General features: G+C 38.2%; 1 protein-coding gene and 1 pseudogene across 5 annotated transcripts; both read left to right on the forward strand.

Annotated features, from left to right (window-relative positions):
- Nucleotides 1–4,976: 4,976 nt before the first annotated feature.
- Nucleotides 4,977–48,495, forward strand: LOC105746518 (guanylate-binding protein 6-like). Of its 5 annotated transcripts, XM_058303205.1 has the most exons (12): nt 4,977–5,266; nt 6,794–7,012; nt 7,755–7,950; nt 11,603–11,730; nt 13,838–13,947; nt 14,134–14,330; nt 25,804–26,049; nt 26,783–27,063; nt 27,664–27,876; nt 35,841–35,943; nt 36,284–36,477; nt 38,033–40,370. In XM_058303205.1, exons 3-12 carry the CDS (start codon nt 7,761–7,763, stop codon nt 38,252–38,254), a joined length of 1,884 nt encoding a protein of 627 aa, XP_058159188.1. In that variant the 5' UTR covers nt 4,977–5,266; nt 6,794–7,012; nt 7,755–7,760; the 3' UTR covers nt 38,255–40,370. The 5 variants fall into 5 exon arrangements, with proteins under 5 accessions (XP_058159188.1, XP_058159190.1, XP_058159187.1 ...); XM_058303207.2 differs by lacking the exons at nt 6,794–7,012; nt 38,033–40,370 and adding an exon at nt 48,385–48,495; XM_058303204.1 differs by lacking the exon at nt 6,794–7,012.
- Nucleotides 48,496–60,536: 12,041 nt separating this feature from the next.
- Nucleotides 60,537–61,397, forward strand: LOC131272995 (copine-8 pseudogene; annotated as a pseudogene).
- The last annotated feature ends 10,692 nt before the right edge of the window (nt 61,398–72,089 follow it).

Here is a 72,089-nt window from a genome sequence, read left to right on the forward strand (position 1 = left end):
ACAAGGAGTATCTATGACTGCAAACAAAACAGTTCCTTCCATCTGCCCCATAATATCTATATTCCTATCTATATTCCTTCTCTATCTAAAGAAGTTAGAGGGGATATCATCCCAAATTCCTCAAGACTGAAGAATGAACAAATGTAAGTAGGGAGAAGGTAACCATAGACCAATGTAGATTTACTGTTGCTATAGTTATTACCATGTGGTAATGGAAGAACTTGTAACATTGATATAAAGATAGGGCGACCAGATGTCCAGAGGGGAGGGTTAGGGATGAGTAGGTGGAAAACGGCATTTTTAGGGCATTGGAATTGTTTTGTATGATACTGCAATGACAGACACATGACAGTAAATGTTTGTCAAAGCCTATAAAACCATACAGCACAAAATGTAAACCATAAACTACAGACCTTGATTAGTAGCAATGCTTCAATTTGTTTCGCCAATTGTAACAAATATGCCTCACTAGCGTAAGATGCTAATAATAGGGAGAAATGTGTGTGTAGGTGGATGGGGCATTATATGGGAATACCTTATATTTTTTATGTAACTTTTCTATAATCTAAAACTTCTCTGAAAATAAATTTTATCATGAATTTGAAATAAAATAAACATTAACAAACCGAGTCCAACACATATCAAAATAACTATTCATCACGATCAAGTAGGATTCATCTCAGGTATGTAAGAGTGGTTCAATATAAGAAAATCAATAAATGTAACATGCCACATTAAAGAACAAAGAGAAAAAAAAACATGATTATCTCAACTGATGAAGAAGACATTGGACAAAATACAGCACCACTTCTTGATAGAAAAAAAAATTTAGAAAACTAGGAATAGAAGTAAATTCCTTAGCATGATAGATGTCATCTATGAAAAACCCATTGCTAACATCATATTCAATGTTGAAAGACTGACAGCTTTCCCTCTAAGATCAGGAACAAGACAAACATTGTACTGAGAGTTTTAGTCAGAGAAATTAGGATAGAGAAATAAATAAAAGGCATCCAAATTGGATAGGAAGATGGAAAACTTTCTCTATTAGCAGATGACACAATCCTATATACAGAAAATCCTGAAAAACCCGCACTGCAGCTACTGAAACCAATAAATGATTTCAGCAAACTGATGGGGTATAAGATCAATGCCAAATATTCAGTAGTGTTTCTATAAATTAGTAATGAATAATCTGATGTAAAAATCCATGAAATGATTCTATTTACAATTGCAACTAAGTAACCAAATATTTAGAAATGAATGACGTAAAGGAATTGTACACAGAAAATTATAAGACGTTGCTAACAGAAATCAAAGAAGACCTAAATAATTGGAAGGACATTCCATGTTCAAGGATTGTAAGGCTAAATATCATCTAGATGTCAATTTTACCCAAGGTAATTTACAGATGTAATGCAATCCCAATAATGTAGCCAAAATCTTTCTTTGCAGAAATGGAAAAACCAATCATCAAATTTATTTAGAAAGGCAAGGGACCCAGAATAGCCAAAGCAATCTTGAAAAAGAATGCACACTTCCTTATTTGATAACTTATTACAAAGCCATAGTAATAAAAACAGCATGGTACAGGCACAAGGACAGACATATAGACCAATGGAATAAAATTGAGAGTTCAGAAAACAACCCTCACATTTATGGCCAACTTATTTTTTGAGAAGGTTGCCAAGTTCACTCAATGGGGAAAGAAGAGTCTCTTCAAACAATTGTGCTAGGTAAACTGGACATCCATGTGCAAAAGTATGAAGGAATACCCCTAGCTCATACCATATACAAAAATCAACTCAAGATGACTCAAAGACCTAAATATAAGAAACAGAAGTATAAAACTCCTAGAAGAAAATGTTGGGAAGCGTCTTCAGAACTTTGTGTTAGGCACTGGTTTCTTAGTCTTTACACCCAAAGTACAAGTAACAAGAGAAAAAATAGGGAAATGGAATGACTTCAGAATTAAGAACTTTTGTACTTCAAAGGACATTAGCAGGAAAGGAAAAAGACAACCTACTCAATGGGAGAAAATATTTGTAAACATGATAACTGATAAGAGTTTAATATCCAGAATATGTGAAGAAATCCTTCAACTCAACCAGACAAACCACTTAAAAAACGGGCAAGGGAAGTGGATTTGGTCCAACAGATAGGGCATCTGCCTACCACATGGGAGGTCTAAGGTTCAAACTCCAGGCCTCCTGACTCGTGTGATGAGCTGGCCTACACGCAGTGCTGATGCGCACAAGGAGTGCCTTGCCATGCAGCGATGTTCCCCGTGTAGGGGAGCCCCACGTGCAAGAAGTGCACCCCATGAAGAGAGCTGCCCAGCATGAAAGAAAGTGCAGCCTGCCCATGAATGGCACCACCCACATGGAGAGCTGACACAACAAGATGACGGGACAAAAAAGAAACACAGATTCCCTTGCCACTGACAACAACAGAAGTGGACAAAGAAGAAGGCTCAGCAAATAGACAGAGAACAGACAACCAGGGTGTGGGGGGAGGGGATAAATAAATAAATAAATAAATCTTTTTAAAAAATGAGCAAAATACTTGAATAGGCATTTCTCCCAAGTATATATACATATAGGAAAAAATCACATCAAAAGATGGCCATTATCAGTTCTAAATATTGCATCATTCTATTTTATAGTATGAGCTCATAGCAACTCAACTAGAGATTATATTTTTCTAGCCGCTCTTGTAGCTAGTTGTGGTCATGTGATTAAGCTTGCATATGGAATATGGGCATAATTATATACCACTTTTGGGTCTAGGCAAGAGAATTTTGAGTATCTTTTCCCTTCTAACAATCTGGATCACAGATGTGGCAGCAGTCACGCTTTGACCTTGCCGATGAGTACACTGCCTTAGAGGGAACAGAACAGTGAGGAAGTAACCTGATTCCTTTCACCACCAAGGTTTCCACATAATCCTAGAGGGGTAGAACTGTAACATGTCATTGCAGCCATAGAAACCAAGAGCCTCCTATATGATCTCTATCTCCATTTTCCCCACTTTATCCTCTCTCCTCCTACCATCAGAGTGTTGGAACTCCAGCACAGCTCTGAGCATGCAACCTTCGGAGACCTTCGAGACTACCATCTGAGGCAACAGTCCATGGTCCAGATACTAAATGGTTTTCCAGCCTCATCCTCAATGAGCCGGTTACGCTTTTGATAGTGGACCATGTCTGACTCTGAGCATTTACCCCTATCCCTTTTATATTTGTTCATTCACTTCCTTTGCTCGAAAATACATTTCCTCCAATCACTTGTGTTGATATTGGAGTAACCCTTCAAGGTCAAACAGAAATGACATCTCTCCAGTGAGGCCATCTATATTAAGCCTTTTGAATATAACATATAATTAATTATTTCTTTTGTAGAGGCCACACACATTATTTGTAACATAATTTTAACACCCATTAATTCTTGCTTTATTTTATATTTGACTCTTCAAGATATATTTTTGCCCATGTGAGAACCTTGCTTTGTTCATCTTTAAATATCCAATAGCAATGGGTCTCAAAGTAAAATGTACCCCAAGGTGTGGCCATAAAAAATTGCACTGAGTAAGTTTAATAAAACCAAATAGAGACAATTTTAAAAATGATCATATAATTTTATCATATATTAAAATCAGAGTTATGTTTTAACTCTTAAAATTAAGAGGAGGATATAAACTCATATTAAAAGACAATTTTTTTGTTAGAAGAAATTGGGCAATTATAAGTAAATTTGGCTTTTAAAATCTAATTTTGAGGTTCTGTTTGAGGTTTTATCACTAGGAAAAAGGCAAGCACAACCATAATTGTGAGGAGGAAGTGAAACAGGCTGGGTATGAAATGCAAATGCTGCTATGACCTCTGTTGCAAAAAAAAAAAAAAAGACAAACTTTCCATTAAAACGGCATCATTACATCACATATCAAAGGAAATGTGGGGATTTCAATGTTCAATTAGACATTTGTTTTCTTATCTTGTAGTCTTACTCCTTTTTAAATGCAAGTTTCTCATCTTAGGAAACTATTTTTGGATAGTGCTATAACAAGTGACTCCAGTTGTTGGTACTTACATTTTACCACTGTGTGTGTCAAAGAGTCCTTTTCAAACAAGCATAAGGATGAAATTTGAATGAACGCTCTTAACGTCTTTCAACCAACTCCAAACATTCTGTGCAGAGAAAGGCAGCCAGTGAAAGCAAGCTTACCGGGGCTCTAGTAACACAGCTCCCCCCTAGAGGGCAACAGATGAAAGAAAGAGTAATTTGATTATACAATTGTAGTTCTCTAGCTCAATACAAGGAAATGCCTTTCAATTAATAGATATTCTCCCATAATTATTGCTTACACTAAAATTCAAATATGATAGCTAGGAAGCACTCTAAACAGAAGAAAAAAACAAAAGCTAAGAAAATGTTTGCATCGTTTGTCAGCTTTTAAAAATTTATTAATAATGCTTTCTTAACGCCTTTAAAATTCCTTTTTGAATTCGTATTTTCATATCATTTCACTAAAGTGAACTTCCCTAAATATAAAAACTTCGGTTCTGGGTAATTCGTAACTATCCCAGAAAAAAATGGGAAGAATATGTGATATAGACGTATGAAAATGTAAGTAAGGAATGGGTTAAGAATTGTGAACCAACAGGAAAGAATGTGCAGGTTCCTGGGGGAAATCTTCCTCCCCCCGACACCAAGGAAAGTTAACTGGGGTCTAGTAAGGGAGAGGACGTGCTTGAAGGCCAGGCCTGCAAGCACACAGGCTGCCTAAAACTTCCCCAGAATTGAAGTAAATACAATCTTATTTCCTGAGAAAAGTACCCTTGCCTGAGAGGTTGGTGAAACCTTCTCAACCTATTGTTATTTTGCTAACATTCACTCCGGATGCCCTGTATTTATTGCAGGTCAGGAAACCAGGCCAGCTGCGGAAAAGGGACGAGCCAGTGTTTCCGAAGCTGAGTGTGGAGCAACCGCGCGACCGTCCCACCCGCCTCACTCCACACGCTCGCCTCTCCCTCTCTCGCCTCCTTCAACAGCGAAAACCCTCAACAGTTAACATCTCAATAAGAGCTTGTACTTTCCCATCTGGCCCCTTAGTTGGATGACTGCAGATCCGGATAACGCATGCGGTTTCTAGAAAAACATTCCGGTCCCCAGTCTCCCAAGGAGGCAGACGCAGGAGCAGAGCGCTGAGTGAGCAAGGTCAGCGGAGAAACCGCCCGCCTGTCCCTAGGCTGCAGCGCCTGCGGCAGGTGAATTCACTGCTAAACTTTGTCTTCTGTGCAAATTTCCTTTAACTTAACTTTAACTAACTAACTAACTAACTAACTAACTAACTAACTAACTAACTAACTAACTAACGCTACCACCACGTTCTCAGGAGCAGACTCACTCAGGGGCGCAAGAGGATGGCCTCCGCTGCCTGGCCCGCAGGAGCTTGGTTCGGGCGCACAGCATCGCGGTTTGGAGAGGGTGGTTGGGTAGGTAGGATGTAGTTCGAATTCTCATATGGACACATCCTGGAGTGAAGATGTATTGGGTGGATTCATATTCAAAGTACGCAGGCAACATCAAAAGTGCTTCTGAACTGATTTTCAAAAGCAGAAGCTCAGTTCTCTTCAGGTACCTCACTTGTCAAATACCATCTTCTCAGAGGTGCTGGCTTCTGAACCCAGCCAGCAAACACAGGCTTCCTCTGTGAGTTCACAGACAGCTATTTTTCCTATTTATCTATTAGTCACACATGTGTATAGCGTGCTTTCTAAGTCTCTATGAAGGAATAGGTTTCATCCCTACATCGCTGAACTTTAATAGTTAAAATCTACTCTAGTCAAAATGGAATTTTGTTTATTGAAGTGTTTTCTGATGAACATCAGCACTACTGGTTGCCACTTGTTACATGTCTAAAGTCTTGGGCCTGAGGAGCTGGATTTTAATAGTTATTCCAGTTAATTCTCTGTACATCGAAATTTGAAAACCTCTTCTGAACAGGATTAAATGATGCTATATAGTTAATTTGAAATTTAAAAGTTTGTGGTCTATTCACAGCTGAGACACGATTTTACTTAAGAGCTTTGGATTTAAATTTAGGGTTTTAAGAAAACCAAGGGATCTGTGAGCTTGAACTGAAATTCAAAAGTCATTTTTGTAGGGATGTGCTGGTGCAGTGTGATATATTTATTAAATAATACACAGCATACTGTGGACTTAGTAAGGGGTCTGTGGTTTTTACCTGACTGGCAAAGGGGTCAGTGGAACAAAACAGGTAAAGAATCCTATTCAAACCATCTCATTTAAACCTTAAAACAACTCTCTAAGTTTGAATAATTATTTTACCCATAGTACACATTTACTTAAAATGTGACTTAGCCATCTTTGACTCCTTTACAGCCACAAAGTCAATTGTACAGCTAGAATTTTTAAAAATAATCGATCTTAAGTATTTAACATAAAATATAAAAATTAATATTTGAGATATTTTAACATAACATTATATTTACATATTCTTATAAAAATATAGCACTATCTTAGAGAAACATTTTAATATAAGATAATCAAATATTTTCCAAGAAATCTATGAAATAATTGTTCTTTTAATACTTGACTATTTCAAATTAAACTTTAATTTAGAAAATAAAATTCAGGATTAGAGAAAATATAGGATTACAATTAAGACCTATATACCCATTCCCTTAGTGATATTTTTCCCCATTTGTGTTCTCTCTTTCTAGAAATATGTAGGTCTCCTTATTTATATTTTTATTCTTTTTTTTTTTTAGGGGATAAGTAGCAGAAACTATGACCATCACCACTAAACACTTCCCCACTTATCTCTTAAGACCCAAGATATTGTTTTACCTTTCCTTTTTGGAACGGAGCCTGCGTTCTTTGGATCTACCACCTTCTCCATTTCTGGCTCCCATCCCATCACTCTACTAAATCTATGCTCAATAAAGTCATCCTTAGCTCCCTGCTGACAAATGTGGTGAATTCTCCAGGTATTTAACATGCCTGACCTCCTCCTCTGTCTTAGTTTGTAACAGGGATGCCAATGCAAAGTACCAGAAGTAGGTTGGCTCTCATGGTGAGCATTTTATTTAGGGTAAAAGCTTGCCATTTTGAGGCCTTGAAATGTCTAAATCAAGGCACCATCAGAGATGCTTTCTCACCACAGTCAGCCACTGGTGATCCTGGCATCCTGCCACATGGCAGTCAGACATATGGCAGGGCTTGATTCCTCAGCCTTGAGCTGCTCCGTAGATTCAGCTTCTTTCTGTAACTAAGCTGATTCCAGACTTTGGGACCTTTCTCAACCTTTTGGGGCTTCTCTGCCCCAACTGTAGTAACCTACAGTTAGAGAATCCCTCACCCTTTCTGAACGTCACCTGCTAAATGGGTATAATAGACTCAGGATTGTTGCAAGTATCAATGAGGTCAGTTATGCAAGGTATATATCTCAGAGCTCAGCAAGCAGTAAACTTGCAATGACTAATAAGCATTGCTTGAACTTTATGTTTATTAAGGAAGTAAAAGTTTAGAGAGTGGTAATGCCTCCGTTTCATCACTACCATCATTAGAGATTATGATAGAGTAAGTGCTACTTGTGGACTGCCAATGCTACCCTACATTTTGAGCCATAGAAAGACACAGAAGTCCCACCAGCTTTCAGCTGTTGTGCCTTTATTTTGGTTAACCCTGAAGCAGAGAATGACTTTGTGATGAGCTCTTCTGGGTTTGCAGGTTACCATGGCATCTGGACCCACCATGTTGGTCCCCCTGTGTCTAGTGAAAAATAAGAAGGGGCAGCTGTCTGTGAACCAGAAAGCCTTAAGGATTCTTGACAAGATTTCTCAGCCCGTAGTGGTTGTGGCTATCGTAGGGCTGAATCATACAGGAAAATCCTACTTGATGAACCGTCTGGCAAGAGAGAACAATGGTGAGTATTGTCCTGGGGCATGGGTTATTTCTCAGATTCTCCTTATTGTATCTCATTACTGTATCTCAGATTCTCATTACTGCAAGGTTACCTGAAGGAAGTTCACTAAGCCCATATTAAACAAACCTTCTAATTCTAATTCTCACCAGCAAACTTTCAAACTTACCATTTTTCTGCCCCTGTATGCTTTGATATATTCCTATTATTTTTGCTTCCCATGAAAGAAAAATCTGCCATACTAGTGCTCACAATCCAGGGTTTTCTAACCTGTGCAAGCACTGAGCTCTTGCAATTATGCCTGTTCTCTCTTGCATTATTTTGCTTTCTTTAGTGGGTCATTTCTATCAGTGAACAAACATGTTCAAATATCTATCATCTTAAAAACAATCCCTGTACTCCCATCTTGTTGTAACTATCCCTCTTGCACTTGTTTTGATTCTTTTCAAGGCAAAAATATATTGTCACAATTTCCTATTTACACTTTTCTTTCCAAATCTCTCTTCATTTTACTTCTCTCTAGTTTTATACCCTCTTTTAAAGTGATATCATCCAAACCCAGGTCTTTAAATATCATCTTGATTCTGATACTTCTCTAATTTATATTTCCTGCCTTACTCTCTCTTCTGAGATTCAAACTCGTAAATCCAAAATTCCCTGACTTTTATTTTGGGAAGTTCTTACCTTAAAGTTATCATGTTTGTAAAAGAACGTGTGATCAAACTCCATTCACCAAACCAAACCGAACCAAACCAAACCAAACCCCAGCACAAAACAAAACAAAATAAAAATATGCCTTAAGGATTCTCACTTATCTTCTTCTTGACAATGTATACCACCGAACTCCCAGTCTCAAGCTACACATCTAGGAAATATCCTTACATAGTTGCTTTACCTCCCACATCCAATCCATGAATCAGTGTTCTTGTTTCCCTTACTAAATGTGGAAGATTGAATTATGTGCCAAAATTTTGACGTGTCCTTAATCTTAATCTGCATTCCTGTGGATGTGAACCCATACATAGAACCTCGTTAAGGTGTTATTTTAGTTAAGGTGTGGCCCAGTTGAGTGAGGATGGACCTTAGTCCGGGTTACTGGAGTCCTTTATAAGAAGAAGTTTAAACGCAGAGAAAGCCGTGGGGAGAAACTGGAAGCTGGATGTCAGCAGGAACCTGGAAGAGAAAGGAGAGGATTTTGCCATAGGATGGAAAGTCAAAGAGCTCCAACCATTGCCAGAAGCCAGCACCTACAGTCTACAGATCTTCGGGAGGAGCCAAGTTTTGCTGATGCCTCAATTTCGGTCTTCTCGTAGCCACAAAACTGTGAGCCAATAAATTCTCATTGTTTAAGCCAAGTTATCATGTGGTATTTGTCATAGAAGCCTGGAAAACCAAGATATTAAATATAGCTCAGATCTATCTCTTTCTTTCCATTTCTGTTTTACCACCCAGACCATGCCAACATTACCTTTTATCTATAATACTTTAGTATCATCCTAAGTGATTTATTTCCACTTTGACCCTCTCTAATCAATTCTCTTCAAAGCAACCAGAGTGATATTTGCTATCATTGCTTTTACTACCATCCTTGAGTTTCCATTAAACTTATATCAAATTCATGCTTCTTGGGACTCAATCTGATAGTCTTGTCTATATCTCCAAAATCATCTCTTTTATTTTCTCTACTACTGGTTAATCCACAGCCACACCGGCCTCCTTTTTGTTCTTGTTAAATGCTAGCCCTTTTTTATCTCCACACCTTTGCACTTACTTTTCTTTCAGTCTGCTGTAGTGCTTACTGATTCTTCACACAGCCAGTGCCTTTTCTTCCTTCAAGGTTCTTCACAAACGTCAGTTCTTAGAGACGACCTGCCCTGACCATCCAGCCTCATGTTACCCCTCCAATTAAACTATACACAATATGGAAATATTTTGTTTATTTCTGTTTCTACTTCTTGTATTAAAGTATAAACCTGTAAAGTTAGAAAACTTATCTAGGACTTTTTGCTGCTAGATTCCCTGCAATAAGTTCAGTGTGTTGAAATAAGTAGGCACTAAATAAATGCTTCTTCACTTCATTAAAAGAAAAACTAACCAGAATGCTGATATTTTAACTCACTGCTATATTTTTGAAGGTTTAGCTAGTCTTCATGAAAATTCTAACTAGGGCATAGTGTCTTGGTGTTGCAGAATGTCTGGTAGATTAAGATACCCAAATCCTATCAACCTCATGCATATGATTCAATGCAAAGAGCCCTTGACACCAGGCATTTTAAAATGAAATATTAAGAAAAATAGAGGATTTCATTGTAGTAGGCTGAATTATGTACCTCCATTTAGACGTTTTCTTAATCTCAATTTACATCCCTGTGAGTGTGAACCCATCTAGCTCTTGAAGGTGGTATTTGTGATTAAGGTGTGCCCAGCTGAATGAGGGTAGACCGTAAGCTGGTTTGTTGGAGGCCTCATAAGGAGAAAGCCACAGGGAGAAGGAGAAAGTCAGGAACCCATTGAAGAAAGTAGAGGACATCATCATGTGATGAGAAAGCCAAGGGAACCCAAGATTGTCAGCATGCCAGCACTAGAACACCTCAGTCTTTAGGGAGAAAGCGAGACTTTCTGAGTGTTAGATTTTGGACTTTTGCTAGTCTCAAAACTGTGAGCCAATAAATTCCATTATGTAAGCTAACCCATTGTGTTGTATTTGTCATTGCACCTGGCAAACTAAGACAAATGTGCTTATTACTAAGGGCATACAGTGAGAATGTAGAAGTGGCATCAGTCATCCATCAGCACATCTCTTATCCTGGTCCTAAGCTCTCCCATAATGGCTTACAGAAGTTCTCCTTTTCCTTGACAGAATAAACTGACCATGAATTTGATGTTAATGCTTCTTTTATAATAAGTTTTAAATGGTGCTGATCTCTTGAATTAGTTATAAGTCAAAGCATCTTCACAACAAGTAAAGAGTGAGATGCAGCAGCCACAGCCTTTAATATGGGGGCTTATAAATGTATACTTTTCTATCCATACCTCCTTCCTCATACTCTTGTCCGTCGAGATCAGACTATACCTGGCTAGCCCATAAACTTCCAAATTAGCAGGCTGTTAACACTTATTTTCTGTAAGACCCCAAAGGCAGGTTTTTCTGTCTGTCTTAGTTACCGCTCTATCTCTTCAGCATTGAACCTATCCACGATATGTGAAACACAATAGGTACTTAATAAATAAATGTTGAATGAATTGTCTTATTTATTCCTGACTATTAAAGGCCTTGATCTAATTGCAGTGGAGTCAACCAGCTTCACTTGCTTAGAGAATCAGGATTGCTGAAAAGCTAAAAACCAAACTTCCTTTTGTGCAGCCTGCCTTTTCTCTTACCTGGTGCGTTAATAGGCCACATAGACATGAAAACAGACGTTTTACGCTGGAAAATGGAATTAGCAGTTACGAATAAAGAAAACTTTGCAATGTGGAGGAGTTTGACTGTTAAAGGTAGGTGAACAGATGACATAAAAAGTAGGGCATCCTTGATGAAGTGGAGTGAACATCATCTTGTATCCTTGGGCAGTTAAATTCCTGCAGGTCAGACTTTGATGCCGCTATGCTGCCAGACCTCCTCCCGTCACTGTTTATTGCTCTTTTTCTCTTGCAGGCTTCCCACTGGGCTCCACGGTGCAGTCTGGAACCAAGGGCATCTGGATGTGGTGTGTGCCCCACCCCTCCAAGCCCGACCACACCCTGGTCCTTCTGGACACTGAGGGCCTGGGCGATGTGGAAAAGGTGAGGCAGAGAGTCATAGAGAAATCCTTTTTACTCTGGATTTTCTCCTTGCCTCTTCATCAGCCTTTATTACGTGCTGCGATCTAATCATGAAATTTCAAAATCCAACTATAGAGAGTGAGGTGCGCTCTGGTCTCTTTGAACTTCACTAATAGGTAATATTAGATAATGTGGTATATTAGGCAAAATCTTTTATTTCTGAGCACTGAAGCACATAATTTACTCCAAATTAATATTTAATTGAGCAGCTACATTCCAGGCCTTTGGGCTTAGTATTGTAGATATTATTATTATTATTATTTTAAAGATTTACTTATTTATTTATTTCTCTCCCTTTCCCCCCACCACGGTTGTCTGTTCTCTGTGTCTATTTGCTGCGTCTTCTTCTTTGTCCGCTTCTGTTGTTGTCAGCGACATGGGAATCTGTGTTTCTGTTGCATCATCTTGTTGTGTCAGCTCTCCATGTGGGCGGCACCATTCTTAGGCAGGCTGCAATTTCTTTCAAGCTTGGTGGCTCTCCTTATGGGGCGCACTCCTTGTGCATGGGGCTCCCCTATGCGGTGGACACCCCTGCGTGGCAGGGCACTCCTTGCGCGCATCAGCACTGCGCATGGGCCAGCTCCACACGGGTCAAGGAGGCCCAGGGTTTGAACTGCCGACCTCCCATGTGGTAGACAGACGCCCTAACCACTGGGCCAAGTCCACTTCCCTGTGGATATTATTGAAGAAGATAAAGCCCCTGTTCTCAAAGAGCTTTCAGTCCAGTTGAGGAGATCACACGTATGCAGAATGATGTACTGACAGGTGATCGGTGCTTTGATATGGGAACGTAAAGTGGCTTCCCTGGTTGGCAGACTAGAGATGCAGACTGACTGGCAAAAACTTTATTACGATGGATATTCGGTTGTTTCTCTTTATGTTATGGCTAAAAGGAATAATCTCTCACTCTCTCACCTCAAGTGAAGATTAAATTGGAAATATATCTACATTTCTGCTACTTTTAAATAATTAGAATTTAGGAAATGGATTATATCAATAACATCATATTTCCCAGCTTCCCATTTAAAGTCTCCTAGGCTTAGGTTTTTAGGGTTTGCATTTTCTAGACAGCCTCCAAGGAAATGAGAGATTTTACTACAACTGATTGCTGGCTACTGCAAAAATTTAGTAATATACAAACAAGTTAGCCTGCCTTCAGGGCTCTTCATCATCCTGTACCAAAGCTTGCTTTTAAGCCTTATTTTCTGCACCTACTCTTTGCTGTGCTTCAGATAAACCAAATTATTCTGTGCTTATTGTACTCTAATCCTAGAATACTAGAGTTTAAACTATGCAGGTCTTTGTACTTGCATGCTCTGTTCATTTCTTCAAGTTTGCATTGTAGAAATCTTTTAACACCCAGCTTAAATTTTCCAGGAAGGCTTCATATCACACACACACATTCTTTCTCTAACATCAACTGCTTTTGTTCCACTTTGACAGAGCTAGCATTTTTGTTCAATATATTGGCTCTTGGTTTTACTGCTTAGATCCATTACTAACATGTAAACTTTTTGCAGAGTATCATCTTTGCTACATTTGTTTTTAAATACTTACCAATATCATGAGATAGCCATCTTGAGAGTAACAAATGTCATATTTATAATTGCTTCTCTGCAACTAAGGAAGATAGGTAAACTTTAGTGAAAGCCCATAAATATTTAATTAAATTGGTATTGAGTGCTTAATTGTGACTAGTGTGATACAAATCATGAGAACCACTTATTGTGACATGAATATGTGCTATCACTTACTACTGAACAACTAATTGCACATCAGTTCTATTTTTTTCTACACATATTAACTTATTTCATCCAACTCAAGGTGAAAAATTCCTTTGGAAACTATCGTTAGAATCCTTTTATAGATGAGGAAACTAAATTCACAAGAAATGTAAATGTAATTTCCAAAACTGAAATTTGCCTTTAATTCTGTTTTCAAAGATGTTTTTCTTTTCTGTCCCAATATTATGCTCTCTGAAATAATAAATGAAAAATGACTGAACAAATAACTGAATGAGCTTGTGAAGAGTGGCCTCCTAAGTGCTCTGCTCTAATATGTTCTCAAGGGTGACCCCGAGAACGACTCGTGGATCTTCGCGCTGGCCGTGCTTCTGAGCAGCGCCTTTATCTACAACAGCATGAGCACCATCTACAACGACGCCTTGGAGCAGCTGCAGTATCCTTCCATGTCTTACTGAGGACTTTATGGGAATGGAGACCAAATCAGATTCTTATTCCTTGTGGCTGAGTTTCCATTGTTAGAGCAGAGGGGACACAGGGCAAGGAAGGTGTTTATAATAAATTTTTATAAGGAGGGAAATTGTGGGTAGAAAAAATTTTTTTTTCCTTAGCCAAGTCCTAGCTATGTGACAAAACTCACAGAACTAATTAGGGCAAAGTCCTCCCCAAACTCTTGTGGAGAAGAAGATGCCACAGGTTTTGCAAATTTCTTTCCAGACTTTATTTGGACTGTACGGGATTTCACACTGGAGCTGAAGGTACAGGGTCGCCCCATCAAAGAAGATGAGTACTTGGAGTATGCCTTGAAGTCGATTCCTGGTATGAGAGCCTGATTGGGCTGGTAGATAGTGGTAGGGGTTGGTGTCTACTAAACACTGTCCATCATCTCTAAGGCTCCCTATTTATTCCAGCCTGGATTCCGACCATAGAAATGGTGAGAACCATAGAAATTCCTTTGTAAATTCTACTGGACTGCAGTTAAACTCACACAGTAAGAGTAGGACCTAATGTAGAGTAAAACTCATCAAACCCAATTTGCAACTAAGATAATTTGTACGTTAGTATGCACATTTCAGTGGCTGCTAAAACTTTCCAAAGACCAGACACTTGTGTTGCTTATCATGCTACTTCCTTTAAACATTCAGGAAAACAACTAACTAAGTAATTGTTAGACATGAATTCACAATGAAAAACATGGTCCACTCAATTAGATATTATTCTTCTCAAGGAGGAATATAGGAGTCTCATGTTTGGATTGTTGTATGTTCTGCAAAAGGTGACTTTACTTCCTAAATAGACCTGAAGATCTATATCTAGTATGTCAAAGAAAAAAAAAAACTGCACTGTACAATGTTAAACAGGCAAGGATAACTTTATTCAGGGGAAGGCTCAATCAAAGGAAGAGAGAGTAGAACTCAGCTCCATCAAAACAATGGATAGCAAGCTTTTTATTTTTAAAATGTACATTAAAACATTTACAGAAAAATTATGCATAAAATGCAGAGTTCCTAGATGTCTCCAGTCACATTCATTTGTCCCTATTTTTTAAGAGTTTGCAATAGTGTGATAACTTTGTCAAAATTGATGACTTAATAGTATTATAACTACACTATTAATTATAGTCCTTAGTTTAAATTAGGGTTCACTATTTGTTTTGCACAGGCCTATTTTAATTTTTATTCTTGTAACATGTATGCATCCTAAAATTTCCCCTTTTAACCACATTCAAAAATAAAATGCAGAGATAATTATATTAACATCGTGCTACCACCACCAGCATCCATTACCAAAACTTTTCCTCAAACAGAAACTCAGTACAAATGAAGATTAACTTCCCATATCCTACTCCAATCACAGCCCCTGGTAACAAGTATTCTAGTTTTTGTCTCTGTGAATGTGCATTTACTAATTTTTTCATATCTGTGAAATCATGCAATATTTGAACTTCTGTGCTGACTTACTTCACTCAACACAATGTATTCAGTGTTCCTCTATGTTGTCTTTTATATCAGAACTTCATCTTTTTTTATGATTGAATAATATTCCATTGCATGCATAGCACATTTGTTCATTTACTCATCTGTCGATGGACATTTGAGTTCCTTCCATCTTTTGGAAATTGTAAATAATGCTGCTATGAACATCGGTGTGTTAATATCTGTTTGTGTCCCTACTTTCAATTCCTTAGGATGTTACCTAGAAGTGGGATTGCAGGGTCATATGGTAATTCTATATTTAACATTCTGAGAAACTGCCTGTTTTCCACAGAGGCTGCACCATTTTATATTCCCACTAACATTGTTAAAGTGTTCCTATTTCTCCATATCCTCTCCAATAATTGTTGGTTTTTTAAAACACTAGCCATTCCAGTGGGTGTGAAATGGTATCTTGTTTTGGCTTTGATTTTCATTTTTCTAATGGTTGATGATGTTGAGTATCTTTTCACATACTTTTGGGTCATATGTATATATTTCTTGGAGGATTGTCTATTATAGTCTTTTGCCCATTTTTATATATATGTATTTTTTTGTCTTTTGTGTTGCTGAGTTGTATGATTTCTTTTATATTCTGGATATTGAACCATTTTTAGGTATGTGGTTTCCAGATATTTTCTCCAAATTTGTAAGTTGTTTTTTTTCCAGTCATGATAAAGTCCTTTGAGGCACAAAAGCTTTTAATTTTCACGAGATCCCATTTTTCTATTTTTTTTTCTTTTGTTGCTTTTGCTTTTGGTATGAAGTCTAAGAAACTATAAACAAATATCAGGTCCTGAAGATGTTTCTGTAAGTTATAGTAGTTTTATAATATTGGTTCTTATATTTAGGTCTTTGATCCAATTTGAGTTAATTTTTGATTATAGTGTGAGATAGAAGCCCACTTTCATTCTCTTACATATGGATTTCAGTTTTCCAGCACCATTTGTGAAGAGACTATTCTGTTCCCACTGAGTGGACTTGAAGCCCTTGTTCAAAATCAGCTGACGTGTACATTAACCATCAGTAGTCCTTCACAGCCCTCCTGTTAGCTCCTAATAACCTATACTCTAGGTTTTAACTCTATGCGTTTATTCTTTGTGTTTAGTTCATATTAGCGAGACCATACAATATTTGTCCTTTTGTGTCTGGCTTATTTCACTTAGCATAATGTCTTCAAGATTCATCCATGTTATCACTTGTGTCCCAATCTCATTTCTTCTTACAGCTGAATAGTATTCCATCGCATGTATATACCACATTTTGTTTATCCATTCATGGGTTGATGGACACTTGGGTTGTTTCCATCTTTTGGTAATTATGAATAACACCACTATGAACATCGGAGTGCAGATGTCTGTTCGTGTCACAGTTTTCAGTACTTCTGGCTATATTCCTAGTAGAGGAATTGCTGGATCATATGGCAGTTCTACATTTAGCTTCCTGAGGAACCGTCAAACTGTCTTCCAAAGAGACTTCACCATTTTACAGTCCCACCAACAGTGAAAGAGTGTTCCTATTTCCCCACATCCTCTCAAGCACTTATTGTTCTGTTTTTTAAATAATGTCCATTGAATGTGAAGGTTGATTTCTGAACTCTCAGTTTAATTCCACTGGTCTACATATGTATCCTTGTGCCACTATCATCAGTTTTGATTACTGTAGGTTTGTAAAAAATTTTTAAATTGGGAAGTGTGGGTCCTCCAGCTTCATTCTTCTTTTTGGCTATTTGTAGCTTCTTACCTTTCTATGTAAACTTGATAATTAGCTTCTCCTGTTTATGCAAAGAAGGCTGTTAAAATTTTGATTGGATTGCATTGACTCTGTAGATCACTCTGAGTAGACTTGACATTTTAACAATATTTAGGCTTTCAATTTATGAGCATGGAATGCCCTTCCATTTATTTGGGTCTTCTTTGATTTCTTTTGGCAATGTTTTGTAGTTTTCCTTGTATAAGCCCTTTACATCTTTGGATGAAATTATTCTTGATATTTCATTCAATTAATTGCTTTGTCAATGTAATTTTTCTTTTGAGTTCCTCTACATATTGTTCAATTATACTTTATAGAAACACTACTGATTTGTGCATCTTGATTTTGTACCTTTGGCTGAATTCATTTATAAGCTCTAGTAACTTTGTTGTGGATTTTGAAGGATTTTCTATATATAAGATCATCTGCAAATAGGGAAATTTCACTTCTTCCTTCCAATTTGGATGCCCATTATTTCTTTGTCTTGCCTAAATTCTCTAACTGCAAGGACAATGCTGAACAATACTTGGGACAGTGGGAATCCTTGTCTTGTTCTTGATCTTAGAGGGAAAGCTTTCAGTCTTTCACTATTAACTGTGACGTTAGCTAAGGCTTTTTCATATATACCCTACATTGTGATGAGAAAATTTCCTTCTGTTCCTAGTTTTTGAAGTTTTTTTCTTTGTTTATATCAAAAATAGTGTTGGATTTTGTCAAATGCCTTTTCTGCATAATCGAAAAGATCATTTGGGTTTTTTTTTTGCCTTATTTCTCTTAATGTGGTGTATTACATATTTGATTTTCCTGTGTTGAACCACCCTTATATACCTGGAATAGATTCCACTTGTTCATGGTGTATAATCCTTTTAATGTGCTATCAGATTTGGTTTGCTAGTATTTTGTTTGGGGTTTTGCATCTATATTTTAAGGGCTAAAGGTCTATAATTTTCTTTTCTTGAGGTATCTTTATCTGTCTTTGGTATTAGGGTGATGATGACCTCTGTGGTAGTTTGAAGCTATATTTACCACAGGAAAACATGTTCTTAGATTTAAACCATTCCTGTGGGTGTAAACCCATTTTAAATAGGACCTCTTGATGAGACTACTTCATTTAAGGTGTGACTCACCTCATTCAGAATGGGACTTTTAATCTTATTACTGGAGTCCTTTATAAATAGAATGAATACAGGAAAAGAAAAAGCCACAGAATCAATAAACTAAAGCACTGAAACCCTGAAGAGAAGGGAGAGACCATCAGATGCCATCATGTGCCTTGCTATGTGGCAGAGAGTCAAGGATGGCCGCCAGTCTTTGGGAAGAAAGCATCACCTTGATGATGCCTTGATTTGGATATTTTTCCAGCCTCAAACTGTAAGCTAATAAGTTCACATTGTTCAAGCCAATGAATTTCATGGTATCTGCTTTAAGTAGCCTTATAAACTAAAACAGCCCAAGCAGATTGAGTTAGGGTGTGTTACCACCTCTTCAACCATTTAGGAAGAATTTGAGTAGTATTGATGTTAATTCTTCTTGGAATGTTAGGTAAAATTGGAATGTTAGGTAGTCATCTGTTCTGGGCTTTACTTTTTTGGGTTTTTTTTTCTTTTGTGTTATTGTCCATTGAGATCTATTTCTTCTTGAGTCAGTGTAGTTGGTTTGCATGTTTCTAGGACTATGTCAGTTAATCCATGTTATATAATTTGTTGGTGTACAATTGTTCACAATATCCACTTATAGTCCTTTTTATTTTGGTGGGGTTGTTAGTAATGCCCCTATTTTCATCTTTCATTTTTGAGTTTAATTATGTATGTCTTCTCTCTCTCACTGGTCCTCCCTCCCTCCCTCCGTCCCTCCCTCCCTCCCTTCGTTTCATCAGGCTAAGTTGTGTCAGTTTTACTGACCATTTCAAGGAAGCAATTGCTCCTTAATCAGTTTTCTCTATCATTTATTTATTCACAATTTCACTTATCTCTGCTCTAATCTTTATTGCCTTCCTCCTGCTTACTTTGGGTTTAATTTTGCTCTTCTTTTTCAAGGTAACTAGTCATAAGGTTTGGTCTCTGATTTGAGAACTTTCTCTTTTTCAACATTTAAAACTATAAATATTCCTCTGATCACTGCCTTTATTGTCTCCCATGAATTCTGACACATTGTGTTTTCATTTTCCTTTGCCTAAAGCTCTTTGCCAATTTCTCCAATGCTGAGAGTGGTGTACTGAAGTCTCCACTATTACTGTAGAGATGCCTGTTTCTCCCTTCAGTTTTGCCATTGAGTGCCTCATGTATCTTGGGGCACCCAGGTTAGGTGCATAAATATTTATTATGACTATTTCTTCTTGGTGAAGTGCCCTTTTTATTAATATATAATGAACTTCTTCATCTTTTATAACAGTTTTACATTTAAAATTTATTTTGTCTGATATTCGTATCACTACTCCAGATCTTCTTTGATTACTATTTGTGTGGAATATCTTTTTCCAGCCTCTAACTTTCAACCTGATTGTGTCCTTATGTATGAGGTATGTCTCTTGTAGACAATATATAGATGGCTCATATTATTCATTCTTTCAGTCTCTGTCCTTTATTGAGATATTCAATCTATTAATGTTCAACATTCTTTCTGTGAAGGCATTACTTCATTCATTTTATCTTTTGGCTTTCCATTGTCATATCTTACTATTGTCTGTCTTTTTACCCTTTAAGTTACTAGTAATCTTTATTTCTACACTCTTCTCCAAGTCTCTCACCCTTGTTTTTTCCTTTCAAACTTAAGTAGACCCTTTAGTATCTCTAGTAAATCTGGCCTTTTGGTAACATACCCACTTAGTTTTTATTTGTCTGTGAAGACTTAACTCACTCTTATTTTTGAAGGTAAGTTTGGTTGGATAAAGAATTCTGGTGCAGTTTTTCTTGTCAGTACTTTAATTCATAGTACCACTTTCTTGTTGCCTCCATGGTTTCTGATGAGAGATTGGCACTTAGTCTTTTTAAGGTTCTCTTGCATGTGATGTGTTGCTTTTCTCTTGCTGCTTTCAGAATCCTTACTTTATCTCTATTATTTGTTATTCGGAATAGTAGGTATCTCTGAGTAAGTCTATTTGGATTTATTATGTTTGGGGTGTGCTGCACTTCTTGGATATTGAATATGTGTCTTTGCTAAGGGTTGGGAAGTTTTTGGTTATTATTTCCTCAATATTCTTTCTGCTCTTTTTCTGTTCTTTTTTCCTTCTGGGACACCTTAATGCTTATGTTTGTACATTTTGCAATGCCATTGATTCCCTGAAACCCTGTTCCATTATTTTCATTTTTTTCTTTCTGTTCTCCTTTCTTTGTAAGTTTAGTTGCTCATACCTCCAATTCACTAATTCTGTCCTCTATCAATCCAAATCTGCAGTTATATGCCTCTAATGTATTTTTAATTCCATCCGTTGTGTCTTTCATTACCAGAAGCTGTGTTACTTTCTTTGAAGGCTTTCTGATTGTTCTTTATGCTTACCCAGTGTCATCTTCATATTCTTTATTTCTTTAGCCATATTTTCCTTCAACTTCTTGAATTGATTTAAGAGATTTGTGTGATTATCATTGATTAGTTGACTTAAATTCTGTGTCTCATCAGGAGTTTTGGATTGTTCCTTTGTTTGGGCCATCTCTTCTGGATGGCTTGTTTTTTTTTGTTGTTGTTGTTGTTTTTTGTTGTTGTTGTCTTTTTTGCTCATTCATGTCTAGGCATCTGAATGTGGTGGTGAATTTACTGTGACAGTCAATTTCTCTCTTGCCTAGTGGTTTTGTTTCATGGCTCCTCTTTGGTTTTCGTTCAGCTCATTCTAAGTCTTTAAAACTGTCCAGATGAATGTATCAAAATTGGGCTGGTGACTCACTAATGGGGCACAGATGTTCTCCCAGGGATTCAGTAGGAGAGAAACTTAAAAGCATTTTCTCCTTGCTGTTCCTCTGGTGGCTGGCAGATAATGACTGTCAGTGAATTGTTCCATGGAGGTGTCACTTTCAACCTCTGCTTGCTGGTGATTCTGCTCTGGCCAGAGCCAAGATTCAAAGCAGGCTCTGATAGCCAAATTCACTGAAGAGAAACCACTTCTGCCTTCTGCCGCACCCTCCCTCTTCCAAGGAAGACATCTCTTCCCCTCTCATTTGCTTGTAGTGAGCCAAAAGTTTTAACTAGGCTGTTCCCCTTGAGGGTGGGGTTAGCAATTCACAATTTTTGTTTTAGCTTCTTCATCTTTCTGTCCTTCATCCTCCTCAAGGATGCACAGCACTCTTCTGTTGTGAATATCCCCAAAGCAGCTCCCTCAGACAGCTTTTTGCCCTTCCTTCCTTGTTTTTGTGAGAGAGTTGAGCCCTGCCTACCTAGTCTAATGCCAACTTCCTGCTCCTAATTTCCCTTGTGATTTCTTCTTTGACACATTGGTTGTTTAAAGTGCCTTGTTTAATTTCTACACATTTGTGAAATTTCTAGTTCTTCCTCTGTTATTGATTTCTAATTTCATTCCTTTGTGATCAGAGAAGATACATTATATGATTTCAATATTTTTTAACTTATGAAGTCTTAGTTTGTGACCTAACATATGTTCTATCCTGGAGAATGATCCATATGCACTCAAGAAAAATATGAAGTCTGTTGCTTTTGGTTCTAATGTTCTATATATGTCTGTTAGGTCTAGTTGGTATTGTATCATTCAAATTTCTATTTCTTTATTGATTGTCTGTCTAGATGATCTATCCATTATTGAATGTGGTATATTGAAGTCTCCTACTATTACTCTAGAACCATCTATTTCTCCCTTCAAGAATATCAATGGTTGCTTCATACAATTTGTGGCTCTCCTGTTATGTGCATATATATTTGCAGTTGTTATATCTTCTTGTTAAATTGACTTTTTTATCACTATATAGTGACATTCTTTATTCCTTAAACATTTTTGTTTTAAAGTCTATTTTATCTAATATGTGTATAGCTACCCCTGCTCTCTTTTGGTTACTATTTGCATGGTACATTTTATCCATTCTTTTACTTTCAACCTACTTGTTTTCTGGAATTTAGGGTGAATCTCTTGCTAAAAGCATATGGTTGGGTCATGCTTTTTTACCCGTCCTGCTAATCTCTTCCTTTTCACTGGAGATTTTAATTCATTTACCTTTAAAGTCACTACTGATAGTGCAGGACTTTGTTCTGTTATTTTATTTGGTCATTCTCAGTCTTATATCATTTTTATCCCTCAATTCTGCCTACTTTGATATTTATTTGATTTTTGTATTGTACCATTTGAATCCCTTCTCATTTCTTTCTGTATGTGCTTTCATGTGTTTTCTCTGTGGTTACCACAGAACTGAAATTTACCATCCTAAATCTATAACATTCACATTTGATTTGATACCATCTTAACTTTAACAGCATATTCCTACCCTGTTCCTGTAGTCCTCTGCCCCACACCTTTTTGTTGTACTTATTAGAAAATATAACTTCATATATTGCATGTCCCAAACCTTATATTTGCATTACTTTTAAGTATTTGCATTTTAGTATCTGTAAGAAGTACCAAACATGTTATGGTGTTTCTAAGTATACATATGGTTACCTGTATTGGACATCCATATTTCTTTACGCCATTTTGATCCACTGTCTAGTGTCCTTTGCTTTCAGTCAGAACTCCCTTTAACATTGTTTGTGGGGCAGGCTTAGTGGTAACAACTTTCTCTGTATTTGTTTATCTAAGAATGTCTTAATCTCACCCTCATTTTTAGGAAACAGTTTCACCTAATATAAAATATTTGGTTGGCAATTGTTTTCTTTGAGCACTTTAAATATTTCCTCACTCTGCCTTCTTGCTTCCATGGTTTCTCGTGAGAAATCAGCACTTAACCTTGATGGGACTCTTTTGTATGTAACACATTGCTTTTCTCTTGCAGCTTTCAGAATGTCTCCTTGTCCTTGCCTTTTGATATTTGGACTCCTTTGTGCGTGGACATGGTTCTCTTTAAGTTTTTCCTTTTTGGATTTGCTGGGCTTCTTGCATATGTATATTCTCGTCTCATTAAATCTGGAAAGTTTTCTGCCAATATTTCTTTGCATATTCCTTCTGCCCCTTTCTCTCTTTCTTCTTCTTCTGGGACTACCATACTTCATATGTTGGTACTCTTGTGGTATCCTATAGGTCTCTTTGGCTCTGTTCAGTGTTTCCATTCTTTTTTCTTTTGGCTATTCAGCCTGAATCATTTCAGTTTTGTCTTCTGGTTCACTAATTCTTTCTTTTTTCAGTTCCAATTTGCTGTTGAAACCCTCTAGGGAATTTTACATTTCTGTTATTGTCATCTTCAACACCAATGTTCCTTCTTGGTTCCTTTTTTAAAGTTATATTTCTTTATCGAGTCTCTCATATTGTTTTCCTGATCTTTTGTCCTTTTTCTGTGTTTTTCTTTATCTCCCTGAGCATGAGTATCATTTTTCAAAATGCTTTGTTCCAGATATCCAACGTCTGATCTCCTTCAATGGTAGTTTCTGCATTTTTACCTTGTTCTTTTGGATGGCTATCTTTTCCTGTTTCTTTGTCTTGTAATTTGTTGCACATTGTATCATTGTATCATTGTCTTATGTTTGTTGCACATTATACCATTTAATATGCTAAAGCATTAACTTTGGGATTTAGTCCCTGGGCTGTCTGTTCCTTACATTTGTATTCAGCTATTAATATGACAGAGATTTGTTTGAGTACCAGGAGTTAATAAAAACAAACTAATACGAAAACCACCTTGCAGTCTTCGGAAATTGCTCTGCATTGGCTGGTGCTCTTCTCCAGAGTTGCCTTCTTATCAAAAAGATCAGCCTGGATTGAATGTGAAGTGCAGGGTCCTCCCGTTCTTTTTGGAGACTGTGTCTTGTCCTGGGCTTGTGCTCACTCATGGCTTTAAGACTTCATCTGCTTAAAGGAATTCAAATGCTCCCTTTACTCCCTTTATAATAGACTTTCCCTCTCCCAGGTGCTTCATTGTATGGTTTAAAGCAAACAAACATTTGTCCCAGTCCACTTTGACTTAATTGTTTCTTATACTGTGTTAGTTCTCTGTAAGCTGCCTCTGCAGGCAAGCCAGAGATGAGTCTCCTGGTTCAGGCTTTCAGGATGCCACAGGATAGATGGGCACTGCAATACAGGCAGCCTAGTGTGCACATAAGGGTTGCTCTATGCCCTCTGGAAGAGGCCCAAGGACCTACATCAGGAGCACAGTCTGGCACCACAACCACCCTATGCCAGGAAAAGTAGGTGGAGGAGCCAGCAAGGGCACCACAAACTCCTTCTACCAATTTTAAAGTGTTTTTTTTTCCTTCTTTATTGTTCAGAATTTGCCCATTTACCACAACCCTTTAAATATTTTCTATAGCTTAGAGAAAGGTGGCTCTCCTAGTTTTTGCCAATTGTTCAGAATTTGTGGGGAGAACAGTACCCTGGAGCATTTTGCACCACCATCTGGTCTACTAGAAGCCTTATTATAGTCTTTTAAGAACTGTGAGTGTGTATGAGGAGAAGAACTAGAAGATAGAGATAGTTCACTGGGAGCGGTGAGTGATTTACTGAGGTTGTATTTAGGTTAGTTTGGTTCCACAGAGGGATTTACTAAGGTGATTAGGACTGCTTGGTTCAGTAAGTTTTCTTTTGTGGTAATTAGGCCATCAGGAGTCTGTAAGGGCTGGAATAGTGCAGGAGGAAAGTAAAACTACCCATTTAAGAGATTACCATGCTCCTGTGTAGCTTGGGTGAGAGAGAGAGGCTAGGGAAATATTAAGGTCGAGTTTGATATTTAGAATAGTGAGAGTTTGAAGTTATCTTTTTCTTTATTTTCCCCTGCAGTATGTTATTTTCTTCTGCATTCCCATAGCTGTAAGATTAGTTTCAAGGTTCAGGATGAGGAGGGAGTAGAGAGGGGTGAGCAGAGAGTGAGGCTGTCAGCTTGGTTAAGAGAAAAGAATCGGTCTTTGTCACTATTGACCAGATCTTTTGTTTTACTTTCTTACTTCCTTAAGTGGGTGGCTAACAAAACCAATGTGTTTATAAAGTAATGATGAGTTGTTCAGCAATTTGGGTAGTGTTTCATCTTCAGAAGTTTCTATTGAAAAATATCTAATAATCGTATTTATAGCATATGAAGTCTCACTTGCATCAGCCAAAATCCTTGGTTAGACAAGCTGTTATCTGTCTTATGCTAATCATTGTTCCATTATCCTTGTTTTTATCTCCTTTTCATTTTGGTTCCACAGTTTACTTCCAGCATGGGTGAGGACAGACCAGAAATTTATATTTGACCATTAATTCATACAATCATTCATTTGATAAACATCCAACTATGGATTTCTTTACCTGGGGCAGATGCTTCCCAGAATTTCTTTCCAGAGAGATGTCACTGATATGTTCGATTTATAATAAGCTACTGAATGATTAAGTTAAAGGAGTAATTTAAGCTTAGCAGACTCTAACTACTGAAAATCCTTAGTTATAAAAATCTTTCGCTGTCTTGGTCCAAGAATGTGCTTATTGTAACCTCTGTTTTCCTTTTCTTCAGGCGAACATCCCAAAGTTAAGAATGCCAACAAATCCAGGGAGTGCATTAGGCATTTCTTTCCAGAAAGGAAGTGTTTTGTCTTTGACCGGCCAAGAAATGAAAAAAAGCTCCTTGCTTGTATTGAAAATGTGTTAGAAAATCAACTGAATCCTAAATTCCGGGATCAGTCAAATAACTTCTGTTCATATATCTACACCCATGCAAGGACCAAGACCCTCAGGCACGGAGTGAAGGTCACTGGGAATCGTGAGTTTCCTTTTACAAAATCATCTTTCATGTGACCTAATATGTATCAAGTGTCCAACATTTAATTATATTGCCTGATTTTTGATATTTTGTTTAATTTTGTATATAAAAGTAAACAGATATTAATAGTCTTAAGAGAAATATGTATATTTTAGTAACTATTTCCCTGCGTGGGGCTTACAAATTCCTCTCCAAAACACCAAGCATTGCCACTGATATCTTGGGCTCCACATATCTGAGGGACCCCATGGTTGATGGCAAAATCACTATCAATTATTACCACAGATACACTGTCTTCTCAGAGAAGTCTTTTGTGAGAAGTTTTTTTCTCAGTAATAATAGTTAGGAATTAATTGGTCCAAAATAGATATTAGCTATGAGTCCCTTGAAAGCATAAGAACTAGGGATATATATTATGCAAATTATCCTGCCTTATCTGTTTAGCTGTGTAATCTGTTTTCATCTTAATTTGTATTAATATGAAACACCCTTTCCATTACACCCTGCATATGTTAGATGAGGACAGTTATTTAATTTTTTTCTTAATTTTTTTAAGAAAAGCAAAATGAAAGTGGTAATAGAAATTGAAGGTGATAGCACAAGTATGTAGGTGTGTGTGTGCGTCTTTGTGTGTATTTGTGTGTGTGTGTGGCTTTAGAATCTTAATCTCAGAATGTTGGGTCCTTTTGAGTGAGCACTTGATATTTATCCCTGAGTTTCCTGCCTCATTCAGGGCTGGGGACTCTGGTGGTGACCTACGTGGATACCATCAACAGTGGAGAGGTGCCTTGTTTGGAGAACGCGGTGACAACGCTGGCCCAGCGTGAGAACTCGGTGGCTGTGCAGAAGGCAGCCGACCACTACAGCGAGCAGATGGCCCAGCGAGTAAAGCTCCCCACAGACACACTCCAGGAGCTGCTGGATGTGCACATGGGCTGTGAGACCGAAGCCATTGCCATCTTCATGGATTACTCCTTCAAGGATGACAAGCAGGAATTCTACAAGGAGCTCCTGGTACTTTTTCTTAGCATTTATTCTTTCTGATACCTACCCTTCTGAAACAATACCTAGCATCTCCATAATTGACCCCATGGCTCGTCTTATCTTCAGAGTAAAGTACTATGGATATTCATAAGAGAGAGAATTCCAGAGGACAATATTTCCTTCTTTTTTTCACCACAGGGTTTGGGAACTTTATTTTCAGAATCTGTCCAATCCTCAAGCACTACTTAAGTGAATACTGGCATGGTTCCAAACCCTGCATAGAACTTCCCTGAGTTAGTAGTAAGCTGGTTGTTCTTCTTGTGCACTCATTTCCATTTATAACAACCCAAATTGTCCAGGAAAATCTCTTAAGTGGTCATTCTTTATAGAAATTACATAACGTAATCCTAACATTTCAATGACAAGGAAGTTGCCACCCATGGAGATCAAAAGAGTTTCAGAGTTGGAAGTAAATTAAGTCTCCTGGTTGTGACTTATTGCATACCCTAATTCACTAGAGTTCTTTCCTTAAAAGGAGCACAGTTAGTTCAACCCATCTACTAGATTCTTTGAAAGTTGATATCCCCAATTCCTTTCTTCTGATGACTTGCCTCTACATTTTCATTGTAGGAAATCATAAAGAAAAAGAAGGAGGATTTCATGCTGCAGAATGAGGAGGCATCTGCTAACTACTGTCAGACTAAACTGATTGACCTATCAAAGGTTTTGATGGAAAATATTGCAGCTGGAACTTTCTGCATGCCTGGAGGCCACAAGCTTTATATAGAAGCAAAGGAAATGATTGAGTGGGAATATTGGCAAATTCCTAGGAAAGGAGTAAAGGTGAGGAATGAATAAGGGGAGCATGAAAAAGCTGACAGAATAGAGTCAAAAGAGTCTTCTGAAAATCTGAGAACAGCAACAGTTGTGGGGAATGAGACCATTGGTCTATCATGACACCTGTAGCTTTTAACATCCACTATTTGCTATTTATTCTGGAGGGGAGTAGACATGTTTGTTCCCAAAGAAAGAAAATGGGCATCAGAAACTTAGGAGAGGAAAACTAGAAATTAGTCATTCCTTCTTCAAATTCCTAGGCAGGCATTGTGCCATGTACTGAGGATTTTCAAGAGATTTTGCATGCAAAGCTTATCTAAAGTGAGAGGGAGTCAAATAAATAGACAAGTATATATAGAATTATAGAGCATATGAATCTGTGATCCTGTACTACACTGATGGTAGTAATGAATACAGTAATAATAATAAAACTAACATATTGAACACTTTTTAACCTATGTGTCAGGTATAGTGTTATGTGCTTTCCCTAAATGCTTTGACTTAATTCTCTAAATAATGTTTTGAAGCATGCCCCCTTACTGTCCACAATTTCCAGATGTGAACTGGGAGGCACAAACAGACTAAGTAACTTGCCTAAGGTACATATCCAGGCAGCAAAAGGGGAAAGCAGCAGCTCAGAGTAGAGGCAGCATTTCACACTGGGTAGGTGGTCTAGGACCTTTCCAGGAAGAGGAGTATGAGGTAAATTTTATAGTATTTATGCATGTTATCTAGTTTGAGATATTACCTGAAGGAAAAAGACTTGGGTAGATGTGCAAAAATTTTAAAAATCAGAGTTTGTGTGTTTATAGAACTGCACGTAATTCTATTTCGAACCTGAAGTTACTGGTGGGAAGAAGCACTATGTGATAGATAGATGGAAGTTAAGATGGAAGAGATATGGAGGGTCTCTGGTCACAATAAGGAGCTTGGACGCTTTGGAGGGAACCACTGGAGTGTTGCTTTTTTTTTTTTTTCATTTTGTTTTGTTTTGTTTGAGAAGGTGTGTGTTAACAGAAAAAATCATGCGAAAAGTACAGGGCTAACATATACTGCTGCCTCACTTGCAGTTGTCCCTATTAACATCGCACACTAGTGCTATCTTTGTTACAACTGATGAAACTTTGTTATAATTAGACTAACTATATTCCATAGGTTACATTAGGGATCACTGTTTGTTTTGCACAGGCCTATGTTTTTTAAAAAGTTTTTATTCTAGTAACATGTACATACCCTAAAATGTCCCCCTTTAACCACATTCAAATATATAACTCACTGGTGTTAATTACAGTCACATTTTTGTGCTACCATCATCACCATCTGTTACCAAAACTTTTCCATCACCCCCAATAGAAACTGTCTGCAAATTGAGGATTAATTCCCCATTTCTTAAGCCCAACATGACCCCTGGTAAACTCTATTCTAGTTTCTGATTATATGAATTTGCTTCTAATTATTTCATATCAGTGAAATCAAATCATGCAGTAATTTGTACTTTCATATGTGGCTTATTTCAATCAGGATGATGTCTTCAAGGTTCCTCCATATTGTCACATGTGTCAGAACTTCATTCATTTATACGTCTAAATAATATTCTGTTGTATGTATATAGCACATTTGTTTATTCATTCAACTGTGGCTGGACACTTGAGCTGCTTTCGTCTTTTGGCACTTGTGAATAATGTCGCTATGAACATAGGTGTGCAAATATATGTTCAAGTCCCTGCATTGAATTCTTTCGGTGACTCCCTAGAAGCAGGATTACCAGATAATATGGTAATTCTATACCTAACTTTCTGATGAATCACTGAACAGTTTTCCACAGCAGCTGCACCATTCCCACCAACTATGAATGAGGGTTCCTATTCATTCACATCCCTCTGTTTCTAGCTTTCTAAATTTTTTTTTTTAAGTCAAGAAAAGGTTTTGGATTTTGTCAACTGCCTTTCTGCATCTACTGAGGTGATCATGTGCTTTTTTCCCCTTTGTTCTATTAATGTGGAGTATTACAATAATTAATTTTCTTATCTTGAAACACCCTAGCATATATGAGAAAAATTGTACTTGTTCATAGTGTATAATTCTTAAAATATGCTGTTGGATTGAGTATTCTCACAGTTTTTGAGGATTTTTGCTGCTATATTCATAAAGGATTTTGTTTTAGTTTCTTAGGCTGCTGGCGGAAAATACGATTAAATGGTTAGGCTGAAATGATGGGAATTTATTAGCTTGCAGTTTGAGGCTGGGAAAATGTCCAAATCAAGGTAGTGTTTTCTTTCTGAAGACTGGAATATGGACGTTCTGGGGCTATCTGCCACAAGTACTGGCTCCTCTGTCTCATGGCAAGGCACATGGTGACATCTACTCTTTCTCTTTTCTTGTTTTCACTGATTTCTTGCTTCCTATGGCACTCCCTCTCTCTGTATTAGTTCTGTTTATAAAGGACTCAAGTAATTGGATTAAAACCTATCCTGAATGAGGTGAGTCACACCTTAACTGAAGTAGCCTCATTTAAAGGTCCTACTTAAAATGGGTTTACACCCACAGGAATGAATTAACTCTAAAACATGTTTTAGATAAAGTTCTACAATTTTTTTTCTTGTAATATATTTGTCTGGCTTTGGTATTAGGGTGATACTGGTTTCATATAATGAACTAGGAAGTGTTCTATCCTCTTCAATTTTTGGAAGATTTTGTGCAGGTTTGTTGTTAATTCTTCTTGAAACGTTTGGTAAAATTCACTAGTGAAGCCATTTGGACATTCCTTTGTTAGGTGGTTTGGATTATTGCTTCAATTTCTATACTTGCTATTAGTCTGTTTCCTTCCCTTTCTATTTCCTTTTGGGTTTGTTTACGTAATTTGTGTGTTTCTAGGAATTAGTCCTTTTTATCTAGGTTATCTAATTTGTTGATGTACAATTATCCATAGTATGCTTTTATTATAATTTTATTTCTGTAAGCAATGCCCCCCCTTCCAGTTCTGTTGCACTTTTTTTCTTCCTATTTTTTTCTCTGTAATTGTAGCTAAAGATTTGTCAATTTTGTTGCTCTTTTCAAATAACTAACTTTTGGGTTTCATTGATTATCTCTATTTTTATTCTCTGTTTCATTTATTTCCAGTCTGATATTTATTGTGTTCTTCTTCTGCTCATTTTGGATGTAGTTCATTCTTTTTCTAGTTCCTGAACGTATGAGGTTATTTTACTCATTTGAGATCTTTCTCTTTGTTTGCTTATTTATTAAACAAGTTGTGGGTTTACAGAACAATCATTCATAAAATACGAGATTCCCTTATACCACCCTATACACTTTGTATTGGTGTGGAACATTTGTTGCAGTTATTGATAGCACATTTTTACAATTGTACTAACTATAATACATGGTGTATTAGCCAAAGAGGAGCTGCTGCAAAGTAACAGAAATTGGTTGGTTTTAATAAAGGGTATTTATTTGGGGTAGGAGCTTACAGATACCAGGCCATAAAGCATAAGTTCCTTCCCTCACCAAAGTCTATTTGGAGCAAGATGACTGCTGACGTCTGCGAGGGTTCAGGCTTCCTGGGTTCTTACGTTCCTGGGGCTTACTTTCCTCTGGCTTCAAGGTTCCTTCCTTCCTGGGGTGGCTTCTCTTTCCTCTGGGTGTTGACTTCCCGAGTCTTCAGCATCAAGTTCTAATATCAGAAATCCCCAACTCTGTTCTTTGCCATGCTTTTTATCTGTGAGTTCCCACCCCTTGGTGGGTGGGGAACACAACATCCTAATTGTAACTCAATCATGTACAGATCAGGTACACATCAGATGACAAGCATAATCCAATATTTCTTTTTGGAATTCATCAATTATATCAAACTGCTACACATGGTTTAACTTAGGGTTAACTATATGTGTAGTGTCATTTCATGGATTTAAAAAAATTCTATTATCGTTTATGCAATCTAATGTTTCCCCTTTTAATTACATTCAGGTATATAGTTCAGTGCTTTTAATTATGTTCAGAATGTTGTCCTACCTTCCCCACCATCGATTACCAAAACATTTCCATCATTCCAAAACAAAACCTGTATATTTTAAGCCTCAATTCCCATTCCTTATAACCACCCTGTCTTCTGGTAACCTGTATTCTAATTTTTGACTCTATGAGTTTGCTTATTCAAAATGATTTCAATTCAGTGAGCTCATACACGATCTGTCCTTTAGTGTCTACCTTATTTCACTCAGCATGATGTCTTAAATGTTTATCTATGTTGTCACCAGTATCAGGACTTTTTTTACTTTTATGACTGAATAATACTCCATTGCATGTATATACCACATTTTATTTATGCATTTATCAGTTGATGTATACTTAGGTTGCTACCATCTTTTGGCATTGTGCATAATGCTGCTATGAACATCAGGATGTTAATATCCATTTGAGTCCTTGCTTTCATTTCTTCTGGTATGTTTTATCTCATGTGCAATTGCTGGGTTGTATGTTAGTTTTATACTTAGCTTTCTGATGAACCACCAAACTGTATTCCACAGTGCCTGCACCATTTACATTGCCATCAACAATGAATATGTGTTCTTATTTCTCTGCACCCTCTAAACATTTGTTATTGTCTGTTTTTTTAATAGCAACCATTCTAATGGGTGTGGAATGGTATCCCATTGTGGTTTTGATCTGTGTTTTCCTGATAGTTAATGTTAGCATCTTTTCATGTGCTTTCTGACCATTTGTATATCTTTGGAAAGAGTTCTATTCAAATCATATGCCCTTTTAAAATATTGTTGTCTTTTTGTTGTTTAGTTTATGGATTTCTTTATATATTCTGAAAATTAAACCCTTATCAGATATCTGGTTTCCAAATATTTTCTCCCATTGTGTAGGTTGGCACTTTACTTTCATAATAAAGCCCTTTGAGGCACAAAAGTTTTAAATTTTGATAATGTTTCATTTATCTATTTTTTTCTTTTATTGCTTGTGCTTTGAGTGTAAAGTAAAAGAAACCGTTGTCTAATACAGGGTCTTGTTTCTCCCTTAAGTTTTCTTTGAGGAGTATGTTAGTTCAGTCAGTTATATTTGGGCCTTTTATACATTTTGAGTTGATTTCTTCATAAAATGTGTGATAGTGGCTTTGTGATAAGTTTTAAGATCAGGAAGTCTGAGTCCTCCAACTTCATTCTTCCTTTTCAAGATGGCTTTAGCTACTCAGGGCCCTTTACCCTTCCATATAAATTTGATGATTGACTTTTGCATTTTTGTAAAGAAGGCTATTGGACTTTTTATTGGGGTTACATCAAATCTATAAATTGCTTTGGGCAGATTTGACATCTTAATGATGTTTCTTCCAGTTCATGAATACAGAATGTCCTTCCATTTATTTAGGTCTTTGACTTCTTTTAGCAATGTTTTGTAGTTTTCTGTGTATACATCCTTTACATCCTTGGTTAGATCTCTTCCTATATATTTGATTCATTCATTTAGCTGCTATAGTGAATCAAATTTTTCTTAATTTTTCTTCCTATTGTTTATCGCCTGTGTCTATAAGCATGACTGAATTTTTGGTGTTGACTTTGTACTTTCTCACTTTGCTGAATGCATTTATTAGCTTTAGTAGCTTTGTTTTGGATTTTAAGGATTTTCTGTTGATAGGATCATGTCATCTGCAAATGAGGAAAGTTTTTCTTCTTAATTTCCAATTAAGATACCTTTTATTTCTTTTTCTTGCCTAATTACTCTGGCAAGATCATCCAGTACAGTAATGAATAACAGTGGTGACAGTAGAGATCATTGTTTTGCTCTTTATCTTAGAGGAAAGCTTTTACTCTTTCACCATTAAGTATCATGTTAGATGTGGGCTTTTCCTATATGCCCTTTATCATGTTGAGGAAGTTTCCATCTATTTCTAGTGTTCTAAGTATTTCTATCAAGAATGAATCAAATGCCTTTTCTGATCAATTGAGATGATCGTGTGTTTTATTTTCTTCATTGTATTAGTGTGGTGTTTTACATTAATTGATTTTCTTATGCTGGACCAGCCTTGCATACCAGATAAATCCCACATTATCATAGTATATAATTTTTAAAATAAGCCGTTGCATTTGGTTTGATAGTATTTTTGTTGAGGATTTTTACATATATAATCACATGAGATATTCATCTGTACCTTTATTTTTCCTGTAGTATCTTTATTACACTTTGGTGTGAAGGTGATTCAGGTCTCATAGTATGAATTAGGGAGTGTTCCCTCTTCTTCAATTTTGTGGAAGAGATTGAGTAGAATTGGAGTTAAGTCTTCTTGAAATGTTAGGTGTAATAACTGTGAAGCCTTCTGGTCCTAGGATTTACTTTGTTGGGACTTTTTGATTACTAATTAAATCTCTTTATAGTTTTGTTGTTTATAATTTGTTTATAATTTGTTTTGTTGAAATCTTCCATTTATTCTTGAGCTGATGTTGGCAGTTTGTGTATTTCTTAAAATTTGTCCATTCTATCTAGTTCTGTAAATTATTAGTGTATAGTTGTTCACAGTATCTTCTTATTGTCCTTTTATTTCAGCAGGATGGGTAAAAATGTCCCCCTCTTCATTTCTGATTTTCATTAGTTGTATCCTCTTTTTTTCTTTGTCATTTTAGCTAAAAGTTTGTCAATTTTATTGATATTTTCAAAGAACAAACTTTTTGTTCTGTTGATTCTCTCTATTTTTTTTTTTTTTTTTTGTATTTCATTTATTTCTAACCATCATTATTTCCTTCCTTCTGCTCACTTTGGATTTAGTTTACTCTTCTTTTTCTAGTTCTTCCACTGTGGAGTCTATCTTTCTGCACCTCTACCTTTTCCTGAGCTTATGCTTGTTAGTTCTTTTGGAGTTCCCTTGTTTACAGGAGTTTGTCTTCTCTGTTTTCTAGCAGACAGACCTCCTTCTCCTGGGTGTTTGAAGTCAGTAAACCTTTGCCCCAGACTATCCATCTCTATAATGCCTTACACTCCTTTCATTGTCTCAAGCTGCTTTTGTCTTCAAGGCAAATTCTGGGAGGAAGGGCATGCCAGTGAGAACTTTCCCAAGTCATATTTCCCAGTTGAAACAGGGCCAGGACCCATGAAGGGAGCACAGACTGGCAATAAAGTGCCCTAATGTGGGGATCAGAAAAGTTGCCAAGAGCTTCTTCATCAGCTTCCCAAAGCTGAGCTTTCTTGGCCTGCAAATACAGCCCTTCAATTAACTGTCTTCCATAGACCTGAGGAAATGTAGCCTTCTTAAGTCTCCTCCACCCTGGCCAGGGTGGACCGAAGCAGTGGCCACTGCTACTTTTGTTCAGGTTGGGTGGAAAAAATGGCTATCTTCAGAGCTGTGTCCCCAAAGATCTGAAATCAAAAGCAGTGACTAGTGATTGGCTTTGCCCACCTCTCATCTGGGAGAAGAGAATTTTTATGGCCCTTTTGTCATCAGCAAGATAGCCAGGGGTTGGCTCCCACAGTGGCCTACCATGATAATGGGGTAACAGAGAATGATTCCAGTAGCCACCATGCAGAGAGAGTAATTTTCTATCTTGCATCTTCTTCCTCCTGCTCTTCCTTGGATGCTGCACAATGTTCTTTTGGCCTCTGGAGTTTCAAAATCATTGTTTCAGACAGTTCCTTTCTGTGTAATGTTTGTTTTGGTGGAAGAACTGAGTTCTGGAGCTTCCTATTCTGTCATCTTTAAACAGTCACTCCATTTTCAAGTAGCCTTTTTCTCGATTTAGTACTTGCCCAGCTACTGCAAATTTACTGTTTTTCAGAGCTCTGACAAAGATCGTCATGCTAATTTTTGCTTGTTGTTCAAGAATTCTGTTGGTCAGCAGAACCCAGGAGTGTTTTACCAGCCATCTTGGTCTGCCCCTTCTCACTGGTGCTCTTTATATTAAAGTGACATGGACAGACTTCATTGTGCATAGCCAATCTCCTCAGTGTTAATCTAAGTTCTTTGTTCTTGCTTTGTTCCCCAGGTGAATGAGGTCCTCCAGAACTTCCTGCAGTCACAGGTAGTAATAGAGACAACCATCCTGCTGTCAGATAAAGCCCTCACCTATAGACAGGAGACCATAACAGGTACAATGCAGAGTTCAACTCACAGCAGGGTGGGGAGAATGCTACATTCCCTTTGACAGATCTAATGGAAAGGGCTTCATGGAACACGTAGCTGCTGCTTCTTCTGTGAAACACACACTGTGCTATAATACTTGAAAAATAGTGAGGGATTTGTATTTGTACATCCAATCAGCTAGGTACAGACTTCCCCACCACATTCTAAAACTCACTCAAGATGGTGTGGTCACTGGAGAACTGGAGATTTCCCACCTTCCCTTCAAAGTTTTGTTTGCTTTCTAATCAGAGCAGTGCTCTGATCTGACTTGCTGTTTTCTTCTCTTTCAAAACCTTCATGGGATAGTGGAGTGGGCCAAAAAGGAGGCAGCTGAGAAGGAACAGAAGCTACTAAGACAGAAACAGAAGGAGCAGGAAAAACAGATGGCAGCTCAAGAGAGGAGCCTCAGGGAAAACATAACCCAACTAAAAAACAAGCTGGAGTCGAAAAGAGACAACAGTTTGAGAGAGATTGAAAGGTTGCTGGATCATATGCTGATGGTAAGTCTGGCAGGGGCCTAGGTAGTTCCTGAGAGTCATTGGTGTTACTGTAAGCATGGCTATTTCCAATAGAAGGGCCCACCCAATCTGGCACCACAAAGGAGAAACATGTCTCTTTGTGAGAAGATGATTTATTGCAAGTGCACAAGGAAGGAACTGGGGGAGTCCTCCCAAAACTGTTCTCTGTAATGATGTGAGTTAGGGTTTTATATGCAGGGAAAGAAGGAAGAAAGAAAAAAACAAGTGAAGGCTACATGGCACAATTTTGCCAGATTGGTAAAGATGGAGGATTTCTTCAAGGTTCTTGTAATGAGGAACAGGATACACTCCTTGATCCTGCTTTTCCTCAAACATATCAGACTTATTTTTGCTATATCATTTTCAATGGTTAATTAATCTAGTGCAGAGTTAGATCTTGATGTGTAGCTCCTACATGTAGAAACTTCATGACTTTCTTCTCTGCTGACCAGTCAGAGATGTCTGGCTTTTGGTTTTCTAGGAGGGAGTCACTGAGTTACTGAGCCACAGGGTGCCCCCAACACCATCTGGTCTGATCTTGCAATGGGATATTATCTTATTCCTGTAAGCAGAACCTGGAAAGGTCTGGTTAATGTCTTAAGTACAAAGAGCAAACAGTCTTCTGAGATTTGATTAATAGACAGCTCAGCTAGTTCTGGGAAAGGATATTAGAAACTTCATAGTTGCTGAGGTGGGGAAGTTTCTTTTAATACTCACATTTTTCTAGCTGTCATTATCCTGGTACTTAAGAAAGGGATGAATGAAGGTTACAGTAAAATCATAACTAGAACACCATTGCCGTTTACTGCATTTGGTTCACTAAACGTGACCCTTTCTGGTTTTCAAAGAAACTTTGTACTCTGTTTCACACTGAGACTCAGGAGAGTCCAGGATGACTTTAGCCCCTCCAAGCCCTTGGAGGAATATAAGTAACTTCTCCAAGGTTTGAGTTTATATTTAGGTGGGATTCTGCAATGATCTCATGGAAACTAATTAAACAAAGTTCCCTGTATATCAAGTCCAGTAGATAATTCAACCAGATATATTTAATGTAAGCAGCAACTGTTTTGCTTTACTAAGGAAGGTCATGATCAATTATCAGGGACCCTCAAAGTATTTATATCCAATTTCTTGATCAGCTTAGAAGTTTTCATTATTTTTAAGATACACGTGGCAGCCTTCCCAAATGGGACTGAGAAACAGTGCAGTGAGATGAATGGCTCCTTCCCAACTGGCATATTTTTGCTTGAACACATTACAGTATTTGTCTACTTGCCTGGCTTAGCACCCTAGCAAACCCTAATGGTGCTTGTATATTAGCAAGGTTGTAAATGTTGCTTCCTCAAACAGTCTATCACCAGACCAGAAGATGGTCCCTGCTTGAAATTTTAATCACTCATGATCTTATATGAGAGAACACTTTTATGAGTAAAATAGAGACAATTTGTCAAAGTTCTTAAATATAAAACCTGACTCTTCAAACAATGGAGATTTTTTAAGATTACTTATTCCTCTTCCCATGTCCCCTTTGTTTTAGATGCAAAAGGATGTGCTTAATGAAGTATTTAGGAATAAATTTGAGGAGATGAATGCAGACATAAGTTTTCTAAGAAAGGAAATTCAGACTACCACAAATGATATTTCTCCCTGGATTTCCCAGACCCTGGACAGACTCGCCACTGAAGCAACTTCAATTCTGTCTGTTCCTACTAACCTAGTTGGTTACAGTCTGACAGACCTGCACTCACTCTTTAAGTAGAATTATCTTTTCTTTGAAAAATCATAGAATGTTGATATATGCTCTGACCTATTCTTAATGTGTATGTTTTTTCACTTTTATTCAGCAAAGTTTTAAACATAAAAAGTGCCTGCTAGAGATCAGTGCTTCTTAGCACACAGTAGATAGAATGAATGTAAGAAATTATCAAGGTAACATAGAAGAGGAGTAATTAAGAAGGACCACAGTTACTCCAAATGAAAACCTGTTTTGTAACTGCAGTTATCAGACCATATAGCACCAGGGCATAACAATACAGTCAAAGTAACAGAATAGATTAGATATAGTCTAAAAATACAAATCAATGTATAGAAACTGCTTATCTTAAAGTTTTATCTCAGATCAGTGGGAAATGATGAATTGTTCATTAAGTGGTTGGACAATTGGATAGTCATCTAGAGAAAATAAAGAATAGATCTATTACAGATTTTACAGAAATGTGCATTTCATATTGACCATACACTTAAACTTGAAGATTGAAACTATGAAGTTGGTAAATATCAGATAATTTTTTAAAAATGAGAATGTGGATGGACTTTCTAGGTGACATAAAACAGAAGACATAAATATTTGCAAAAGCATATAAAATGAAAGAAATCCTTTATGTCAAAAGGCAGTCAGAAAGCAACAACACTCTGAAAAGATATTTTCTACTTATATAGAAGGAGCTAATTTATTTAACTTACATCCAGAAAGAGATCAAAACTCAGTATTTTTTAATATATAATTCAAGGGAATTAACAAAATATATTAAACCTCATTCATAATTAGAGAAATGAAATGAAAACTTGAGAAACTTGTCACTTCTCATATTTATAGGATCAATAAATTTGATAGCAAAGTTTGTTAGAAAAGTTGAGAGAAAAGTCACTCTCTTATGGTAGTTGTATGGTTAAATATATTCGGGCAGAAAGTCCTAATATTTGTTACACTGTAATGTGTGTACACTTGGATCTATCATGTTAACTTTTAGGAAATATACAGATGCAAAATTATATATAAATACAAACATATGTGCATTTATAAATGCAAGAGGTCCATTGCAGCATTGCTTTTAATGGCAAAAGATAGCAAACTACTTAAATGCACATTTATATGGGATTACTAAAATAAATATAAATTTTAGTACATACGTGTATTGAAATACCAGGTAGCCAATAAATAAATTGACGAAGGTGCTTATATGTAGTAATATAGAACAATCTTCAACATAAATTGTAAAGAGAAAAAAAACGAAGTGCTTAACAGTGTGTACAGTGTGATTTCTATAGGGAAAATAAAAAATATCCAAGAGAAACTGGTAACATTGTTTCCTTCTGGGAGTACCTGGGTGGGATCAGGAATGGGAGGGAAATGCACTTTTCCTTATATACACTATATTTTGAATTTTGTAAAGAAAGCTCATTTTACCAATTGATATATGGAGTAAAAATAAAATGTAAAGTATTATACTAATAATGGTAGTAATAAAAGGAATGTGAAACTGACCATTAGATAATGAAATTACTGTTCTTAGAGGTGGTGTCAGTCAGCTAAATAAGGTATCTAAGAATAGCATCAGAGTGCTGGAAAGCACAGAATTTGTATCTTAACCTTGTATTTCTTTTGGCCTTGGTTTTTAATGCCTATATTTGCTTCTAAATTTAGGTATAAAGTTCCCTGTGACCCTTCAAAATCTCAACTAGAGTGGCTTCTCTTTTCTTTCTCTGAGTTATAGTTTTAAGTTGTTAGGAACAGAATTATCCCACAATAAGAACAGACACTTGTGAGAAGAGTCCTTCCACCATTAAAAGTTCAGTGGTGAATACAGGCCATTATATTTCCTGCCATAACCTACAGAATTGAGTGGGAGAGAGTGTTAACTACAATGTAAACTGTAACCCAGGCTAAGTGGCTCCAAATATGTTCATCAACTGCAACGAATGTACCACGCTAATGAAAGTTGTTGTTAATGTGCGGAAAGGAGAGAGGTGTGGGGAGTGGGGCATATGGGAATCCCTTATGTATTTTTTTGTAATGTAAGTAGTTCAAAAAACTTTTGTGTAATTAAGTAGTTTAAAAAACTTTGATGTAATGTAAATAGATATAAAAAATTAAAAACATATTTTAAAAAATTTAGGTGGTGGCTTTTGATTTGCAGCCAGGAGAATGGGACAACGTGCCATTGCAAAACTGGATGTACTCATTGTGTTGGGAATGATAGACTCTGACACAACAGAGACCAAGGGCTGGTACTGAATCATCAGAAGTCAGATACAATTTTAATACTGAGCAGCAGAATTGAAATGGCAGTCAGCTGGGCCTGATGGAGAATTCTGAAGATGATTAATAGAATAGGGTCAAAAGGGAGGTGGAGACAACAATCAATGAACAATCATGGATGGTTTATTAGGAGATTGAGAAATAGCCTGATTAAAACTTCACAGTCCCTCATCCTGATCTGAGCCAGTTTCAGACGCGAACTCATTGCCTGGAGGAGAAGCCAGGTCCCTAGGAAGAAGGGCCTTGAAAGTCCAGGACAAGGAGAAAGGATAATGAATCCCTGTTCTCCCCCAAGAGGAATTCTGGCTGTTTATTCTGAGTGCCAGTGCAGTGAGGAAATGGAAATACCCAAACATTTTGTGGACTCTGGCAATCAAAATCCAAGTTGTCATTGGTACGCAGATACTGGAAGGACATTATAGACCCCCTGTTAATGTTGGGGTCACATGAGGACCAAGTAATCAATAGATCCTTGGGCACAGGTACAACTAACTGGGTTTCAATATTTGTTTCCAATAAGATAGTAAAGTGTATCTGAGGACAGGAACCATTTCTTATTTTTCTGTACCTCCCCTCAAAAATATGTTTAGGGGTAGAATGTGCCAAGTAATCATCTTGTTAAAAAGACTAGCAAAACAGAAGAAACTTTTCTGATTCTCTCTCCTCCTCTGTGACCTCTTGTATTGCAGTCTCTCTGCCTCTCTGAGGATGGTAGACACATCTGCCCTGGGAGATTTCAAACTGTTTTTTCTACTATGTCTTCACGTATTCAGAAGGCAGAGTGGCTTTTCCTTTTTAAGAGAGAAACTATACAATGATTAATATGTGGACAATAAGTGGGACAATTTATTTAAAGAGCAAGCTTTCTTATACAAATTGTATGTTCCAATGAAGAGCTTGAATTAAATTGGTGAACTAATCACTTGGACTAGAGATACCATGTGTGGTAAAATGAGGAATTCTGCCACCAAATGTGTCCATGTTCTAATCCCGAAGCCTGAAAACATGTTACTTTCCATGGTAAAAGGACTTTGCAGATGTGATTAAGTTAAGGTCATTGAGATGGGTAGATTATCTTGGATAATCTGTGTGGAACCAGGTAATGACAATGGTCCTTATAAAAGGAAGTTGGTAGGTCAGGTCAGAAAAAGTCGATGTGGTTGTAGAATCAGAGAGGGAGATTGGAAGATGCAATGCTTCAGCATAAGGCCATGAGCCAAGGAAAGCAGGGAGCCTTTAGAAGCTAGAAAGAAATGGACTCTCCCTTAGAGCTTCCAGAAAGAACACATCCCTAATGAGTTTTTTAAAAATCAAGTTTATTCATACATAGTAATAAAGGATAAATCCATCCAAAGTGTACAATAATGATATTTTGTATATTCACAGTTGTAGTCATCGCTACAATCATGTTTAGAGCATTTTCATTATTCCAGTAATAATAAAAAACAAAACCAAACGAACAAACAAAACTCATCCCCTCTCAAGCTCACTATGCTTCCCTTGCCATACATAGCTGCTATTCTGTCTCCTTCTCTCTAGTATATTTATATTTTGTAATAACAGTCTTATAAATGCAATATGACCCATGTTAATATTTTACCTGAAGTTTAACTGTTATACAGTCCCATGTTACATTTTTTTAGCTTTCCTTCTAGTAATATAAATGTCCTTAGGCTTTCTTTGTCAACCACTGTCATACCTATATAATCGCTCTGCTAGTACAAACACCATGATGTGCTTTCATCATTTCTCTTCATTTCCAAAGATTTACAAATAACTTTTATTTTCACCAATTCTGTACAGATTAACCCTCAGCTTTCCCTTCTCTACCCTCTTTCTATCTTCTGGGACTTATATTTTAATTGTTAGTTCCATGAGTTTAAACAATATACTTAGTTCATAACAGCGCAATCATACAATATTTGTCATTTTGTGTCTGGCTTGCTTCACTCAACATAATGTCCTCCAGGTTCATTCATGTTGACATATGCTTCACAACTTATTTGCTTCTTACTGATGCCTAATATTCCATCATGTGTATACACCACAATTTGTTTATCCATTCATTAGTTGATGGACATCTGAGTTGATTCCAACTTTTGGCTATTGTAAATAACATCACTATGAATATTAGTGTGCAGAGGTCTATTCATGTCACTGCTCTCGGTTCTTCTGGATATATACCTAGCAATGGTATTGCAGGATCCCATGACAAGTACATATTCGGCTTCCTTAGGAACTGCCGAACAGGCCTCCACAGTGGCTGTACCATTCTACATTCCCACCAACAGTGAATAAGCATTCCCATCTTTCCACATCCTCTCCAACATTTAGAGTTTTCCAACTTTTTAATAGTGACCAATATAATGACTCATTTTTTACTTCTGAGTTCTAGAACTGTAAAATACTAAATTTCAATTATTTTAACTCATTAAGTTTGTTATAGTTTATTGCAGCAACAAAAGGAAACTAATGCACCTTGAATTAAAGAAGAAAACTGATAGTTAATTTCATATGTCAAATTGACTAAGATATGGTGTTCAGTTGTTTGGTCAAGCAAGCCCTGATTGTTACTGTGAAGATATTTCATAGACAGCCATCTATCCACAGTCAGTTGATTGCGTTCAGACCTTATTGCATCTAAAATCAACTAAGGAGTTTGTCCCCAATAATGAGGGAATCTCTTCATTATTGGAAGTCTTAAAAACCAGAGATGAAGATTCCGTAAATCAGAAAGAAGAATTTCCACTACTACTTCAGCCACCCAGCTTCTCTTGGGGAATTTTTTTTTACATATTACAATGATGAACAAATATTGAAACATTGCTGCTAACTATGGTCTATATTTTACAATATGGTTTATACTTTGCACCACACAATTTTATAGGTTTTGACAAAATGTATAATGGCCTGTATCTGCCATTGCAATATCATGCAGAAGAATTCCAATGTCCCCAAAATGCCCCATGTCTCATATATTCTTCCTTACTCCTGCCCTCAAAATCTCTGATAACCACTATCTTTATATCAATGTTAAAATTTCTTCTGTTACTACAATAGTATCTTCTGTATTAGTCAGCCAAAGGGGTGCTGAGGCAAAATACCAGAAATCTGTTGGCTTTTATAAAGAGTATTTATTTGGGGTAGAAACTTACAGTTTCCATGCCATAAAGTATAAGTTACTTCCATCACCAAAGTCTACTGCCATGTGTTGGAGCAATATGGTTGCCAACACCTGCAAGGCTCCAGCCTTCCTCTTAAGGCTCCATGGACCTAGCTTCTTCCAATATCAGTTGTAGGCTGGGATAAGTCTCTTCTCTCTCCTGAGGCTCTTTTCTCTCTGAGCTCAGCTGCTCTATTCTCTCCACAAGGTGAGCTGTAGACTATCAGGTAAATTCTTGTCCGGGGGCTCCTGCCATGTCTAATTGAGCCTTCTCTCTTTCTTCACATATGTACTTCTCTGTGTATTTACTTCCTGGGAGTGCAGCATGAAAATTCCAACTAACTCTTCCGCCATTTAGTTTTCTGTGTGAGAAAACCAAGGGGGGTGGGGCTCGATATCTCACCGATGTGGCTCAATCAAAGACCTAATCAAACTCAATTAAGTAAAAGTGAAATTTTTGAATCCAATATAATCTAATATGCCCAGAGGAACAGACCAGTTCACAAACATAACCCAATATCTATTTTTGGAATTCATAACCATTATCAAATTGCTACATCTACTTTGGCCCATGGCTGCATTCCACTCCCCCCCAAGTTTGTCCATTCTTTAATCTTGTTAACTTTGGAACTGTGATGCCCACTTTGCTTTAGATTGAGAGGGGGCTTAGATCTTAAGGGGAAGATGCAAGAAACTGTCTTGCTTGCAGTTGTAGATACTCTGATTTTTGGGATGGGAATTGTTCATCATCATCATTTTGTTAGTTGTCCTGAGTGTGATGAACTGGAGAGTGGGTGTCGGCTGCAACTCTCCTGAGGTTCTGGGTTCAACTCACATATGAACAGACTGAAGATCTACATCTCTGGGACATATATTTAATGGATGTAGTGCTAATTATAGGTTCAAATAAAAGGGGTAGAGGAATCATATGTAGGGAAATTGTAAATCAGTCTAACTCTGTTACACTGGGGAAATAGGTTAACTATATTCCAAGGTAAGGCCCAACAATGGGATGCCATTTCATGGGGCTGTGTGCCTTGTCTATAGTGTCCTTTTGATGAGGTTAATTTAGTTATGACATAGCCCAGGATGAGTCTTAATCCTGTCACTGGATCCTTTATAAATGAGATGATGATGATGATGATGATGATGATGATGAGAGGGAGAGAGTCACAGAAGCAACACCCTTTCATAATAGGAACACTCAGTAAACCTAGAATAAAAAGAAGCTTCCTCATTATGATAAACCCACAATTAACAATATACTCCGTGGTGAAAGATTTTAAGTTTTACCTGCTAAGATCAGGAAAAAGACAAGGATGTCTGCTTTTGCAACTTCTATTCAGCAGTGTCTTTGAAGTTCTAGTAAGAGCAACTAGGCAAGAAAGAGAAATAAAAGGCATCTAAATTGGAAACAAAGAAAAATTGCCTTTCTTCTAAGCTGAGATGATTTTACATATATAGAAAGCCTTAAATAGTCCACAATAAAACTGTTAGTGCTAATAAATCAGTGAAGTTGCAGGATACAAAATCAACACTCAAAATCAGTTATATTTCCATGTATTAACAGTGAACAACCTTTTCAGATTAAGAAAACAATTCCATTTAAAACAGCATCAGAAACAAAAAAAACTTAGGAACAAATTTAACCAAGGAGGTGAAAGACATGTACACCAAAAACTAAAATACTACTGAAAGAAATTAAAGAAGACTTAAGTAAATGAAGACATGCCATGTTCATGGATTTGAAGCTAATATTGTTAATATGAGAATACTACCTAAAGTCATCTGTAGATCTACAGATTAAATACAATCTCTATTAAAGTCCCAATGTCTTTTGTTGCAGAAATAGAAAATCTCATTGTAAAATTCATATAGAATTTGAAGGGACCCTATATAGCTAAATAAATCTTGAAAAAGAAGAACAAAGTTGAAGAACTTCCCAATTCAAAACTTCCCCAAACTACAGTATTCAAAACAATGTGATACTAGAATAAGTGTAGGAATATAGGTCAAAGGAATTGAATAGTAAGTCCAGCGATAAACAAGATCACTGCATCTAGCATGCAGGGCACTGGTTGCAAGCTGTTATGATCTCTGAATAGTTCAAAGGCAATCTCGTTTCCTTTGAGAGGGCCCATAGTATCTTTTGCCCTTCGTGACCCACCTTGTGATGTAGCCATATAGCCATGTTGCTCATCCACACATTTTCCAGGGCTTGCAAATGAATTAGTTGATTACCTGCTGATTTCCTGGAGGCATTAAGCAGTATGAGCAACCACATGAATAACAGATACTTTTATTCTTTTTAAATGGCCTGTAGTTTGTTTTTATATTTTCTCTTCCTAAAATGGTTTAGTTAAAAAATAGTCTATTTTTGAGTTTTCCATTGAGGCAGGCACAGAGGCCCATGTATACGGTCCAGGTGTCGGTTCAGGGGTTATTAGCTACCTTTATGCATAAGTTTAGCCAAGCAGCTCATAGCTCAGCCCATTAACTGCCCTTCCCATACTATCTTTCATTTAGATGGTGTTGGCCCTGGGCTGCACTGCAACAGGCATCCAGATGCATGGAATCCCCTTAGCTGACCTGTCAGTGTATCAGGCACCATCCAGAATGGCCCTTACTTGCTCTTTTATATTTTCAGGCTAGGTTAAGTGTGCAGCTACTGTGTTATCAATGGAGTGTGTGTGAAAGATGGTGTATGCCGTGGGGCCCAGAATGCCATGTAGTTTGGCATTTGGGGGTCCAATATCTGATACACTTTTTATCTTTGTAGAGTTTGGCTCTGCCCTTTGTCTGAGGCAGGTTTGCTTGATGTTTGTTTGTTTAATCCAGTCAGCAGGGGAAATAGATATATGGACCACTACTGGGAGAGCTTCTATAATAGTCTTTGTAGGAGGGCATTGTATATGGCACAGAGTTGCTATTCTAGGGGGATATATCTGTTTGTCATCCCTTTTTACAGTTAAGAGCAAAATCCTAGGGTTATTCTTTTACTTCTTTGCCTCTGCCAGAGGCCCCATTCATACCCCTCTGGTCAGTGGGCTATTTCCAATTCACATGGCTGTCCCTGCATTAAAACTCCCAAGGCTTGTATTTGCTTACAGCTGTCTTAGCCTGTTGGTAGGTTTCCTCCTCTGGGGTTCCCCAGTCCAAGGCAGCCCTCTCTTTCATTCACTGGTATAGGAGTCTTACTATTTGGGCTAAGTGGAGGGTATAAAAGGCCACTAAAATTCCAACAATTTTACAAAGCTATGCAGTTACTTTGGTGATTGGGGTCAGAGGAAATGCTGGACCTTGTCAATAACTGCCTTGAGGACAACGTAAGTCTTACCATACCAGATAACACCCAAGTATTTGACTGAAAGCCCAGGTCCTTGTAGTTCGTTGTCATTTACTGCCCTTCCTCTGCTTCTGAGGTGGGCCACTAGATTAGGTGTGGCCACTTCCAGTAGCTGGAATGAGTCAGAGGTTAGCATAACCTTATTAATGCAATGGAACATAGCCATCCCCTCTAACACCCATTTAGACAGTGCTGCAATTACCATCCTGTGACATACTGCGGGGGCTCTGGAGATCCTTGAGGGAGAACTTGAAAGGTTCATTGATTCCCTCCTATGTGAAAGTAGATTGCTTTTGGCTTTGGGGATCTATGGTTATGCTAAAGAGTGCACTGGCCAGGTCTAAAATAGAGTGATAGACCCCAGAGCCTCTCTTTTTTGTTCCATCAGTTCAGCGATATGCAGCACCACAGCAGGTAGAGGTGGCACAATTTCATTTTATTCCTGATAATTAAGCATCATCCTCTATGAACCATTCAGCTCATTCCTTCAGACTAGACTTAGCTATTAAAGGGGACCAGTCAGTCCATTCTTTCAGGCTAGACTGAGCTGTTAAAAAGGCTTTTGGCAGGCCAAATAATATTCACACGATGGGGTTCTCGAACAGTTTCCCCTATTTCTTTATGTCCCCAGAGAGTTGGTACTGCTGTACAGTGGCTACTGTGCAATCGGGAATTGGGAGTTCAATGGGCTACCACTTAGCGCAACCTCACATAATTGATTTAATTGGCTGCACCCATAGGGGAAATTTATTAATCCAGATATCGATGCTTAAAATGTGTTCAGGTATAGGGACTATGTATGGGAAGTAACTTCTCATTTGCATTGTAAGAGAGCCCTGCTACACCTTCACTGTTCCAACCCAGTATTGACCAGCAGGGGTCCCAGGGAACATTCCGCTCCAGGATTTAGTAGAGCTGAAACTTTCCATTTATTAGGGGGAGACCAGGGGATGGTGAGTTCAACCTGAGGCCTCAGTCCCTTGAAACGGAAGAGATCGCCGGATGACTTTGGCCTCCCCCGTCATTTACTGAGACCCGCTATTCTGAAGGCCTTTTCCGCTGCCTGTTGGGGAGGGGCAGGTGGCACATCATGGAACTTTTTTGGCAGCTTTAACTTCTATCCCAGGTTCACTAAGAATGAATTCGTTTTCGGGTATATCTTTCCTTTCAGTATCCCAGCTGCTAGCATGTCAATCAAAATTTGTTTTTCAGTTACTTAAAAAAAATTTTTTTTTCCACCAGTTTCATCCAAACACTGCTTCCACTGCCCTCCTCTCATCCCCATACCACTGCCCGCCCCGGTTTTTTGTTTTGATTTTTAATCCATTCCATTTCTTCTAGATCAGCTGTGGCTTGAGCGGCAATGGACACAGCGTCCCCAACCATGGGATGAGGATGCAAACCTGAGAACCATAGCATTGTTCTGGGGCTGATTGTAAGATGACATCACTTACACCCACGGTAAATAATTCACTGTTGCCCCGAAAGTGCTCAGCACAAATAGCCTGTTTCATTTCCAATCCCCTTGTTATACACTATCATCGCTGCCCTGCGGGTATATCTCCTTGCCTGGGCCGTGTCTCGGGCCAATATAAAAGAGACGCCATCCCCTGACTAAATGGCCCCACAGAAGCACTGTGGTGGGAGAGATGTGTGGTAACACTGACCAGTTTAGACAATTTATTGCCCAGGAGGACCATGCCCTCAGCACCTTGATTCCCACAGGTGCAGCAACCAACCAGCAACTAACTTCTTTTTACCTTTTGGCGAAACTTCTCTCCTGGTTCTGCTCTCTGACAGTCATATGGGAGGCGGCTGGAATTTCTTCTTCCGGATCCATGTGAGTCTCTTAGCCTTCATCTTTGTTGTCATAAGAGGCCTAGTCTGCAGGGGTACCGCTCTTTTTTCTTTCTAATCTTCTTCATCCCCCTCTTCGTTCAATGGACCACTTTCGCAGGGATCCCACTTTCATGGGTCCCACTGTGGTTTGGAAATGAGGGCTCACACTAGCAGTTGCAGTAAGCCTTGGCCTTTCAGCCGAGCCACCTGGCAGGCAAAGGCTTTTATCTTTGTTGGCACGTGCTACTTGCACGTCGTTTTCTCAACCCAGCGTTTTCTAACTGGCTGAACTTTGCCTCTACCGTGAGGCGTGGTCCGTGGCTGCCTGGAATGCCGTCTGCAATGGCCATCCTACCGCTGCAGCTGCTTCCTGACACTCTGTTTTTCTTTCTCACACCAGGAGTTTTTAAGACCTTGATTGGGCCCTTCGGTGTTCTCATAACTCACACACAGGCTCCCAAGTGTCTAAAACCCACGCTGCAGCCCCCCACCTAGAGGATGTGGGCCGCCCTGAAATTTCCCCCGCAGAGGCCCCCTTTCCGGACCCATTCATTGTCTTCTCATGTCCATAGGCTCCCAAATGGCTTACCAATTGTGCTGCTGTAGAAACACAGCCTCTGGTCTCAGAGTGTTACCGCCCTTGCTCAGGAGCCCAAAGAATGCCTCAGGATGACAGGAAAGGAATCATACAATGTTTGTTTAGAGAGCTTACATACAGGAAATGTGGACCAGGGCAGCAGCTGAACTCCAAACAGTGCTCCACAACGTGCAGCAGGTTACATGAGGATTTTATAGGAAGAGAGCAAAGAAGGCATCGCGCCAAAGCACAGTGTACTCAAGCAATGTGCATGAAACCTCTTGGTGCATGTGTGCAGGGGCTTTGTACGAAACGACTCCAGTCCTCGCCAGTCACAGAGCAGAGTTTCTACCAGCAGTATCTGCCCTGTATACCTGCACACTGGTGCCTTCTGATTAAGTAAATACTCCCTCATTCTTTGAGGATTGTCCAGAGCCCTTGGACAATCCTGTTCCCAGGAAAGAAAGGGAGGAGGAAGGTAGGGAGGAGCGAGGTTTGCACATAAGAAAATATTCCCCTTCACTCACCACAATCCCCTTGACACTTACTCTTCCTGCACATTCCAGTGGCATCTTACTGCAGATACCTGAGACCCTCGATCTGAGTGTTTCTTTTGACCCTCATATGGACAAGACCAGAAGTGCTAGGGAATTATCTCGGGAGAAGCCCCATCCAGTGATGAAAGGAGGTTGGAATAAAAGGGCCCCCGTTTTCTCAGCCATCTGAGAGGGAACTCAGAGGCAGGTTTTATATTCTTTCCTACAGCACCTCAGGTGGGTTCCGCAGAGAGAACCTGGTTGATATGATCCCATTTTGTGGCTTTCTTCTCTTCCACATTTTACTGCCCCACTCTCCTACTGTATTCCTTGGCATCACTTTTAGACTAAATCCCTTGTTCTAAAATCTTTGTCTCATGGTGTACTTCTGAGAAAACACAGCCCAAGACCCCCTCTGTTCATTGTATTATTTTTAAAAATAATCATATTATTAAAAAGGAGTTATCATGAGGATAATTCCATCAGAAAACACATAAAGCAGTATGATGAGGTGGTTTCAAGTATGGGTTCTACAACAAGACTACTTGGGTTTGAGTCTTAAGATACATTTGTTTGGAGAAGATTGTGGGAAGACAGCAGAGTAGGAATCTCCAGGACTCAGTCCCTCCACCAGAACAACTATTAAACAGGCAGCAACTCTGTGAAACAACTATTTTGAAGCTTCAGAGTCCAGTAGAACACTGTGTAGCATCCAGGGAAGAGAAGGAAGAAGAGGATGATATATTGTGGTAAAAGAAGTGATTTGCATTCTCTGCATGCAGGCAAAAATCACCCTACCCAAACTCATGGTATGCAGCAGTAAGGTATTGGCACAGCTTCCTGGTGCCAGAGTAGGGGAAAGACGCATTTCCCCAAGATCCTGGGATCTACAGTCTGAGTGCTGGCTAACTGCTTTGGATTAGCTACTATGAATCACTAGGGACCTGGATCTGAGGGTGGCCACAGTGTGCTTCCTCAGAGCTGTGGAGGACAGCTGAAGAGCTTCATTTGCTGGGCAGATGCTCAGACAAGATCATGGGGAAATTTCCTGGTGTCCTTCCTGGTCTCTCTCATCCCCTTTTCAGAGCAGTTTGGAGCCAGTCAGCACTCCCTTTGGGGGCCCCTGGCCTTATTCCAGCTGAGAGAGACTGTCTTGGGAAACTCTTATCTGGCATGCCCTCTTTGCAGAATTTGCCCCCCAGGCAAAAGCAGCTTGAGGCCCTGAAAGCAAAGTAAGAAGAGACCTGAGTCAAAGGCTTACCTGCTTTATGTCCTGCAGAGGAACATGTAGGAGAGGGAGAGGTCTGTTTCCTGGGGATTAGAAGGGACCTTCAAGTTCCTGTAAACAGGAGAAATCCTCAGGCCATTAACAAGCACAAGCCCAGGTAAGACACAAGCCCATAAAGACAGGGAAGCCTGTACTTTGCATTTATCGTCGGCTAACATTTTTGATAGGGGGACTGAACTCTGAAGGAGACCACATGCCAACTCAAAGTCAATTTGCAAAATTCTGTGAAAGGTGCACTTTGCTTAGGTTTGCTTGGATTTATTACTTCCTGATACTCAAGAAAATTTCTGCCATATCACTAGCTGGATACAGTCAAGAAACAGCTCAAAGAATAAATCCTTGAGTTAAGATTTTAATATTTTCAAATGCACAGCATGCAACAAAAAATTAGAAGAGAAACAAAATGATGTACCATCCAAATGAATAGGATAAAAATCCAGAAAACCTCAATGAATAAGACCAGACTGTTAACCTACTGGCCAAAGACTTTAAAAAAAGTCTTTAATATGTGGAAGGAAATGAAAAAAAAATACAGAGAAGGAACTAAAGTATATTAGGAAAACAGTCAATATGTTCATGGAGATGAAGAAGTATAGCAAAAGAATTAAAAGGAAAGCAATGTTTTCATTCAGGAAAACAATGAATGAGCAAGAATCTCAATAGAGAGAGATATTTTAGAAGTCCATAATAGATGAAATGAAAAATTCCAAGGAGGATTTCAACAGCAGATTGGAGATGGTAGAGGGAAGAATCAGTGATTTGAAAGACAAGAGAAGTGAAATGAGTCAGGCCAAGTAGCAGAAAGAAAAGAGAATTCTAAAGAGCAAAAATAGCCTAAGAGACCTGTGAGACACCATCTGTATACTAATATACGCATTATGAAAGACCCAAACTTTAAAAAAAGGAAAGGTGGCAGAAAAAATATTCATAGAAATAACGACAGAGAATTCCCAAACTTAGCAAAGGACATGAGTATGCACATTAAAGAAGTCCCAAGAACACCAAACAGGATAACCTTGAAGAAAAATACCATCCCATCACATCCTGATCAAACTGTCAAATGCAAAGGACAAGAAGAGAGTGCTGAAAGCTGCAAGACAAAAGCAATGTGTTTTGTTCAAGGGAACACCAATTAGGTAAAGTGCCAATTTCTCATCAAAAACCATGGAGGCAAGAAGGCAGTGGGTTGAAATACTTAAAATGCTGGGAGAAAACAATTGCCAATGAAGAATTTTTATCTGGCCAGACTTTCTTTCAAAAATGAGGAAGAGATTAAGACATTATCTGATAAAAGAAAAAATCTGGGGAAGTTCATTACCCCTGGACCTGTCCCACAGGCAATGTGAAAAAGGCTTCTTCACATTGAAAGGACAGTGATTCAAAGGACATAAAGAAATAAAGACCTCCAGTAAAGATAACCATATGGGTAACTAAAATACCAGTACAATTGTATTTTTCAATACATAACTCCACTTCCTACCTCTTATAGGTGCTAAAATGCAAATTCAAAAAGGTAACGATAATCAATGTTTTTGGACATATAATGTACAAACATAATTTGCAACAAATGTAAGAAAAAGGGGATGGAGGGATACAGGAACAGTGTATGTTTATGCTATTGAAGTCAAGTTGGTATCTAATAAAATAGGATTTTTATAGTTTTAGGGTGGTATGTTTTAACCTCATGGTAACTAAAAAGAAAATATATGAAAAATATATCCAGAAAAAATGAAAAAGAATTCAATATGGTGCAATAGGGCAAAATATCAAATAAATATGAAAGTAGGCATTAAATGACATGTTGAAGGACAGAAATGGTATAAGACTTACAAAGACTAAATATCAAAATGGCAGAAGGAATCCCTGTGTTATCAGTAGTTACTTTAAATGTAAATGAATTAAACTCTGCAGACAAAAGACAGAGATTGGCAGGATGGATAATAGAAGTGCCCCAACTATATGGTGTTTATAATAGATTCACTTAAATTCAAGATACAAGTAGGATGAATGTGAAAGTATAGGAGAAAATATACCATGAAAGTTGTAAACTAAAGAGGTTAGTTATATTAAGATCAGATAGTCTTTAACTCAAATATGGTTATGAGAGACAAAGACAGTCATTATATACTGATAAAGGAGTCAATTTAACAAGACATAGCAATTATATAAATAGATGAATTATATATATATAGACAAGTGAAACTCTCCATGAAGGTTGTTTGTTGGTACAACAAAACTGCTAGAGCTAGCAAATGAGTTTAGCAGAGGGGTGAGATACAGGATCAACATCCAAAAACCAATAGTCTTTCTATACATTAAGAATTAATGAGAAGAACAAATAAAGAAAAAAATCAATTTACAATAACAACTAAGAGAATCAAATATCTGGGAATAAATCTAACCGTGAACGTGAAGGACTTGAACACACACAAAAAACTACAAAACACTGCTAAAAGAAATCAAAGCAGATTTAAATAAATGGAAGAACATTCTGTGTTCATGGATGGGAACTAAATATTGTCAAGATGTAAATTCTACATATAAAAAGTGATTTAAAGATTCAATGCAATCCCAATCAAAGTTCAAACAGCCTTCTCTGCAGAAATGGAAAATCCAATCATTATATTTATGTGGAAGGTAAGTAGCCCCAAATGGTCAAAGCTTCTTGAAAAAGAAGAACAAACCTGGAGGAGTCACACTTCCAAATCTTCAAACTTATTAAAAAGCTGTAGTAATCAAATCACCATGATACTGGCACAAGGATAGAGATATAGACCAATGATAACAGAATTTAGAGTTCTAAAATCAACCCTCATAATCATGGCCAATTGATTTTCTAAAAAGATTTATTTATTTATTTCTTTCCCACCCCCTTTTCTGGTCTCTGTGCCCATTCGCTGTACGTTCTTCAGTGTGTCTGCTTGTCTTCTTTTTAGGCGGCACTGTGTACCAATCCCAGGACCTTCTGGAATGGGAGAGAGGTGTTAAATCTCTTGTAGCACCTCAGCTCCCTGGTCTGCTGCATCTCTTATTGTCTTTCCTCTCTGTCTTTTTTTGTTGCATTATCTTACTATGCCAGCTTTCTGCTCAGGTCACCTTACCATACAGGCCAGCACTCCTATCAGGCTAGCTCACTGCATGGACCAGCTCACTGCTCAGGCCAGCCTGCCTTCAACAGGAGGCCCCAGGAATCGAGGCATGGACCTCCCATATGGTAGACAGAAGCCCAATTGCTTGAGTCCCATTCACTTCCCTGCCCGCTGATTTTTGACAAGGGTGCCAAGTCCACTAAATTGGGAAAGAATAATTACTTCAACAAATGGAGCTGGGAAAATTGCATCTCCATATGCCAAAGAATGATGGTGGACTCCTACCTCATGCCTTTTACAAAAATAAACTCAAAATGGATCAAAGACCTAAAAACAAGAATTGGAACTATAAATCTCCTAGAAGAAAAATGTAGGGAAGCATCTTCAGCACCTGGTGTTTGGCAATGGGTTCTTTGCTTTACATGCACAGCACTACGAAGCAAAGACAAAAAATAAATAAATGGGACCTCAACAAAATTTAAAAGTATGTTCACCAAAGAACTTTATTATGAAATTAAAATGGCAACATACACAATAAGAGAAAATATTTGGAAACCACATATCGAATAAGTTTTTAAATTATTTTTGTTTTAATCAAGTTTATTGAAATGTGTCATAAACCATACAATTCATCTAAAATGTATAATCAATGACATTTATTATAATCACAGAGTTGTGAATTTTCATTTCTCCAAGAAGAAAAACCCCCTATCCATTAGGAGTCATCTTTCAATCCCTCTATCCTTTCTCTGCCATACATAACTGCTACTCTATTTCCATCTCTATAAATTTATTTGTATTGTATTTACATTTGTACAGATGGAGTCAAACAATAGGCAGTAAACTTTGTGTCTATTTTCTTTCACTTAGCATACTTTCTTTTTTATTTTTACCATTGCTGAAAGAATACCCTTCGGCCCATAGTTTGCTTTAGTTGTATTTTTGTTCAAATATCACTCTATTATTTTCATCTTGTATCATTAATGTACATTTGTTCTGTTTCAGTGAAAAAGCAGTCTCAAAAATGAATTATTGACTGTCTGTAAGAATGTTTTCTATCCATTTGTTTGTCTTCTTTGATTTCTTTTAGCACTGTCTTGTAGTTTTCTGAGTATAGATCTTTTACATCTCTGTTTAAATTAATTCCTTGATATTTGATTCTTTTTGTTGCTATTATAAATGGAATCTTTTCCTGATTTCATCCTCAGATTATTCATTACCAATGTATAAAAGCACAACCAAATTTTGCAGATTGATCTTGCATCCTGCTACTTTGCTGAATTCATTTATGAGCTCTAGAAGCTTTGTCAAAGATATTTCAGAATTTTCTAAATATAAAATCATGGCATCTGTGAATAGAGAGAATTTTTCACTTCTTCTTTTCCAATTTGAATGCTTTTTATTTCTTTTTCTTGCTTAATTGCTTTAGCTAGAAGTTCTAGCATGATGTTGAATGACAGTGGTGACAGGGGACATCCACATCTTCTTCCAGATCTTAAAGGGAGAGCTTTTAACCTTCCCCCATTGAATACAAGGTTGGTTATGGGTTTTATATATATGACTTTATCATATTGATGAAGTTTCCTTCTCTTCCTATTTTTGAAGTTTTTTTTATCAAAAATACACTGGAGTTTTCAAATGCCTTTTCTCTTTCAAATCAAGATGATCATCATTGTTTTTCCTTTGATTCATTAATATGATATAGTACATTAATTGATTTTCTTGTTTTGAACTACCCTTGCATACCAGGAATAAAACCCACCTGATCATGATGGATACTTATTTTAATATGCTGTTAAATTCAATTTGCAAGGATTTGGTTGAGAATTTTGCATCTATATTCATTAGAGATACTGGTCCGTAATTTTCTATTCTTGCAGTATCTTTTTCTGGATTTGGTATTAGGATGAAGTAGGCTTCGTTAAAAGAGTTAAGTAATTCCCCCTTCTCTTAAATTTTTGGAAGAGTTTGAGCAGGATTTGTCTTAATTCTTTTCAAAGTGTTTGGTAGAAATCACCTGTAAAGCCATCTGGTCTTTTCTTTGTTGGGAGATTTTTGATGACTGCTTCAACCTCCTTGGTTTCTTAAGGCCTTGTATTTCTTCTACAGTAAATGGAGGTTGTTTGTGTAATTCTAGGAATTTGTTCATTTCATCTAGGTTGTCTGATTTGTTGGCATACTGTTTCTCATAATATCCTCTTATGAATCCTTTTTATTTCTGTGGTGCCAGTAGTTATGTCTACCTTTCATTCCTAATTTTATTTATTCATATTTTCTCTCTTTTTCTTTGTTAGTCTAGCTAGTGTTTGGCCATTTTATGGATCTTCTCCAAGAACCAGCTTTTGGTTTTGTTGACTCTCTCTATATTTTCTTTGTTCTCAATTTCATTTATTTCAGCCCTAATCTTTGTTATTTCTTTCCTTCTGCTTGTTTGGGATTTGTTTGCTGTTCTTTTCTGTGTGCCTCCAGGTGTGCAGTTAGGTCTTTGATTTTAGCTCTTTCTTCCTTTTTAATATAGGCATTTAGGACTATAAATTTCACTTTCAGCACTGCCTTCATTGCATCCCGTAAGTATTGATAAGTTGTGTTCTTGTTTTTATTTGTCTCAAGATATTTACGAATTTTCTTGCAATTTCTTCTCTGACCCAATGATTGCTTAAGAGGATGTTGTTCAACCTCCATATATTTGAGAATTTTCCTCTTTCCCACCTATTATTGATTTTCACCTTCAATCCATTAGGATCAAAGAAGATGCCTTGTATGATTTCAATATTTTTAAATTTGTTGAGGCATGTTTTATGGCCCAACAGGTGGTCTATTATGGAGAAAGATCCATGAGCACTTCAGAAGAAAGTATATACTGCTAATTTGGAGTGCAATGTTCTGTATATGTCTGTTAGGTATAGCTCTTTCAATATTGTTCAAATTCTCTGTTTTCCTCTTGATCTTCTATCTAGTTGTTCTATCTATTGATGTGAGTGGTATATTGAAGTCTCCAACTCTAATTGTAGAGGCTTCTATTTCTCTCTTCAGTTTTGCTAGAGATTGTCTCATGTATTTTGGGGCACCTTGGTTAGGTGCATGGATTTGCTTCCTGGTGGATTTCTTCCTATTTTATGAATATGTAATGGCTTTCTGCATATCTCATAAATTTTTGCATATAATGTCTGCCTTATCTGATAGTAGTATAGCTACCCCAGCTCTTATTTGGTTACTGTTTTTGTGAAGTATTTTTTCCAACCTTTCATTTACAACCTATTTGTATTCTTGCATCTAAAGTAAGTCTCTTTTATACAACATATGTAAGGCTCATATTTTTCCCTATTCTGTTAGCCTGTGTCTTTTGATTGGGGAGTTTAATCCATTTTCATTCAATGTTATTACTGTGTAGGCTTGCCTACATCTAGTATTTTATCCTTTGGCTTTCATATGTCCTACTTTATTTTTGTCTGTCTTTTTATCCTTTTGGTTACCCTTTCTGATATTCTTCATTTCTACACTCTCCCCCATGCCTCTCCCTCCTGGCTTTTCCTTTCAGGCTGCAGAATTCCCTTTAGTATTTCTTGTAAAGCCAGTCTCTTGCTTATGAACTCTCTTAGTTTCTGTTTATCTGTGAATATTTTAAACTCACCCTGATTATTGAAAGTCAGTTTTTCTGGATGACGAATTCTTGGCTGGCAGTTTTTTCTTTCTGTATTTTCAATATATCTTATCACTGTTTTCTCACCTCCATGGTTTCTGGTGAGAAATTCACGCTAAGCCTACTGGGCATTCCTTAAATGTAATTGACCACTTTTCTCTTTCTGCTTTCAGAAATTCAAGTTGTTGACAACATTCATTTCTTTTTCTACATGATCTCATGTGCCCCCAACATTTTCAAGCCAGCAATACCAGGTCAAGTCCTCATTTCAAATCTCTGATTTCCTCTTCTGCTTTTCTCTGTTTTTGGGGGTTCCAATAAAAATTTATTGGATGCTGGAAGAACCAGCAAGATGGTGGCAGAGTAAGGAGCTCCTAGAGTCAGCTCGTGCTACAGGGCAGTTAGCAAACACCCAGAGCTCTCTGGAGCTAACTGAAGCACCTCTTTGGAGGCTCCAGGAGGCCAGAAGAGCACCCTGCAATGTCCTTGAAGGAGTGGAAGGAGAAGACTGCCCATCTGCAGAGAAGACTCATAAGTAGAGTGCTCCATGCCTTGGAGGCTGACGCCCATCCTCCACTCTAGGCACAAGTTACACTAGAGCTGTCCTGCAGCTGGAATTGAAAGCTGCACTTCCCCAAAACAGAGGACGAAGAGACAGTTGGGCACCAATTTCACTATGATGAGGAAATTCAGTGGACTACAGTATGATCCTGAGAGCAGCTAAGGTTTAAGCCTGTCCAGGTCAGAAAGAGGCTGGGAGCTGCCATCTTAACCCTACACCTGGCACGAGGCGAAGCAGGGTGGACTGAAAATCCCAGTGCTGGTGGGGACTGGCTTCTTACCATCCAGATCATATTGCAGGTCTGGCCTATGCCCCAGTGCCACCTCCAGCAGGGAGGAAGCTGTGGGGACCTGTGCCAGCCTCTCCAGGAAGTTACCAGCCAAGCTGCGGAGGCCAGTGATTATCCTACTCTGGAGGCACAAGCCACCCCAGGAGCTGCTCTGTGATGGGAATTGGAAGCCCCATTTTCCAGAAACAGGGGAGGAGGAGACAATTGGCTGCCAATTTTGGTTGCTGATTGGGAGACTTGGCTGGCTAAGAGATAACCCCAGGAACAGCTGGGATGAGAACCAGCTCAAGTCAGAGAGAGGCCAGTAGCTGCCATTCTGACTCTGCCCCCAACCTGAGGGGAAGCCGGGCTGACCAAAACTCTCAGTGTTGGCTGGAAACAATTTCTTTCACACAGATCAGCCTTCAGCCTGCTTAGGCTTCAGCTCCACCACTGGTGGGGAGGAGGCTGAGGAACCCTGCACCAGCCTATACAGGTAAATGCAGGTAACTTTGGCTGGCATAGAATGAAAATCACAAGTCTGCTAGGGCAACTGCGGTCATCTTGGGCCCACACTGCATAGATTGCTGCCCATACCTGCACCTTCATCCCTGCCCAGGCATGGAAGAAAGGGATATGAAGCTTCATCAGTCTCTCTGGGCAACTACAGTCTAGGCCTGCACATATGGTTAATGCTTATACAGAGTTCCTATTTGAAAGGATGGAAAAATTTGGGTAATGATGGATGGATGGGGTGATGGTAGTACAACATTGTGAATGTAATTATCAGCACTGAATGATATACTTGACTATAGTTAAAAGCTGAAATTTTAGTTTGTATGTATGTTACTAGAATGCGTTAAAAAATTTTTTTTTTAAAAATCCATGGGACTGTCCAACACAAACAGTGAACCCAAAGTTAACCATGGACGATAGTTAGTACAAGTATAAAAATGTGCTTTCATCAGTTGTAACAAGGATGAAGAGTCGTATTAATCTGCTGACCTTAAGATAGGGAGATTATCATGGATTATTACAGTAGGCTCTATGGAATTACTTGAACCCCTGAAAACAGAGAAAATTAGAAGTGGAAATCAGAGATATGAAACCAGGACTTGACCTGGTATTGCTGACTTGAAAATGTTGGGGGCCACATGTTAAAAAAAAATGAATGCTGCCAACAACTTGAATGAGCTTGGAAGAATATTATCTCACAGAGATTTCTAAGAACCCAGAGGAATCCCAGGGAAAAAATGTGGTATGATCCTAATTATAGCAGAGGAATTAAACTGCTGTAGGGATGCTATTTTGATTCAATTTTGTGCAAACAAATTGGACAAGAAGGACTTCTTTGGAAAATCAGGTCCTTTTCTTGTATTTTATTGTATTTCTTGTATTTTATTGAAGATGGCAGTTTTACAATTTGTCCTAACATAGAAGTAGTCAAAAATACTCTAAATCCTGTATGGGAAGCATTCAAGATCTTAGAGTACTGTGTAATGGTGATTTTGATAGAGCAATCAAAGTAGAGGTATATGACTGGGAATGAGATAGGAGTCATGATATCATTTGAGAATTTACAAGTTATAGGGAATTTTCTAGAGGGCAAACACAATTCAACATATATGAAGTAACAAATCCTAAAAAAAAAGGAAAAAAGAAAAATATATAATAATTCTGGAGCAGTACCCTTACTTTCTTTCTTGGTAGAAACAGAAGTTTCATGCCTTGACTATACTAAGAGAGGAATGCAAAGCAACTTCACAGTGGCTACTGATTTTGCAGCATCAAATGACACCCTTGCCCAACAGACTTCTCTGCAGTGCATGAATCCTTACCAACTGAATGCCTATGATATAGCACTGAAGGCAGTAAGAGAAATTGTTCAAGATTATGACTGTGATAAACTGTTCCCAGCTATAGGTGTTGGTGCAAAACAACCTCTAGATGGAAAGGTGTCACATGAATTTTCCTTTGAACAGAAACCCTCAAAATCCCTACTATGATGGCATTGAGGGGTCATGGAGGCTTTTTATAGGAGTCTAAATCTATCCAACTGTCTGGGCTAACCAACTTTGCTCCTGTAGTTAATCATGTAGCAAGTCATTCTTCTCCTGTAAAGGATGGCTCCCAGTATTTTATGCTCCTTATTGTGACAGATAGTGCTATCTTAGATATGGCTCAAATGAAGGAGTCCATAGTTAATTCGACAGAACTTTCAGTGTCGATAATTATAGGTGTTTGACCAGCAGAATTTGATGCAATGGTTGAATTGGATGGTGATGATGTACAAGTCTCCTTCAAAGAAGTATGCTGAAAGGGACATCGTACAGTTTGTGCCATTCTGGGATTATATTGATGGAAGTGGAACCCACATATTGAGCATGAGTAAATTGGCTAAAGATTGGCTAAAAAAGTCTGAGCTGAGATCCCTGAACAGTTTCTCTCCTATGTGAGGGCCTAAGGAATCAAGCCATCACCTGTGCTTCCTGCATATACCCCCACTGACACATGTATTACAGATTGAAATATGACTGGGCTCCCAAATGCATAACATGAACTACTCATTCCTTGGAGCTGTTAAGTCAGTCTTTAATGCCTGGTGCTCTGTAATGAACTGGGAAATGAGTTACTTTTCTCAGTTTGGCTTCAGCAGTACTAGTTAATGTGCTTTCTTGGATTCAAAATTAATTCTCTTCATAAGCCAAAACCGTAAATATGGTTATTGCATGAGCAACAGAAAAAAACTGTATAAATGCGTGAAACAAAATACAGACATTCTTATCTGAATCTTTAATAATTTTTTTTGATGGAAAAGGCTAATTTCCAGTGCGTTGTTGGGAAAAAGCACAAACTATGTTTTTAGCTCAAATATTGTCCTTGACTGTTGTGTGTATAGGAAAGCAGTCTCTGTTTCAATGTTTACATGTTACTACTTTTTAAATTTCAATATTTTTATAACTGATCTTAAGATTAAGTATTTTGAATAATGAATCATTTGTCTTCTGAATTGCAATAGTTATAATTACAAGTGCAATATCTCTTTGAATGACTGTCTGGACGAATACAATTGCAAATAAAAGAAGAGAAAGAGACTTTCAATTTCTCAGTAAAGGAATTGTCTTATGAAATCACATCTGATAAGTAATCAGTTTCTTTTTTTTTATTGATTTTGTAAAAATATTACATTAAAAAAATATGAGGTCCCATTCAACCCTACCACCCCCACCCCACCACTCCACCCCCAGCAACCCTCACTCCCATCATCATGACACATCCATTGCACCTGGTAAGCACATTTCTGGGAATCTCTGCTCCCCATGGTCAATGGTCCACATCATGGCCCATACTCTCCCACATTCCATCCAGTGGGCCCTGGGAGGATTTACAATGTCCGGTGATTGCCCCTGAGGCACCATCCAGGGCAACTCTAAGTCCCAAACGCGCCTCCACCTCTCATCTCTTCCTGCCATTCCCCATACCCATCAGCCACCATGTCCACTTTTCCCACTCCAATGCCACCTTTTCTCTGTGGACCTTGGATTGGTTGTGTCCATTGCACCTCTATGTCAAGAGGAGGCTCAGATTCCACATGGATACTGGATGCAATCCTCTTGCTTTCAGTTGTAGGCACTCTAGGCTCCATGGTGTGGTGGTTGTCCTTCTTCAACTCCATCTTAGCTGAGTGAGGTGAGTCCAATAAATCAGATTGTAGGAGCTTAAGTCTGTTGGGGCTCAGGGCCTGGCTATCATATTGTCAGTCCAGAGATTCAAATCCCCTAAATATATCTTAAACCCCAACACCAACTACAATTCCAGTAAAGTAGCATGAAAGTCTTGTGCAAAGAGATCCCATCTGAGTCCAGCTCCATCACGCAGAAACACCAGCTCCAAAGAAGGGCCATCTGATATGGCAGTAAACCCCATCTGCCATGACCATAGAACCCGTGGGTCTCTTTAGCCCTCAAAGGAACGAATACCTGGGGTTGTATCTACTTTATCTGTCTCTTAGACTCTGCTCAGTTGTGCTTACGGGCAATCCTTCTGAAAGCCTCCAGAGTCTTTTTTAGAGACTTGTAGTCATATAAACTCATTTCTCCTTTCCATTTCCCCCTTACATTAGGTCAAACAGCATTTTAAAGTCATGTTATTATATGTAGACAGGGATATTCTGCTGATCCGCATTGAACCTTCAATTCAAGGTCATTTTCCAGTTGCATCATCAGTTGGTACTTGGTAGTGATCCCTCGGTGCCAGGGAGGCTCATCCCCGGGTGTCACGTCCCACGCTGGGGGGAAGGCATTGCATTTACATACTGAGTTTGGCTTCGAGACTGGCCACATTTGAATAACATGAAGGCTGTCAGGAGGAAATTCCCAGGCACAGTGCTGCTCTAGGCCTTGTTCTTATTTCAGGCATATAGGCTCACAAGCATAGTTATTAGTATCATGCTCTCACTGTTGGACGCTCATTCCATCCTGGTCCTTACCATTGCACCTGGGGGACTGCCGCTGCTCCTCTAGGGGCCACAACAGAGCACCCCCGGCCAGGAACCCAGTACCCCCCCAGCTTTAGTTTTTAATTGTTGCCACTATGAGTATATCCAAACATTACCATGCACCCTGGACATATGCCCTGTCAGCCATATATCACCTGTCAATAGTGTCCTACACCAGTATTCCTCTGCCGCCACTGCTGAACCACTCTGTGATCCAAAACCTCCCGAAAATTGAAGCCCAATATAATGTCAGGATCCCTTACTAGCAAACTGGCATAAAGCGATGGGTTTAAAGGTCAGATACAGAATACGTGTTGACTTGGAAAAATTCTACATCCTATCTTTTTCTTTTCTTTTCTTTTCCTGATTATTGAACTTCTCTTCACAAGAGCCCTAGACCACAGCAATTCATATATACAATAAACAGTACTCCCACACTTCCACCATAGAACCTTTTCCCTTCCACAGTGATATTCTTATAACTTATTCATATCATATTTACTTAAAGTGATGTACAGACTCTGAGACAATAGCTTTCAAACAAGGCAACAACCGCGCTTACATTGTGGTCCATACTTTAGGATATACAGTTTTCTAAATTTTTAGTTATCCTATGTTTTACATTATGGTTTACATTATTAGTCTGTCGTCCCCTATATGTTTATGGTGTAATATTACATGTTTTATATCCATCCCTGTGCACTCTCGTGAAACTCCTCTCTTACCCCACATTTACTTTGCTTCCACACATTTAACATCCATTTTCCCATCCCCTTGGTGCCCACAGTGACAGCCAACCTCCATTTCCCGAGGATCCACGTCCAGAGACACTTGCAACAGTGTTCAGGGCCCAACTTGCGCAACTGTCCCAATGACCTGGGAGCCACCCTTTCTCTCGAGAGATACGGTTCCCTCTATTTGATGGCATTAGTCCTCCCCAGGATGTGGGTCCACCCCCACTCTCACTACTTGGGTCTCTACCCAATGGTACCACCCACTCTGGCAAAATGAGCATTCAGACATTTCCCAGGAGCCCGTCCCGCATCAGACCATCCCCTCCGAGCATCCTAAACAAGTAACCCTCTTAATTATATTTTGATATGATTTTCTCAGCATTTTACTCTCAACCAACACCTGACACTCTCCTATGTTTGTATGCTACTCCTCCCTTCCCCCACTTTTTGGGCAATTTTACCCATCCGCCCATCCCCAGCCCCCCTCAAAAGTGCAAAGCCCCACCCAAAGGCAACCCCTTGCCCCCATTTTATCTCTTCTTTGTGTTCATACTTACCACCAGCTCATCATAAATTCCACCCCTGCAGACGTCGGCTCACATCCTTCCTCCACCTCCCCGATTTCCTGTAAGCCTATCGTTCAGTCTCTAGCTCTCTGAGGCAGCTTTCTTATTTCATATTATTGAGGTCATGTAGTATTTGTCCTTCAATGCCTGGGTTGCTTCACTCAGCATAAGGTTCTCAAGATTCATCCATGTTATCACGTGTGTTTGTAGTGTATTTGTTCTTACAGCCGAGTAGTATTCCATTGTGTGTATATACCACATTTTATTGATCCACTCATCTGTTGATGGGCATTTGGGTTGATTCCAACTTTTGGCGATAGTGAACAATGCTGCTATGAACATTGGTGTATATATATCGGTTTGTGTCCTTGTTTTCAGTTCTGCTGGGTATATACCCAGCAGTGGTATTGCTGGGTCATATGGCAAATCTATGGTTAGTTTTTTGAGAAACCTCCAAACTGTCCTCCACAATGGTTGGATCCTTCTGCATTCCCACCAGCAGTGGATGAGTGTTCCCCTTTCTTCACATCCTCTCCAGCATTTGCATTCTTCTGTTTTTTCATAGCTGCCAATCTTATGGGAGTAAGATGGTATCTCATTGTAGTTTCGATTTGCATTTCCCTGATAGCTAGAGATTTGGAGCATTTTTTCATGTACTTTTTAGCCATTTGTATTTCTTGTTTGGAGAAGTGTCAATTTAAATCTTTTTCCCATTTTTTAAATGGGTTATCTTTTTATTTTCAAGAAATAGGAGTTCTTTATATATGCAAGTTATAAGTTTCTTATCAGATATATGGTTGCCAAATATTTTCTCCCACTGTGTGGGCTCCCTTTTTACTTTCTTGACAAACTCCTTTGAGGTGCAGAAGGCTTTAATTTTGAGGAAGTCCCATTTATCTATTAGTTCTTTTGCTTCTCGTGCTTTTGGTGTGATATTCATGAATCCATTTCCTATTACAAGGTCCTGTAGATGGTTCCCTACGCTGCTTTCCAAGGTTTTTATGGTCTTGGCTCTTATATTTAGGTCTTTGATCCATCTTGAGTTGATCTTTGTATAAGGTGTGAGATGGTAATCCTCTTTCATTCTTCTACATATGGCTATCCAGTTCTGCAGGCACCATTTGTTGAATAGGCCACTCTCTCCCACTTGAGAGGGTTTGGTGGCTTTATCGAATATGATATGGCTATATATGTGAGGTTCTATATCAGAGCTTTCAATTTGATTCCATTGGTCTGTGTGTCTCTCCTTATGCCAATACCATGCTGTTTTCACTACTGTAGCTTTGTAGTACGTTTTGAAGTCAGGCAGTGTGATTCCTCCAATTTTGTTTTTCTTTTTCAATATGTCTTTGGCTATTCGGGGCCTCTTTCCTTTCCAAATAAATTTCATAGGTAGTTTTTCTAGTTCCTTAAAGAAGGCTGTGTTGATTTTTCTTGGGATTGCATTGAATGTGTAGATCAGTTTTGGTAGGATAGACATCTTAATAATATTCAGTCTTCCTATCCATGAACAAGGAATATTCTTCCATTTATTTAGGTCTTCTTTGATTTCCTTGAACGGTCTTGTATAGTTCTCGGTGTATAAGTTTTTTACACCTTTAGTTAAATTTATTCCTAAGTATTTGATTTTTTTATTTACTATTGTGAACGGTATTTGTTTCTTGATTTCCTCCTGATCTTGCTCATTATTGGTGTACAGAAACGCTACTGATTTTTGCGCATTGATCTTATAACCTGTGACTTTACTAAACTCATTTATGAGTTCTAGAAGCTTTGTTGTAGATCTCTCAGGGTTTTCTATGTATAGGATCATGTCATCTGCAAATAAGGGAATTTTAACTTCTTCCTTTCCAATTTGAATGCCTTTTATATCTGGTTCTTGCCTCAGTGCTCGAGCAAGTACTTCTAAGACAATGTTAAATAGGAGCAGAGACAATGGGCATCCATGTCTTGTTCCTGAGTTTAGAGGGAAGGATTTTAGGATTTCTCCATTGTAAACAATGTTGGCTGTAGGTTTTTCATATATACTCTTTATCATGTTTAAAAAATTTCCTTGTATTCCAATCTTTTGGAGTGTTTTTATTAAGAAAGGGTGCTGTGTTTTGTCAAATGCTTTTTCTGCATCTATAGATATAATCATGTGATTTTTTTCCTTCAATCTGTTTATATGGTGTATTACGTTGATTGATTTTCTTATGTTAATCCATCCTTGCATACCTGGAATAAATCCCACTTGGTCATGGTGTATAATTCATTTAATGTGTTGTTGAATATGATTAGCAAGTATTTTGTTAAGTATTTTTGCATCTAGGTTCATTAGAGAAATTGGTCTGTAATTTTCCTTTCTTGTGGTGTCTTTCTTTGGCTTTGGTACTAGGGTAATGTTGGCATCATAGAAGGAGTTCGGCAATGTTCCTTCTGTTTTGATTTCTTGGAATAGTTTCAGGAGGATTGGTGTTAGTTCTTTCCAGAATGTTTTTTAGAATTCACCTGTGAAGCCGTCTGGCCTTGGGCTTTTCTTAGTTGGGAGATTTTTAATGACTGATTCTATCTCTCTGCTTGTGATTGGTCTGTTAAGATCATCAATTTCTTCTTTCATCAATATGGGTTGCTTATGTGTTTCTAGGAATTTGTCCATTTCCTCTAAATTGTCATTTTTGTTGGAATATAGTTTTTCACAGTATCCTCTTATGATAGTCTTTATTTCTGTGGGGTCAGTGGTGACATCTCCTTTCTCATTTCTTATTTTGTGTATTTGCATCTTCTCTCTTTTTTCTTTGTTAGTCTCGCTAAGGGTTTGTCAATTTTGTTGATCTCGAAGAACCAGCTCTTGGTCTTGTTTATCTTTTCAAGTGCTTTCTTATTTTCTATTTCATTTAGTTCTGCTTTTATCTTTGTTATTTCCTTCCTTCTTCTTCCTGTTGGGTTACTTTGTTGTTGTTCTTCAAATGTGCAGTTAGTTCTTCAATTTTTGCTCTTTCTTCTTTTTTGATATATGAATTTATGGCTATAAATTTCCCTCTCAGTACTGCTTTTGCTGCATCCCATAAATTATGGTATGTTGTGTTATCATTATCATTTGTTTCAAGGTAGTCATTGATTTCTTTTGAGATTTCCTCTTTGACCCACTGTTTTTCTAAGAGTGTGCTGTTTAATTTCCAAATTGTGGTGTGAAATCTGGGCCTCTGTCCCTTGCAAATTTCCAGCTTGATTCCACTGTCGTCAGAGATATTGTTTTGTATGATTTCAATCTTTCTGAATTCATTCAGCCTTTCTTTGTGGCCTAGCATATGGTCTATCTTGGAGAATGATCCACGTGTGCTTGAGAAAAATGTATATCCTGCTGTGTTTGGGTGTAATGATCTATATAGGTCTATTAGATCCAGCTCCTCTAATATACTGTTCAAATGTTTTGTTTCTTTAGTGATTCTCTTTTGAGATGTTCTGTCCAGAGATCATAGTGGTGTATTAAAATCTCCCACTATATTTGTAGATGAATCTATTGTTTCACTTAGTTTTTCCAGCATTTGCCTCACGTATTTAGGGGCACCCTTGTTAGGAGCATAAATATTTATGATCGTTCGATCTTCTTGACAGATTTTCCCTTTCACTAAAATGTAGTATCCTTCTTTGTCTCTCACAATTGTTTTCCATTTAAAGTCTATTTTGTCTGATATTAATATAGCTACTCCTGCCTTTTTTTTGTTATTGTTTGCTTGTATGATTGTTTTCCAGCCATTCACTTTCAATCTCCATGCGTCTCTGGGTCTAAGATGTGTCTCTTGTAGACAGCATACGGATGGGTCATATTTCCTTATCCAATGTCCCAGTCTGAATCTTTTGATAGGTGAGTTTAATCCATTGACATTCAGTGTTATTACTTTCAAGGAATTATTTGTGTTAGCCATATTTTGATTGGATTTGTGTTTGTCATATTTTGTTTGTATTTTTTTTCCCTTCTCTTTTGTCTTTTTTTGTTGCTCTTATACTCTCCTCCAACTTTGCCTGTCCTGTTTTTTCCTTTCTTCCTGCAGAACTCCCTTTAGAATTTCTTGAAGGGGAGGTTTCTTGTTGGTATACTCTTTCAGTTTCTGTTTATCTGCGAATATTTTGAACTCTCCATCATGTTTGAATGCTAGTTTAGCTGGATAGAGTATTCTTGGTTGGAAATTTTTTTCCTTTAGTACCTTGACTATATCATACCACTGCCTTCTTGCCTCCATGGTTTCAGATGAGAAATCAGCACTTAATCTTATGGAGCTTCCCTTGTATGTGATGGTTTTCTTTTCTCTTTGTCTTGAGCATTGGATAATTTGACAAGTATATGTCTTACGGTGGGCCTGTTGGGGTTTATGACTATTGGAGTGCGCTGTGCTTCTTGGATATGTACATCTGTCTCTTTCAGTAGATTTGGGAAGTTTTCAGCCATTATTTCCTGCAACACTCCTTCTGACTCCTTTCCCTTCTCTTCTCCTTCTGGAATGCCTATAATACGTATGTTTGAGCGTTTTGCATTGTCATTCAGGTCCCTAAGTCATAGCTGGATTTTTTCTATCTTTTTATCAATCCCTTCTACTATCTGTTTGATTTCTGATGTACAGTCTTCCACATCACTAATTCTCCACTCTGCCTCTTCTAGTCTGCTGATATTTGCTGCAAGTGTATTTTTGATTTCTTGAACTGTGGTGTTCATTCCCATCATATCTGCTATGTTTTTGCATATGTCTGCAATTTCCCCTCCAAGTGTTGTCTTCATGTTGTTAACCTCTTCCTTTACTTCATCAAATTTGTCGGTGATAAATGTTCTGAGATTTTTCATTGCTTGTGGGAAGTTCTGCTCCCCTTCCTGATTTTTAGTTTGTTGATTGGATTCAGCCATGTTTTCCTGATTACTGGTTTCGTTTGTAGATTTTTGTTGCTGTCTGGTCATCATTTTATCTTGACGGGTTTAATCAGTTCCTTAGCTTCTTTGTCTAGTCTTGGAGATTAATTAGCTTTTGTTTTTGCGTAAGTGTTATATCTTCTCTTTGTCCCTTTGTTATTCTTATTCTAATTTCTTGTTGCTGGTTAAGTTCACTTTAAAGGAAAGTATTAGTGCCGGGGAAAGGCAATTGTGTAAGCAAGGGAAAAGTGTAAAGTAGTATTGGTGATATATGTTAACAAAGCAAGAATATGAGATCTGGGAGGATGGAGGTTAAGTTCATGTAAATTGTGTAGTTATAGCAGTAGGTAGAGTACCTATTATGAGGTAGATGAGTGAATATGGGAGGAATATGGTATGAGCTAGAAAGCTATTGTTTTCCTGAGAGAGGGAAAGAGAAAAGAAAGGTAATAGTTTCAAGAATGGATAACAGACAGAAGACAAAACAAAGGTATTAGAAATTAAGAGCTAGACACTTTGTGGATCAAAGAAAGGGAGGTGGGAGGTGGAATATAGGAGAGACAGTAGATGATGGCAGATATCAAGATGTAGGGGAAAGGGGAGAGTGTAGGTAGTCTAAATCGGTTCACACAGAAATGAGGGAGTGGAGGATGAGAAAACCCAGCAACTGTGAGGTGTTCCCTGTAGCACCTATTATATAATTGAGTTAAAATAAAATAAGTAGAAAATGAGGGACAAGAGAGAGAGAGAAAACAGAAAAAGAGAAGAAAAAAAAAAGAAGAGAAGAAAGGAAGAAAGTAAAAGGGGTGGGCAAAGGGTCGGGAACAAGTAGGGGAAAGACAAAAATAGTTATACACGAACCACAATTACAACAGGAACTACACCAACAAAAAAACCCTAAATAACTGAATAAAAAAAAGGACTTTGGGCGATACACTGGAAGAAAAGAATAGGGGATAATGCAATATTAGCAATCAGGACATTTTAAAAAAAGTAAAAAATAAGATTAAATGAAAATAAAAACAAAACAAAATGAATCAATAAGGAAAAAACGCAAACGTTGAAGGCTAGGTCATTCAAGGACCTCAGATGGACCTCAGGGTGTGATGGATTCAGGGGTGGAAAGTCTAAGATATTGAAGACTCAAGTGGTGTGAGTCTCTGGGGTGTGGGCCACCAGAGTTTAGGGGATTCAGACCTGGCCACCTCAAATCTGGTCAACAGGAAGCCTAGGAGCCCCACAGTGTAACACAGCCCTCAGGGATCCCCGCAGCTGGGTGCCAGCCCTATGGGCAAAGTCAGTTCCGCAAATTCTATATTATGTCTGAACCCTGCAATTCACTTACTCAGTTTATTATATTAGGATATATCGTCAATTCAACTTTTGGACAGCTCCCACCCTGTGATTCTACACCACGGCCGCCTGAGGGCGCCTCTACACCAGGGCCAATTTAATGGCGCAGATCAGAAGTCTGGCCGGTGGGTGGGGCTCCAGTTGGAAACTCCGACAAAACCGGTGTTCCCAAGCTTCACAAAATATTCCCCAATCGGCTACCAGATGTGTCCCCCTCCCTCGCCGCACCCTATAACAACCTCCCAATTACGTCCCTTTATTGTCAACAATCTAATTCCATTGCAGATTGGCAGCCAGGCTTGTGGGGGCGCGGCTCTAGGCAGAAGTGCTATTACTTGTGTCCGCAATCAAAAATTCCACCGCTTCACCACAAAATACCGTCTGTCTGCCCAAATCTATCCGCAAAGGTGTCCCTTCCCATCAGCCCAACAGCCCACCCAGGACTCACGAATTCCCCAGCACCGCAGAGCCACCAAAAAACGTGGTGGCAGCGGCGATACCGTGGCTCCACCCACCCCCAAGGAGGGGACAACCCGTGTGCAGGTCTCACCTCCGGGCAATAGAACCCAAATTATATCTTATAGACCAATCCTCTCCGTTACCTTCCGTCCAAATTGATGTCCAGATACTTCCTGCCCTGCAAAAATCCCGAAAAAGCCTGTTCTCGGAGAACCTCCAGCGGCGCCCAGCTGCCTCTTCCCAGGAGAGACCGAAAGGCAAGCTCAGTCAGCCACCATCTTACTTCCCCTCTAAGTAATCAGTTTCTCTGTACTTTTTTGCCAAGTATGGAAGTTTAAGTTCAGCAAAGGGAATCCTGTAAGATAATATATTTTAAATAATTTTAATTACATTTAAATAAATTTAGGCTGCAGTAAGTTTATATTTTGTAATGCTAAGTAAAAATACTGAAAAGTCGAACATTGTGAACTGTAAATGCACTGAATACACTCTGGGTAAAAAGTAGCATCTTTATATTATAATGCTATTTAGAAAGTTTAATACCAAGAATATTTAGCAATGAACCATGTAGCAGATGTTTTAAAATTTTTATTTTATTATATCTTGGCTAGAGATTTTAATTCAAAATGATACTGGCTCTCTTGTTTTGGATTCTTCTTTATCTCCTTTCCACTTTGCCACACAGGGTTCATAGTCTTTTATGAGATTCCAAGTTAACTATATACAACCATGTGACTTTTGTAAAGTAACTGACT

Source organism: Dasypus novemcinctus, chromosome 9 (assembly GCF_030445035.2).
Source record: "Dasypus novemcinctus isolate mDasNov1 chromosome 9, mDasNov1.1.hap2, whole genome shotgun sequence".
Classification (NCBI taxonomy): domain Eukaryota; kingdom Metazoa; phylum Chordata; class Mammalia; order Cingulata; family Dasypodidae; genus Dasypus; species Dasypus novemcinctus.

Bases quoted from the DNA above. Each gene is read 5' to 3' on its own strand.
- LOC105746518 (XM_058303205.1), top strand. From the start codon at position 7,761: ATGGCATCTGGACCCACCATGTTGGTCCCCCTGTGTCTAGTGAAAAAT. The intron at 35,944-36,283 runs GTACAATGCAGA...TTCATGGGATAG, and splicing joins TAGACAGGAGACCATAACAG to TGGAGTGGGCCAAAAAGGAG. The intron at 36,478-38,032 runs GTAAGTCTGGCA...CCTTTGTTTTAG, and splicing joins TGCTGGATCATATGCTGATG to ATGCAAAAGGATGTGCTTAA.